Genomic DNA, 59,187 nt, shown 5'->3' on the forward strand with positions numbered 1-59,187 from the left:
CTTCTTGGTCATGTTACAATAAATAGCACTTAATTGCAAAGGGATGTGATGAAGTTCTCTAAATAACTTCATCCAAATAACTTCATATAACCAAGAAAAAAAAAAAAGCACTGCAACGAAACTTAGGGAAAATGTCAAAATTTAACAGTAGATTTTCACAGACGCTCTCTCCATCAAATCTGACTCCACTGGAAGAATTTTGAAAAGGTCAGTGAAAATTTTCAGATATACCACACCAGTAGAAACACTACCCAGAACGTGTGTGGCATTATTTGCTGCATATGACAGAATGTGAAAAGTAAAAGGGCTATTAATACTACAGCCACTGTAAAGGCTGCCACTACATTCAGGTAAGCAAAGCATAACGGCACTGTTCAGTAACTACTCATCCTTAAGCTGAGTTCTCCCAAATTCAACTCCTTGTTTTTCAAGTATTGACTTTTTATTTTGTGAGAATTTTATGTTAGAAGCCAACACAAAGCAGTGCGTATCTGTAAGTTATTTAATAATATGAATATTTTTTAACATATATCAAGTATTTGTAATCACTTTCCTTCAGTCTGAAGTTTTGAAATAAAATGAAGAGTAATTAATTTGCTTCACTCAAGTGTTGGTAGCTGCAGTTACTTTGTTAATCATTAAAATTAAGAAGTTGATACAGATCAATCACATTTGACTGAATGTGATGCAATTGACAAATGCAATAGATATTGGGCACAATTAGTCTCTAGATCACATGTGTCAAACTCAAGGCCCGTGGGCCACATGTGGCCCGCCATGTCATTTTATGTAGCCCCCCCCCAGCATTTTATAGGCCAATGATTGAAAATAGGTTTTGAGCACGAATTGACTACATACAAACTACATCTCCCACAATGCATTCCAATTGTTACCAGCCAACATTACGGCTTCTCGCCACTGCAGAGCCGCGTCCGCAGTGGTTGAGCAGCGGACTGCGCATGTTACAGTCTAACTAACTTTTGCATTGTCATTTATTTCCTCAAGATAAACTGCTGGCTCCTCAAATGGATTAACACAAAGTTGCATTCTCTTTAGTTTTCTCCCGTCTGTAATGGAGACTTGAATTTAACGCGCCATTTCAACCAAAGGTTTGTAATGCGCTTCCTAACCATTTTTTATTTGTAAGTATTGATTTTATTTTTTAGCCATTTAGCCAAGTCTCTGTAGAACCATTTGTCTCTGCTAATGACATCTTCAATACATTTTTTGATCCCAGGCTTAGTTTATGGACTGTAATGTGAAATTAGGCACAAGTATAAGTTTGACAGATTGTTCACCAAGTTACTGTGCTCTCTGAGAGGATCTGAGGTATAAGTATTTGACATTGTTCCATGCCAATCGTTGACATTAGTCTCTAACAAATTTTGGATCATCTACCAGGAACAGTGGAAAGAGCATGAGTTTGAGCAGGGATGCACTCCTGATTTGTACCGTCAATGTGGCCCCTTGAGGGTGGCCAATATGCTGAAGTGGCCCTGGGTGAAACTGAGTTTGACACCCCTGCTCTAGATGAATAAACACATGCTATGGATGAATCTGATGAACAGGGTGCAGCCTACAGTCAGGAGCTCAGCAGCAAAAACATGACATGAAACTTTAGCTGCAATAGGCTACCAGTGAATTTACAGCATTTATTTTAAAATATTTGCGTTTATACCTGCTTGTAACTGTGAAATTATTCTGCAACAATTCAGGAGGGAATACTAGGGACATTTGCATTTCCACCTGCAGCATCTTTCAAATATGTCAGAGAAAAAGTTGTGGCTCTCTACTATACTGTTTGTGAAGTTGCTTCTTTGATGAAAATAAAAGTAGGAGAGTTCAAAGTCAGGAGTGTGCTGATGAACTGGGAATGCATAAAAGCAAAACAAGATTTCAGAAATAGCTCAGTGCTTCTTGAGTCCCTTTGCTGCTTTACATTTGTAAAAATGTCAAACACAACATGAAGTAGGAGCAAAAACAAACTGCTCAATTAGTCAGCTCTGGTGGGAGTCCCTTTTCAGCTCAGGCCGATGTTTTCCATATTGCTTTGACAAATATAGCCTCAGGCAGACCAGTAAACAGTTTCTGGCTGTGCAGAGACCCTGCTAACATTACATTCTACTGCAGGCGATTCGCCCGAGGAGGAAGTGAAAGACCTGATGATTGTGTCACCATGGCAACAGGGCAAGGAGTGAGTCACTCCAAGTTGGACCTGACATCACAAGTGCATATCTCATCCTTTGTGCCGTCCTGTTTTGTCCAGGCCCCTCTTGACTGGAAGACGCTGTGGTTCCAGTAAGATGTTGGAGACTGCGTCACGTTTTTAATCACCCGGATGGGTAAAGAAAAACAACTGGTGAGCCTCAATCCAGAAATGAATCAGAAGGTTTCTAATTATTCCCCACTTTATCGACCTTTTTTATCTGCAGAGAAAATCTTCAGAAATAAGCATCATTGTGTCCTGAGGGTCTGTGAGTCAGCAGATTCAGAAGAAAAGTTTAAGACTTGCAAAGCCAATGGGGGTTTATTCCTAATCAGACTGTTAGAGATAGTGATGACTGGTCTTACTATTTTTACCAATAATGATGGAACATTATAAAAATAAGGGGGGGTGGGGGGGGGATCAAAATGCTCATTCCCATATGCATGTGAGTTTGGAATGGAGATTTGGGGCTGCAAATATCCATATACAACAAAAATAAATATTCTAACTAAATTCTTCAAAAGAATAAGATAGAAATGAAGATTTTCTTAATATTTTGGCCATTTTTTTTTGACTGAACTCAAATAGCGGTGGTTACATCACATATGCACATTTACATACCATAAAAAAGATCTCTCCAGACTAAGATGTCCTTAATTTCATCTCAAAAGACCTACTTTAGGACTGTTTTCTAATTTTGGTTAAAAATATTACAAAAAAATGTCCATTAAAAAAACATTATGACATGACTAATAACTTTTATGTAGTTATCACATATTTTTTTACAGCTACATAGGTTGTTAGGGTTGGAGTAAGGCTATAATTTAAAACATTGCTTGAGTTGTGTTTGTAAGTTGACAGTTTTCTGTAGTTTTTGTGAAAACTATGAATAAACATGCTACTTATTAACTTTTGTGGGTTTTGCAATGCAGTTTGCATTGCAATTTGTTTATTTATAGTCCAGCTTGAAGACAACATATTGAAAATGCTTACCAAAAATTAGATTCATTCTGCAAGTCATTTTTTATATTTGTCTGGTCCTCATAAGTAAAACAAATGAAGAAATAGGGAGAAATTTAAAACAGTTCTTCATTTCAGCAAAAATATTACAAAAGAGGTGATTTCCAAAGAGGTTTAGCGTCACAGAGACTTTTTCAAATCGCAGATGAATCAACAGAATGAGGAATAATCTGAAGTGTTGTGTCAGGGCTTTTATTTATTTATTTATTTATTTATTTATTTATTTATTTTCAATTTTAAGAAATATGTCTTTCAGATGTTGTTAATTTGCTGTACAACGGGATTTTCAGGGATATTGCGCCTTTCTTAGCACTTCTCTTGCCAAGTTTTCTTGTTTGCTTTTGATAACACGGTGTAACTAATTTTGCTCACTAAATTGCACCGTGTAAAGAAAGTCAGATTTTTTTTTTTTTTTTTGGGGGGGGGGTTTTTTTGCATTCTCATGAGCTTTCCTTCCCGCTGAAATTCCCCGATTTACCAATAGGTGGTGCAATGATTCTGCATTGCACCACTTTCTCAAACTTTCACGGTTGCGTCACCTGCCCTACTTCCGGTTTTCTTGACTTCCGACACATCTCGTGACAGCTTTTTATTATTATATTTTTTTTTGCCACCAAACAAAGAGGGATAAACAGCGACTGCTGCCTGTTTATAGCGCTTCGGAAGCGATTCTTTATCATTAAACATGTATTTTCCGTAATAAGCCAGTAGTTAAAGCTGCACCAAAGGACGAACCGGGATGTGGAGAGTTCAAGGTTTAGTCGGAAGAGGTGAGAGAAATGTCATTGATCCTTTAGAAGTGAAAGTTTTTATTTTACACTTTTATCTTGTGCCGTTTTTATTGCTAACTAGTTACAGGTAAACTCGTACTAATTATGCTTTCTATGTAGCATTTTTAACGTTGACGTGCACTATTTTGCATTAAAGCAAGTCATAGCTTGCTTTCTATCCTCTTGAAGGTTTATTTTTGTTCAGTGAAGTTAACTTCCTGCCTTCCTGCCTTAGCCTAATTTCATCCTAATTTCTATCCAGTACAATAGGCGGAGTGTGAGCAAGAACAAGACAGTGTTTTATATCAAAGAAAAACATAAAAACTACTGAGCAGGGTAAGCACTAGAGAGTGAGGAACATCGGTTTGAAGGTCTGTTTAAGAAAATCAAAGAAACACCAGAAGTACATTCAGATTAAACAAACACATATTGTAGATTTTAAGGAAAATCCACAAATGGTTCAAAGAAGCATAACAACCAGCTATGGATAGCAAGTTTTGTCTAAAAGCCGAAAAATCCTATTGAATTACAAGAAAAAAAAAAAAAAAAAATTTTTAAAAAATTGGTCTTAAGCCTATATTTAGAGTAGAAAAAAAATCAAGGGTTAGGGTTAGGGTTATTACAATAACCCTAATTATATTGTAAAATATTACAATATTTTGTAATATTGTAGCTACAATATTACAAAATATTGTAGTTCAGCCACTACAATATTTTGTAGTGGCTGAACAGGATTTAAAGTGATTCAGGTGCTGAAATGTGTTGTAAATGTTTCTGTTTTACTTTCACAGACATGATTAGGGTTTTACAAATCCTAATTTATGTTTTAAGGAATATTTTGCCAGTGTATGATGATCCTGTCAGGATTTTAGCAGTCTAAGTATTTTTCGCACTCCTCCTGGCTCTGCAACTTTTACCGTGAATGGTATATTTCTGCACATAGCAATGGCAGCTCAGGAAGGAGGAGGAGGAGGAGATCGATCTTTTCACAGAAATACATATTTTTGTAAAAGTTACATAATTGTAGCTTTAATGGCTTCCAGAGCCATGTTTGTAGTTTTATTATTTAGGACTACAAAGTGCATGTTGTAGCTCTGGGGATTTAATAAGCTGTTTATCTATAAAATGAAAACTTGGATATTTGAGTTTAACTGAGTAACTTGCTGTTTTTTTTTTTTTTTTTTTCACCACTCTGCCACCATGCAGCACTCCATCGTTGCCATGGCAGTGGTACCTTACGACTCCCCCAGAACCACCATGTGGAGGACGAGGTCATCAGTGGCTCAGCTGCTCTCTCTACTTCTCGACACTCCTTCGACAACAGGTGCCTTCCCCTTCATTGCTTCTGTTTCAGTTTTTCACTTCGTCCATGCTTTTACAACAAGATTATTGGTTTTAAAATAATAACTCTGCAGTTTAAACATTTCTATTTTTTTTTTCTCCAAAGCTGTTGGTACAGTTATTTAATTCATGAGATTTGGATGAATTTAAACCTCAGATACAGCCTCCTTTAGCCACTGTTTGAACCTGTTGCATCGATGCAGACTCATTTTCAGCTGCTTGCATCAGCCAGCATCATCGGCGTGTGTGTTTTAGTATAAGCAGCGTTAACGGGAAGCAGAAATAAACCGAGCCAGCTCCAACTGAAAATTCCCGACATTGTGTACTGTGAGATGGAAAAAAAAGAGATGTATCTTTTTTTTTTTTCTTCTGTTAATATGCAGATCCCAGGAGGATCATGGGAAGAAGAGGAAGAAAGAAAAGACGTTTCAGTTTCATGCTGAACTTCGAAATTACACAGCCCTGGATGCTGTGGGATGGGTAGGTCTTAATCAAAGATTGATATCTCTAGATATCAATAATTACCCAAGGATATGTTTGTGTTTAAAAAATATATGTTCCAATATCGAGTTTGTAGTAATTGGCTTGTGGTAGTTTATCAGAAAGACGTAAAAAGTGTACACACTGAAAGTCTGGCTTTCTGTTTGACAGAAATCAGCAACCAGAGGACTAATTTTAATCGCACTAAATAACGTAAAACCAGGAAGTGAAAGCCCCTGAGCTTAGTGCCACAATGCTGACCACTTCTGGAATACTTTCAGGGTTTCCTAGCACAGAGACAGTGGAGATGTTCTCGTGACAGTGGGTTTCTCCACAGGGAGCGGTGGCAGTGCTGTTTATGCAGATCTGCAGAAGGATCCACTCCAGGTTTTCTTCAGGCAGCGAGCCCAGTCCCAGCGCTGGAACGCTGACAGCTCCCCCGTCCCTGCAGAAATGCGGATACCGCGTCCTGCTGGAAATTTGTGAGTCTTTCTGGCACCATTGTAGTAGTACACCCACACCAACTAAACTCTGATATTATTACATTAAAATCACTGCCAAAATTCATGAGATGTTTAACAGTCTCCATCCCATAACCCCTTTTTCCTATACCCTCATGTGGTCAGTATTCCAACGCAGAAGTGTTGTTTGTTGTCAGCAGTATCAAGACGTGACGTCCTGCCCAGAGGAAGAAATGTCTTGTGTCTCCAGGCTGTGCCAGAGGGACAGAATCAAGATCAGTCCCCATCTCAAAGCAGCAACAGCAGTGGGACTTCTGACAGTTCCCTCTCCGACCACCGGGAGGAGCTCTTGGGCAAGGATCCACTGACGCCTGGTTTGTTCTGTGCTTTAATGTCAGATTCTGTAGAATGATGCCACTCTTGATGTTTTTGTACAAAATTTGATGAGGATGGAGTTTGACACATTTTATGCCTCTGACACACAGAGGAACCACATTTGAGTTCTCCCCTGCAGACTGAGATCAACCAAAAACGCACAGATAACAAAGACAAGGTGAAACTTTGGAAAGATCGTCTTTTTCAAGTATTCATTACCAGACCCAATCGAGTTGAAATCTTATTTTTTATTGTTGTATCTTTATCTTTGTCTGTGTTTTTAGGAAGTGTCAGATAACGAGAGGCTGACAGAAGCAGCGCACAACCTCAGAAGTGTGGGAGACACCAGCGTGCCCGTAATCCTGAACATCATTGGTAAAGATTTAATTGAGAAATTCAGCTCAGAATATCACCCAGACCTTCATGTGTAGAAACCTTTGTCCATTTGTTTCTCTTTCTCTGTGGATGCAACAGGTCTAGAAAGTGCCAAGAGAGAAAACTATGAGGAAGCTTTCTGCTGCTTTCTAGCTTCAGCTCAGCATGGCTACAACAAGGCGCAGTTTAACACGGGGGTGTGCTATGAGAAGGGAAGAGGAGTCAGAAAGGACAAGGAGAAGGTGAGACCGTTGTTCATTTTTATGATACTTGCTAAGTATTGACACAATAAAATTAGCAAAAAAAAACCCAAAACAACAATTCTTATAATATCAGTTAAATCAGGCCTATATCATAGATGACCATAAGAAAAACCAGAAATGCAGTTCTTAAAATATAAATATACCGGATGTTGTGTGTCAAATCCTAAACTTATTTATTACAAAGTCAATGTACATGTTATCTATATTATAGAGTCCAGTCAGAGCTGAAGCACATTCTGAAACTGAGTAAAATATTAGTTTTTATCTCTGTTATACATCACATTAGTTGAATTTGTTTTATTAATGTGAAAGATGTTAATGCTCATTCATTCCTCTATTCCTTAAAAACTGTTTTGTTTAAAAAAACAAACAATAAGGTTACTTACACCTGTGCACCTGTTTTGGTTTTATTAACATCCCCCCCATTTTTCAAGCCCTTAGTTTCTCTTTTTAGTTACAGTTGACACTTATCCCAACGCAGGTCATATTTAATTTAATATTTTTAATTACATTTAATCTGAACCTATGTCTGTGTATTAATGTATTTATTTTCATATTAAATTATTCACTTTGAACCTGATTTTAATATTTTAAGTGTTTGTCTTTTCTCTGTAAGGCTCTTCACTACTACAAGCTTGCGGCCATCAGTGGCCATAAACAAGCTCAGTATCGTTATGCAAAGCTGCTGCTGGCCAACAGGGGGCATCAGAGTACAGAGGAGGTGGACACAGCCATTAAGTTACTGGAAGAAGCAGCTACAGCTGGGCTCACAAAGGTACAAATCAAGACAGGGATTCTGTAAAAGTTCAAACTCTCTATGTGATAATCTTTGCAGCTACAGTATTGAAATACTGTTACGTAATTAATGAATAACTTACTTTATTCTCTTGTCTTTTAGATTTACTGAACTTTTTCATTAAAATTATGCCATTTTCAGAGCAGCACAGCAGTAGATAATATAACTAAGACAACTGATTCATTTGATTTTATGTTGATTTAATGTGTGGTCAGTCACACCATTGTGGCAGGTTAGATGATTTTTCTTTTTCTGTTGTGAAAAACAAAAAATAATTAACTTCAAAGCATTCATAAAAGCCCAAATTTCAAGAATATTTTTATTGTTTAAAAATCTTTAGTTATCTAACTTTACTAAGAGAAATTATAAACACCACAATTAAGCATATTATGCTTATGAGGTTGAATAATTAAGAAAAATGTTGGGATCACAGAATATTTTTTTTTTAATTATTATTATGGCAGCTTGTCTGGACTTAATTATTCTATAAATATAATAAGACAAGAACTTCTTAACACAACTTTTTTTTTCCTTTTCTGTTGTTTAGGCCCAGATCTGCCTGGCCTCTTTTTACTCTCAGCATCCTGCCAAAAATGTGCACAAGTCCATTCAGTACCTGAAGATGGCAGCAGAGAGTGGAGTGAGTCCCCTTCTAGATAATTCCACTGTAGTTGTTTGTCAGTCGCTTTTACTGGGACATTGCCCTCCCCATCCTGGTGCATTAGAAAAGTTTACTACAGACATATGTTACTTCATTAGGATTTTGTACAACTTTCTGTTTCAGCTTTGTTTGTATACTTTAACTGTCTTTTACTTATTATTACTCTTGCAGAATTTCACTGTGTTGGTTCATTTAAAATTGTACCTGCAATGCAAGTAACTCATGAAACCTGTTTGTTAATTTCTGGACCAAAATGAAGCTTATAAAACTTAAACTGATTGTTTTTGTGCTCAGGACAACTCGGCTCTGTTCTTGTTGGGTCAGTGCTACGAAAGCGGCATCGAGGTGCAGCAGAATTTAAAGATGGCAGTGGAGTTTTACAAGCGAGCCGCACAAGCAGGAAACAAGCAAGCAAAGAGACTACTGACGCCTCCTGATAATTCATACGGGGGTAGGTTCAACTGATCAATAGGAAACATGTATTTCTCATTGTTGATGTATAATGGCTGTTTTTATTTATTTTTTTCTCACACTTGATAATGTAGATGTAGCAATGCGCTCCATCCGATCAGCTCCCTGCTTCTCTGTGGCCGACAGCTGGCGCCAGCCGCTTTCTTCTCTGGCCCATTGTGCCCAGTCCAGTCTCCTCTCTCACTCGTGGAGCACCGGCAGCCTGTGTGAACCTCCGTCACTATCCTCCACATGTGTTCACCTCCATCCGCCCGGCACAGAAAGGGGAGTTTGCCAGTGGACAGTAGGGATAGGATAGGAAGAAAACAAAGCCAAGCTACATGCACAAGGAATGTACTTCAGTTTGAATGTGGCATCGTTGAAAGGAAAGGGTCAGTGTTTTGTGTCTATATACTGTGAGGTCTGAATATGTTTGTGTTTTTTTTTTGTTTATGTCTGAAAGATGGTTAGAAAACAATCTGACAGCTTTAGTTTTTTTAAGGCTATGAATGTCTTTATTTGTCCTCTAATGTGCAAAACCCTTCAGATTACTTTTGGTTGGGTTTCTCTGCTTCCGCACAAGTAGGATTAATCTCTTCAAAAGAACTACAGTTACCAGGAATAATGCTAATCTCCGCTGTGTTGTATCAGTGTCATATTTCTAGCCACAACCTTTGTGTCTTTTATTGTAAAGCAACCATTTCAGAATTTTCCCCTCTGCCAACCATGTTAACCAGCTGTGCCAGTGTTAATTTTGAGGAGGATGTTTACTCTGTGAAACGCACAGTTTTAAGTAAAAAACTTTTTTAAAAATCCAACTGAGTTTCTGACTTTCTGTGAAAGTCTATGATATCTAATTTGATTAAACTTAAATAGCCTCTGTGCATGCATGGGTTCTCTTTGGGTACTTTGGCGCCCACACCAATGTACCCAAAGCATTCAAAAACATGACTTTATTTTTAATTAATGGAAACAATTAATTGGTCTTTCTAATTTTTATTTTGCTATGAGTGAGTACATATGCTTGTTTGTCCTGTGATGGACTATTGACCTGTCCCGCCTCTCACCCAATGACCACAGGAGATGGGCACCAGAAGACAATGTATGAACAAACTAGGCCTCACAATTTGGCATTAATGTAAACAACCTTTTATTTTATAATACCGTTTCTATAGTGTCCAATCATCCACCTATTCATCTATAAATTAATTTTAAATCTTTTTATCTACGCTGTAAAATGTTTACTGACAATTTTGTAAATTAGGTCTGAAGAAGGGTGGAAATCTTAAAACGAAAATGTGTTGGAGCCTTGGAACAAGAATAGTTTGATTCTTGCCTGGCTCTTTAAGAGCAGCCGTGTGTGTTCAGTGTGCTGCGTGATGTAACAGCCCCGATGATGTGTGATTTCATTACCTGAGTTGCAAACTAACTCCAGTAGATTTATTATTACGGCTGCGTCCCTCCGCTTCGTGCTCCCAGCGTCTTCCGTTCGCGGCTCCTATTGGCCGGCTGCGCTGAGAGAGAGACGGAGAGGGCTCCACAGCGCCACGCCGCGCAGCTCCGGGGATCATCTGGCGCAGAGAGAGAGCGCAAAGCTCGGCCGCCAGCAGCGCAGCGAGCCGCGGGGCTGGTGAGGGCGGAGGGATGATGTGATGCGGGCGGCCCGGCTCAACGCTACGGGCAGGACTGGCACTTAAAAGCAGCGCTTGACACCGGCCCACTACTTTGTGTCTCGTCGTCGTGAGAAGGGAAGGGAGGCGCGGACAGCTGAGCGAAGCGGTGAGTGGATGTAAATAGATGCTCTAACTGGGATGCACTCCCCTCCCAGTGCGGCGGTGGTGATGGGGCTGAAGAGAGAGAAGAGATGCGAAAGATCTGCTGCGTCTGCCCTGAAAATTAGACCCTAGATTTCGCTACAGCACCACCTTTACTTTTAATTCCTGGCATTTTATGTACGCGAGATTAGATCAGGTTGTCCCTGGTTTGTCAAGGAGGGAGTTTACGCAGGCTGCAAGAAAAGCAGGCGCAGGAATACTCCACCCATGACATCATCGACTTTTGCAAGTTCAATTTCTCCCCAGCTTATGCTTTCATCTGTTGCATTTCTTCTTCTTCTTCTTTTTCCTAGAAGCAGAGCAGCTCAGAGTTGAGGGAGGAGACGCGTCATAACTAGCTGGTTTCCTCTAAAATGTGACATGATTAATCCAGGAAGCCTGTTTTTGAAATTAGCTAATAAAATCTTCAGGTAAAAACACTCTTATGTGTGCAAATTGATTAGGGATCAACAGAAGATTCTGATGTTTTTCTCCACAGTTATAGAGGCAATGGTAGAATATGTATGTCAAAAATATTGCATTTCGTCTTTTCAAGTACATTTGTGAGAAAGGTCATGACAGGTGGGGGGGATTTCCTTATAAACTCAAATTCGAATATATGTTACAGTTTAAAAGCATTTAAACTCAGACTGAGATGATGTTCAGAGATTCTGCTGGTAACATCTTTCCATCTCCTGACTAACTTCCCCTGGCATGATGCACAGCAGATTTATTGAGGGCGACTTTGGAGGAAACATAACAGCCTCTTTGTGTTGACTGTGTCCCACTGTCCTGCAAACTGCTGTGTCATTCTGCTCCCTTTCTCCCTGTAATAACCCTCCTTTCTCCTCCTCTCCCTGCATCCTGTCTCTGCCCCACTTAGCCCGTAACTACCAGAGACCTGTCTGCATCGCGGAGGGGAGGGTTTCAGGCGGAAAGGTCTGCTGTTTGTGTGTTGACTGATGATGCAGTTTGTCCACATGATCAGTAACGACGTGAAGCTACAATAGTTTTTATTGACATTTTAACCATTTTATTTCATCGGTTTGTAGAATTTACTGTATACAATGTCACTTCACCAAAACTCTTGAGAACTTTTAGAAATTTGTCAAGTTGCCACCAAAAACTTACATATAATTTATTGGGCTTTTAAGTGACCAACCATCACACAATACTGTGTAATTGTGAAGTGGAAAGAAAATTTGATTTTCAAATTTACATTAAAAAATGTTGGCATGCATTTTGTTGTCAGTCCCTCTGAGATATTATGTTATAGAGCCTGCAGTCTCTAATTATAGTGAATAATAATTTTATAAACTTTACACTAATATATTTTTGTTTATTCTTTGTGAAATCACTCATTTTCTGTTGCATCCATTTTCATATCCTGCCACATATTCTGAATCAGATTTATGTCTCCACTTTGAGTAGGCCATTCTCACTGAACAATATGCTTTGATCCAAACCAATCCATACGTCTGGCTTTATGTTTAGGCTTGTTGTTCTGCTAAAATGTGAACCGTCATTCCCAGCTTCAAGTCTTTTGTGCCCTCTAACATGTTTTATTTCAGGATTGACCCATTTTCCCATTAACATTGATCAGTTTCCCTAACCCTGTTAAGGAAAGCTCCTCCACAGCATCATGTCTCTTACTGTGGAGACACTATGTTCAGGGAGAGGCTGGTGTCAGTTTTCCTGCACCCATGCAGGCAGTAGCAGTTCAGTTGTATCCATATCTGACCAGACCAACTGTTCCATGTTTGATGTATCCTGTAAACTGCTGGAAGGAAGCTCCTTCTTATTGCTTTCTTTTTTCTTGTCGCACTTCTATAAAAGTCAGGTTTGTGAAGAGAAAAACTAATGGTTGTCTTGACAGTAGATCTCTGCAGCTCCTCCACGTTGGCTGTTTTTTTTTTTCTTTATTAATGCTCCTCTTATGTGGGTGTCAGATTAGATGGATTGCCATATCATTTTAGGTTTGAAATGTAGCCATACTCTTTCTATTTCAGGTGATGACTTAACAAGGGATCTACTGTCCTGCGGCTTTTCAATGCGTCCCTGTTCTTACACACCTGAATCAAATGAATGGCTCATTAGCAGGCATTTGCCAAGTTTGATGGCATGCTGAAGGGGCAGTTCAATCAATTTATTCTCTGACCTGTGTTAGAGCAGGGATGAGTCTGAAACATGCAACACAGTAAATTTCGAAGACTAGAGGTGGAGACCCCTGACTCCATGGGATGTTGAAAGCTTGGGTGATTTTGTTGTGTCTGAACTTGCTTTAAATCTCTCCCTGACCTGTCCAGGTCCAGATACCAGGTCTGGTCTCTAATAATCTCTAAAAAAAAAACAACCTCTGAGTCTTTCACAGAACAGCAAGATTTATAGTGAGATTAGATTAAAAAGAGATTGGGACTATTTGTTAATCAGGTGACTTCTGGGGGCAATTGGTGACACGAGGTTGTATTCAGAGGAATCGAAGTAAAGGTAACAGAATACAAGTACTTGACATAATTTACAGGCTTGTATTTGTAACACATTTTGAAAAAACTAAAACAATGAAGTTTGAAGTTGTAAAGTGACAAAATGTGGGAAAAGTTCAAGGGCTGTAAATACATTTGCATGGCATTGGAAAGTATGTTTTTCATCTAAAGTCAAGAGCTGATCTGTTGGCTGAATTGGTATTTAATCCAGCATGACAATAATGGTTTTGTTGTGACAGTGGAAACCTTGGTGCCGGTAGTTTGAACCTGTTGATTGTGTTTGAGACACAAACCCGCAGATGAACACAGATTCAGCACTGACAGGTTGTTGTGTGGCTCACGGGAACAACACGGCCGCCACCCAGGGGGGCGGGTGCAGATAGAGGACCCGCAGCAGCATAATGCACCGTCTACATATTCTGCTCTCGTTTCAATTCTGCCCCGGCCCTTTTCCCATGATAATGACATGCTTTAAAATCTGCTGTGCTCGAGTTTTCCATATCTTTAAGACAAAAGGGCTGTGATGACTGCAGCAATGTTTGAGCCGGGTTTGTTTGTGATTAGGTGGCAGGATGTTTATCCGTTTGGTTTGCGTGTCTAGACATGTTTACCCGACTGCTTTTCCAAAGGGGTTACAGGTGGGTTAGTTAGTGATGTAACTAACTAACCCACATACAAAACCCATATTTTGTATGTGTCACGCCTTTGATTGNAATATTATTCTACCACTCTNTTTGTTGCTATCAAGCCATCTTTAGTCCGCAACGCAGAGCTGATCCACCCAGAGATAAAAGAGACAGCTAGTTAGCAGGACTGCCTGACACCTCTCTTCCCCACAGGCCAGCTTTACTCCTCAGCTTCCCCTTTGAAAGTGAGTCCTGATTTAATGGATCGAGAGTCTGAGTCATTCTGGGCATCATGCGAGTCTATTTCAGCGTTGTGACTTTGATGCTGTATTTCTCAGCTCTTCGTCTCTTTCTACAGGATCTTAGTAGTGTCTTGATGTGTTCTTTTTGAAGCCTGTTTAAGCTGCAGCCAATGAGATGTGATATCAGACACTGAATTAATAATCAGAGATGCTCCAGTAAGAGGTGTTGTGGCCGATTTTCAATCACAATTTGGGACAGCTGTGACCTGCTGTTATGAAATTTAGATTTTTTTTTAATTTATTTATTAAAAGAATCTTAATCTAGTATATAAGTGTGTGCTTCAGTTTAGTTGACAGCTTTCTTTCTTTCTGTTGCTCTCCATCTCCCAACAGCTCCATCCTTGCGGTGTATTTCTAGTCAGACATGATGTCAGTACAAACTCCGCCCCTCTCCCGTTCTGGCTCCACCCCCTCCACTGGGGGTCTGGCAAATCGCAGTACACCCTCAGCCACCCCTCCCACCTCTCTGAGTCTTCGCTCATCTTACAACCAGCTGCTTGGTCGCGACGTCATCAAGGAGTCGATGGAAACCGGGAGCTCGGCCACTTTGCCCAAGAGCCGTCAGAGGTATGCCATGACCACTGTGCGGAGTGCCATGGGGATAAGTGACAACTTTGCTCTGTCCTCTAAGTACCAACCAGTAACCAGAGGAAGAGGACTCCCAACCAAGTCCTCATCCAGTTCTGCCCTCTACTCTTCCTCTTCTTCATCCTCCTCCTCCTTCAACACAACTAACCCCAAACTAGCCAAGAATGGAGCTAACATGCAGAGGCGAGCTGAGAGCCAGCAGCTACAGCTGAGCAGGGCAAATACTGTGGAGAAAATTCACAATGATCTCTTCAATAATCCGACTTCAGATTGGCTGGAGTTTGGGAAGGACAACTCTCAGCTTCCTCCGTTTCGTAGAAGAACCAAAAGCTTTTTGGAGTACCACGGCAAATGCTGGGATCTGGACCCCAGTTGGGAAAACAAAGAGGGGAAGGAGGAAGAGGAAGAGGAGAAGAAGCAGCTGCCTGCATCCGAAAAAGAACAGGACAGCCCTGCCAAAGAAAGAGACAGTCAGAAGGAGGAGAAGACCAACTGCAAGCAAAACGGTCACGAGGAAAAGGATAACGTGGAGTCTGTCGTGGAGGAAGATGAGGAGGAAGATGAGCCCACCCCAACGCCGAGACAGCCCCTACTGCCGGTAGTGGTTGAGGCGCCTCTTTCCTCCACCTCCTCCTCTTCTGCAAACAGCCCAGAATGGGTGTCAGACAACCTCAACCACCTCCAGAATCAAGCCCCAGCGCCAATTCGAGAAGAGCTGTGTCCCCAAGTGCAAGCTAGTCCACGTAGTCCTGCAAAGCCAACTCGAACCTCCCAGCCCCGGGTGATCAAAGTGGAGTTGCACCCCAACAACGAGAATCAGTTTTTGCAACAATACCCTCCATTCTCCCCTAAGCAAGCCAGAGCTGCTGAAAAAAGCACCCCTACCAAGAATTGGGTATCTCCGCCCCTGCAGGAACCGGCGCCAGAGACGGGCCTTCCTAAAGTGGGCCTGAAAATGGATTTGACTCCTGACACACCATCAGAGGATGAAGACTCCAGCTGGACCACTCTGTCTCAAGAGTCACCCTCTCCACAGAGCCCAAATGAGACAGGTTTGTTATGTTTATCCTTTCATCCGATTTTTTTATTTAAAGAATTTTAATTTATTTTTCCTCCTTTAATCATACCCCAATTGCACCATCTTTCCTCTATATCCTTCTACCTCCATTTGACAGATCTGTAATTTTACAAAGACGCACTTTAACCAAGCAAGGTACTACAGCAATAATGTTGGAGGCTTAAAGGCCCCCTTGAGCAGCCTTATGGTGCAGAGAGGAAATACGGTGTTATAGAACAGGATGCTGCAGAGAGAAGGGCGTGAAAAAGCAGAGAAGAATTGGAGGGGAGGGGATTTTCTGGCATGTATGTTAAAGTATTATCTCGCTAATATTAGGGTATACAGAGTAACATAAAGCCAACAGAGAGAAAGCAAGACTGATTGGTGACTATTGGGCCTTGCCACGGGTTATGAGCTCAGGCTTTGCCATGACAACAGAAACTGAACACACACAGACTATTAGCGATATTTATCCTCTGGGTTTTTATTTCTATCTGTGGTGTTTTGTATTGACTGAACACTTGCATTACAAGGCCTTATCGAGCTTATCTATGAGCGTAGTTCCTTTGTGTACATTTTGATGATATCCTCATGTGTAATATATGTAACTGCATATCCCTGTCATCCATCAGCAGATGTATGGGCTGAAGGGGATCTGCCCCCAGGCTGGCGGGAGATCTCAGACTCATCCGAAGTCTATTTCTGGCACGTTCCCACCGGCACTACACAGTATGACCGACCCGTTGCCTCTGGAAACCAAGATACCACTTCTAGCAATGCGCCAGACTCTGAGCATGACCCACAAAAAGAAACACAAGACTCCCTTAAGCTACCAAATGAGGTAAGAGGACTGCTAGATGCAAGACATGATAGGGTGAATTTTATGGTGTTTGTGTATTCACAATGCTATAAATAAGTATTTGCTCCCCTATGCATTTCTTCAGTTTTTTTTGTTTTTTTTTGAGACACCTGAACTCTTAAGCATCAAACAAATGTTAATTTTAGACGATTATAACCATAGGAATTACACAATGAAAAGTTTAAACGATGATTTCAATAGTTAAAGGGAGAAAGCTATGTGAAAAACTGCATGCAGTTTTTGGAAAGATCAATTTAATTTCACAATATCTGTAGAATCAAACAGAACCTGTCTGACATTGTAAAGCAGGATAAAATATCTGAAATAGGAAAACATCATGACATCATGTACTAAAGACATTTGCAAATCATGAGTTAAGAAAAATCCGCAGCTCACCAAAACTGGACTAGCAAAACAAAAAGGGTAGAGGGGCCAATTCTGTAACGTCTGAAGAAAAACTAATATATTAATGGGCGAAAGACAGAATTAAACAGACAAATATGGTGGTATTGGTGATGTTCTGATGGGAACTTAATGAATCACTTTAACTGATGAAACTGTGAATCCTGCTCCATAGTAAGAAATCCTGAAGAATATTCAGTCATATCTAAAACATAAAGTTAAATAACCTGAGTTTTATCTAATTTGGTACTTTTTGAATTTTATTTTTTTTTCTGAAATGTTAATGAAACCCAAACTTATACATGTAGAGGAAAGGACTCAAACATATTTCAAGATTTATGTAGCATATCACAAGGTTCTTTTGGTTGAAGCTACACAATAGTGATGCTGTTTGATAAATGTCAGTTTGTTTCGATGCATTACTTCTTTGTGTTTTGTTGCATCTTTTCTTTCTTGTTTCCAGCGCCCGAGCAGTTTGATATCTGACAGCTCAGTGGAGCCGGTCCCTTCTCCGTCTGGTTCCTCCCCGTCCTCTTCCTCCTCCTCACCCTCCAAAGGCCTCTTCTCTCCCAATCCAGTTCTCAGCACTACCACTCCCACATCAAAAGTATGCCAAATTTTCAATATAATTTTTTTCTTTTTTTTTTTTTTTTTTGCTGGATATATGAACATGGCTTTTAACATATCCAACTAACAGAGAAAATGTGTCTCAAGCTGAATTAAAATAAAATAAAATAAATGTTTGCCAGCTGTCACAAAGTAAAGGAAACCAAAACCATTTTTTTAAAAACCTGTCAGAACTCAATCTTTTCCTCCAACAATTCCTGTTTTTTCTCCTTTGTCTTCAGGACTTGAAGGACTATCCAGTTTACCCAGATCCCAGTCTTAAAGCATTTGAAGGAGCTACACTCCGCTACGCCTCTCTTAAACTCAAGTAAGTCATGGACAGATAACCGGCACACTCCAGAAATGTTGGCACTCCTGGACATTTAAGTGCCTTGAGCTAAATTAATCTTTCCTTGTAATAGCACAATCTTACACTGAAAAAAGTGCAACCTTTAATTGAGCACAGTTTTTCAGTGGTAATTTTGTGTTCTTTTTTGCAATCTCGCAAGACACTTACTGCAACTTCAAAGAAGTTTCAAAACAAAAACTACTGAATGAGAAAGAAAAGGAAACATAGCTTAAGCCTGTGACTAAGGGATAAGAAAAGATTCTTTGCTTAAAGAAATTTGCTCATATCAAAAATCAAACCAGTAATTTAAAAAAATCGTCTTGACCCATCACAAATAAAGCTGCACAAAAGCCCACATTAAACTATGCTAAAGTTTTCAGTGAGCACAGTGACTGGAAAGCTCAATGTAAGACATAAAATGATTTATATTTTAGTTTTAATACATCTGAAGGCATTATATGCACACAACCAACATGTTGAATTTCTTAAAATTATTTATTTATTTGTGTGTGTGTGCTACACACAGCTTTCACCAGTTTTCTTTGGTAAACTTCTCATGAACATCACTCATGTCTCATAACTTTCTGCAGCCCTCCAGCTCAGCTTGAGACAGTGGACCTTAACAGCACATTCTCCGATCCAGAGGCAATGGTAAGCTTGCATTATACCAACCAGCAATCTTCTGAAATATATAGGCTTATTATGATGCATTATGCCAGGAATATGTTTCAAAAAGGCATCAGACCTGGTGGGATAATTGCTTATTGTTAACATAAACATTCCAGCTTGAAGGTTTGCCGCCCAATTTAAGAGTTTGGTCATTAACAAGCTTTGTATTGAAGAAGCACCCCAAAAATATTTTGAAAGCAAACATCTGGGGTGGATCAGCACTTTGCTATAAACTGTTGGATAAATTACTTGGAATCTGAGTCAATATAACTGTAAAAAAAGATAACAGAGAAAGCTGGTAACCAGGCACAAAGATGAGCATAATGTGAACAGAAAAATGCTAATGTGCAAAACCTAGTAGTTTGGCACTGTCTCTGGGATGTGGCTTATTTGAATAAGAAATGATGTGACCTTAAAAAACAGTCTGAAGTCTGACATGATGAAAAACAGTGTTGGTTTTTATTTAAAAAATGAATGCGGATTACATCCTTATTATACAGCTTATGGCGATTTGTTGCAGCACATGACCTGAATAACTTCTAGCACATTTGATAATACTTCAAAAATACCAGGTTTGTCCTAAGAATGTCACTGACATCAGATAATTAAAAAAAAAAAATAGGTCTTGAACATAACACAAGCAGTTGACATTAACCTTGTTATTTATTAGTTGCTTTCTTGTGGATATCAGGTGTTAATAAATCAACATGAATTACAAGCTTGATTATTAAAGGTTATAAAACTAGTTTAAAACTGTAAAGCATTGGGTTTCCACTGTAAGTTGCAGCAGTGCAATGCCTGAAAAACAGTGAATTAAGTGAAACTATAAAGACACTATTATTAGCAATCAACACGAGATTTCAAATTCAAATAACTATGATACAGTTTAAATGTTTATTTTTGATAAAATATACATTTCTTATTGCTTAATGAGAGAAACTCACTCACAGGGGTGTGTTTGAAATTACGTAACCCAGATCAGTGTTGGTTCCTTTCTTTCTCTCTATTTTTTGTCGCAGCGCCACTTGGTGGTCAGTTTTGAGAAAACAGTTGTGTTAAGATTTTTAGCGCCCCCTTGTGGAAGAAGTTTAACTAAACCAGCAAAAAGCATAATGCATATAAGACTATTAAGACTGATTCATGCTATTAGTTTTTTGTATCTTTACCAATTTTATATTTGTCTTATTATTTTTACTAACCTTAATTTTATTACTTAATTCTCATCTTTTTGATGAGATAGATGGAGAGAAAGAGTTCAAAAAGACAGAGGGTGGTTTGTCTACATCAGATTGTGGGCATGTACTGAATCTGATCTGATCCAGCTTGGATCAGATCTGAGTTTATGTGAATTGGGTATCTTTATTTTTTTTTTTTTTGTTTGTTTAATAACATTACTGCCACCTATTCAAATGTGAATATCCTTCTCTAGATACATCTGTAAGTTGCTCACCCAGAAATTTATTAAAAAAAAAAAAAAAAAAAAAAAAAACATTACACTCGACAAGCCCAGATCAGCTGAACAAAAGTTGTTGTGTTTCTCTTTCAGTCATTTCCGGTGCGTTCTCTGGGCTGGGTGGAGATGGCAGAACAGGACCTCTGTGAGGGGAGGAGCAGCGTGGCTGTCCACCACTGCATCAGACAACTGTCCTACTGCAGAAGGGATATAAGAGACTCAGCTGGAGTCTGGGGAGAGGTCAGTGTGATTACGTTTTTGATAAAGTCTACAGCGGAGGTGAACGTTTAAAGCAGAGAGTTACAGGTGATGATGGCAACGAATAGGAAGGCAATGGCAAGAACATGAAACCTCTACAAGTTGAAGGTTTAAAACTAGAATCTTCTTGCTGCAAGCTAATGGAGTGAACCACCGCAACACCTCGCCTTGGTGTTATTCTGATGTAAAGACAGAAAACGTGGAGAGAGTAAACACTGCTGCAGACTTTTCAATCAATGAGAAACCGTAATCAGCTTTGGGCTGCAGGTTGAAAGTGTCCCTGTGTGCATTATTCCAGGGTAAAGGCATGCTGTTGGTGCTTCAAGATCGAATGTTAACTCTGATTGACCCAGATGATCGCAGTTTGCTCCACTCTCAACCAATCAGCAGCATCCGTGTCTGGGGCGTCGGGCGAGATCACGACAGGTAGGATGACATAACAGGTTTTTATTTAATTGGAATCGTTTTCAGGATTCTGTTTGCGTATTTGTGCTCGGTATGGTGTGACACCATGAATTTTATAGAAAAATGGTACGAATAAACGATTTAACCATAATTATCCTCCCTGGACATTGGATTCAGCAGTTTTGCTCGCTTAGAAAAGATACTGTGCCACAGTCAGTTGGTAAAATGGCAGATTTTCAGTGCGATTTGTCAGACTGCAGCTGGAACAACAAGCAGTTGCTTTGTAGTTTAATAACAAAGTCTATATGTTGCAAATAAATAAATTAGTGCATACTTTATGATCAGAAATACTTTTTTGCATATATTGAGCAACCTCTGTGGAACATATTCCCATATACAAGCTAAAATCATGTTTCTGCTTTCATGCCCTGATTCAGACAAGGTTATTTATGAACAAAAAAATAATAATTGTCGATACTGGAACAAAATCCATAAGAAAAATAAAGCTAAACTCTACAGTATAGCTTTTGCTGGTAACCCAGATAGCTTTGTGGTTATGTTGGTCCATTAATTCTGCAGCTCTTAATAAATTCCAAGATACCTGCTATGCTTTAAATATCAAGGAGGTGCGAATGGGAACAGACACAAACACACGAGAATCTCCGAACAAACAAAGCTGAAAGTGCATTCTTTAAATTTAATATGTTTGAGTGTGTGTGTGATATTTCTGCTGATGGAAACTGAATCAGGGGTTTTAAAAAGATCACAGGAGAACAGAAATCACCTCATTATTATTCAACCCTTATTTGCACAAACTGCATTTTAAAACACCCAGAATTATTCTTATTCTCCAAGCCTTCGGCTCCCCTGTACGAGCCCCGTGGGACTCTCAGTCATTTACAAATGTCCCATGGTTCTAACTTTTTAGCATTGAGTTGACAATGTGCTGAGGCTAGCATCGCTGCAAATGGGAGATGGAGGGTCTCGTTTCTGTGTCTCAGCACAGGATATTTCTGCATGTAGTACAATGAAAAGTATTTCACAAATAAACAAACAAACAGATTTTGCAAATCTATCATGTTTTTACTGTTTTTGTATCCGACAAATGTTTGCTAAAATTAACACAAAATGAGGATTTTATTCATGGAAGACATGAGTCAAAATCAACCAGATCAGTGTGAAATCATGAATGAACTGTAAATAATCACGTTCTTTATTTAACATCAACGGACACACCTAAACCTGATTACCACCAGACCTGCACAATCAAGTACTTAAACAAAAGCAGTCTGACAACATATAATAGGCTACAGGGATGTTTGATCAAACCAAATTTAATGATGGATGACTCGCCTCTTATTGAGGTGACTCATCTAATTTCTAAAAATTTGAGAATTCAACACACCACAGTGAGATCCATTGTCTACAAGGAGCAGTAGCTTACCTTCCCAAGTGTCTAACAAAAAGAAGGTTCTGGGTGACATGGAGCAAAGTCTGGACTTAAATCTAATTGAGATTATGTTTTGTAACCTTAAACAGTCCAATAACTGTTTATACAATCGAGGAGGCTTTGTTGACTTTTTTTTTTTCTGTTTAATACATGAAATTAGCATTTGAAAACCCTATGAAGTTACTCAGGCCATAGATGTTAAAATCTACTTATCGATCTGAAAGATGTAAATGTGATGGAACAGCAAAACAGAGGCAATCTGTAAAGGAACAACAGTTTTTCCCAGCACTGCATGTTGTTCTCATCAGAGCAGATGGAAACCACCCTTGTCCTCGTATAGAACTCCATTGAAAATCTTTTAGCTGAAAGTAAAGCCACTTTAAAGATCGCCCACTCAATGGTCTTAGATAAGAGAGAATCTGTCGACGTTGCAGTGTCTGGCCCTGAAGAAATCAGGTGAAGATCGAGTTAAAACGTCATCTGTGTGAAACCCGTACACTCATTTCAATCTGTTTTGTTCATTTTCTCTTTATCTTTAAAGCGCTGCTGTGCTCCCCATCTTTCATTTATCCTTCTCCCTCTACTCTCCATTTTCTTATTCTGCCTTTTGAGCACTGTTGCAGCCTCGGCTGCTCATGTGTGAGGGAGATAAAGAGGGAAGAAGAAAGACAGAAAAGTCCCCCCAACCTCTAACATCTCAGAGGACTTAGTAACTTTCAGAAACTCTCTCTCTCAGCGGTAATGGATAAAGCGTGTAGCAGCCGGAGGAGGAGAAGGAGGAGGAGAGGGTCAATCCAACACAGCTCCCTCCTATGCCGTGCTTCCTCACTGCAATCCCTGTCAGCTCTAATAATATTACAATAATGCTCTTTTTATCCTCCCCTTCCCGCCAGGAATTTAAAACCCGCAGTCCCTTTGCTTTGCTCGAGACTTAAAATGCACTACAGGATTTTAGAATAGAATAGAATAGAATAGAATAGAATAGAATAGAATAGAATAGAAGTAACCAGAGGTTTAGATGCATCAGCAGCAAAATCACAACGAATCGAAGCATGTAGTTATACATAAATAAAAATATTAAAACAGAAGGGAGAATGCTATACATACTATATTATAAAGGGAAATTCCCTACATAAAGCTCTCCAGTTGACCAATAGCTCCATGGATGGAGTCAGAGTCATTGTCCATCTGTGATGCTATTTTAGACAGAGTGCTTCTAAATTATCATGTACATGTTAAAAATCATGTACATGTTAAAAAAATGTTGGCATTTTAGACCCTTCTGTCTAAAATGCTACAGTTGTATTTGTTTTTAAATGGGTTATTGTGGATGATAACAATTGTGCCACAGGTGATTTTGTGAAAACCTATTTTTCCTTAACATATTTCCCCGCTGAGTTAATGTACTTGGATGTACGTTCCAGTGTTATGCTATTCTCATGGAAAGAGACGCTGAATGTGTTTCAAGCCTTCTTAATCATCTTCATCCCCTACCGACAAATTGTTGGTCATCTAGAAACATACAGTACATACTCTTAAAAAATACATCTGTTGATTTTGATAAATTTTCAATTCCAAAATGGAGACTTTAGTAGTAATTGATAAATGTAATATGCTTGGTTGTTTTTGTTTGTTTGTTTTTGTGAAAAGCTTTGGAAATGTTTTTTGTGTGCTTGTGTTGCAGTACGGCATGTTAGAAAGATGATGGGATGTTTTGTGTCCGGTGCCTGAGTAAAGGTTTCACTTGCTTAGACCTGCCACTAGAGGGCATTGCCATCAAGTTTTGTTCTTCCTGAGAAGCTGACAGTACCTGACAAAAGTATTTATGGTCCAAAAAGTTATTTTTCACATTTCTTCACCTCAAACCCCAAAACCTTACTGGATTCACCAGGATTGTATGAAATAGAGAATAAACAATGTGACCTGGAGGAGAAATGATGCATGGGTTTCACACTGTTTTTACAAGTAAAAATTTGAAAAGTCTTTGTTTTCTGACCCTTGTGTCAATACATAGCTATCATTTGAGCCTCCACCTGCAAGGCATGTCTCTGCTTTGTACATTTAGAGACAGAAACAGGAGAGGCAGTGGATCAGTGGGAAGAATAGTTGTCTTGAAATCTGAAAGTTGTGGGTTTCATTCCAGCTTCTTCTCCTGAATTGTATTTAAAACTCTTGGGTCGGGCGCAGATCTGCAAGTTGCACACAGGTCTGCGTGTTATTGTATGGATGTGTGAATGCATCTGGGTGTATGAGACTCAAGCAAAAGCACTTTAAATAGTAGGCATGACTAGAAAAGCACTTTTAGGATTACTCAGTATTTTACACCATCCATCTTCCCATTAATCTGTCGTCATTTTCTGACCCCAGTAAGCAACGTGACCCCACAGCATGATTCTGCCTCCACCATGGATCAGTGTAGGAACGGTATGTTGCAGGTCATGTACATTGTTATTTTTCAGCCACACACAGATTGGCATAAAGCCTAAAAATGTCATATAATGTGGTTTGAACATAGGTTTAGCTAAGTTGTGTAGCGACAGGCTCAAGTAAATGATTCAGATTTCTGACATCAAGGAGATTTATTAAGGAATACTGATTGCTTTGTCTGTGCATTTAGATAAAAAAACTACAATAGATACATTAATAAAAAATTAATTTAGGATTTTATCAAGCTGCTAATTTTGGGCCTCAACTCTTAAAACTGAATTCAACATTTTATGTTGTGTGCTGATATTTCTTGCACATGTTTGGACAGATCAAGACTCATTTGAAGATTTGTGGCAGACCAAACCAAAAATAAATCCTTTTTTGGATTTCCACGAAATCCAAACAAAGAAATTTAGGCTGAAAAATATGCAAGTGTAATCAACAGATATTGTAGAAACCAAAAAAAAAAAAAAAGTGCTTTAAATCAAGAACAAAGCACGGTCTTCCCTTTTTGCTCTATCCTTCATCTCTCTTGTCATCTTGTCTTCTCCTGTATCCATCCATCTGAAGAATATTCCCAGTGTGGTCCTGAGTGTGTTCCCTCCATTTCTCCTGCATCTCGATTCAATATGAATGAGTCCCACCGCCTCTAGACCAGGGCGGGGCAGTGCCAGGGGGATGAGGAGGAGGAGGGGTTTGCACCTCGATGAAGTCATGAAGCTATATTTGTAGCACTCAGCAAGTCTCACTGGTGCACGCCTGGTTGCATTTGCACGTGTTTGCATATGCACACATGTATGTGTGTGTAGCTGCAAGGGAGTTTGAACTGATGAAGTTATAGGTCTATATTTGGAGCACTCAGTGTGTGTGTGTTTGTGTGTGTGTGTAGGTGTGTGTGTGTGGTATGTCTATGTGTTTTACCCCACTTCACAATCCCATCATTCTGTCTGTAATGCTCTTGTGCTATTTCCACTCTTTGTCTCCAGCGCTCTTGTCAGCATCCCCTCTTTTGCCATTGGCTGTGAAGCGGTGCCTCTTCTCCCATCTGCCTCTCTTTGTTTCTCCCGCTGTTGCACTTTAGTAAGGGAGGCGCATTCTCCCTTCTGTCCTCCTAGTTTCAGTGAAGCTAGAGAGGGAGAGACGGCAGGATAGAAGAAGAACAGATACTCAAGGCAAACAGAACAGAAAGTGTGCATTGCAGAGAGAGAGGGGGGAGAAGAAGAAGAAGAAGGGAGAGAGAGAGAGAGAGAGAGAGAGAGAGAGAGAGAGAGAGAGAGGGATTATTCCCTGGTTGCACTGACCTGGACACACCAGGACTTTGCAGGAGACTCTTCGGACCGCAAGAGTCGTGGATCAAGGAGCAGGGAAAGGGGGGAGGAAAGGTGTATCTGAGGGAAGGGGAGGAGAAGTAGCAGGGGGAGGGGAGGAGAACGAAGGAAAGGGACCCCAAAGGACCAAAAAAAAGGGAGGAAAAGGAGGAAAGAAAAAGAGAAGAAGCATAAGGAAGAGATTTACCCTGGGGGAGATACGACAAGGGGGCTGAAGCGGTGTCACAACGCTGGTGGAGCTAACGAGGACAGGAAAGTAGTTGTCGCTATCTGGGCGAGGATGTCCTCCAGTGTGAGTACTCCATGTAGTTCAGTCATCCTTCAATTCTCCTTATCCATCGCTCCTTCTCTCCTCTCTGATGATTCCATCCGCTCTTCCTCATGGATGTCACGGTTTTCAGAAGTGCTTGACATCTTTTTATTTTTTTATTTTTTACTAATTTGCTCCTTAGATGCTCCTGCTGTTGTCTTCTCTATCCCACTCATTCTCTTAGTTCATTCAGCCATCAGGTACAGTGGTTTCTGGCTCTCAGCTGCAGCTTTGCAGCCGCTGAGGCAAGACCAAGATACCCAGGGAGTCAGAAATATGGGAGAGAGACCAAGTAAGCAGAGGCAGGATTGGAAAAGACAAGATTAAATAGGCTGGATTTGCTGCGGGGGCTTTTCAAAGTGTTTGTCATGGCTCTTTGGAGCTGTTTGATATTAGACTTGGCTTATTTTTTTTAGTGTGTTGGGGAGTGCTACTATTTTTGGCATTTGCATCTCATTTTGCTGCCTGATAGAGTTTCAGTGAGGATGTGTGAAATTTGTGTGAAAGTGTGCATTTTCCTGCATGCATGGTGTTGCTGTGCTGTTGGACAGGGGACCTCCACCGCGTTTTTTTAATTTATAGGAAAGCTTCTGCATTTTCGAAAGCGAGTCTCTGAAAATGTCTGAGCTGTCTGCAATGTTTCTGTAGTAGATCAATTTCATGTTGTATTCACTTAGCATGTATCCAGATTATCTAGTCTTAGCGCTCCTAGAGGTTGTTGCTTACAGCTCGCCTGTGTAGGTCCAAGACCAGAGTGAACTTCTACCACCTTAGAACAAGTCCTACCTGAAAACCATCATGTGAACACATTTTAACAAACTTCTAACCATCATCGTATTTCTGTTGGGGGTTTATTTACAAAGAGGCTGATGATTATTTACACAGATAACGGAGTCATGCTGACAAAGCATTTACCAACACCACTATAAATTATTTTATTCTTACTTACACATCGAACTGTGTCTCTAATAAGGAACACTGAACATGTTCCGTGTCTGCATTTGGGAATATTTGTGGCACACTACCTGGTCCTGCTTCATTAATAAACAGTTTCTTTGCAATTACCTGCCCATTGTACATCTGACAACAGCTTAAAGATTCATAAAATAGCATTTCCATGATGTCTTTGAGATTGGAGTAACCACCCGACACAAAGATGGCAGCTGAGAGGTTCTTGAAATAGTGTTTGCTGAAATTGATATGAGGGTTTTTTAGTTGTTTTAAGACTTTCAGAGGAGTTGTTAACTTCATCTTCAAGAACTAAAAAAATATGGTAAACGTTATGTTTACTGCTAAAAATGTTCATCATAGCATTCTGGTTCAAGGTGCTTGGTCTTCTCTGGTTATTTAAACCCTATTGGTAAACTCAACACTGCCCTAAACCTTTTATGACGATTAACTCGTAACGTCATGGGATGGAAACTAAAATAAATAAAATCATACCATTTTGTTGAAAAAAAAAGAAAAAAAAGAATTGTGTACAAGTATAATCTTAGGAGATGCTCATTCTGGCAAATTCTTTGCTGGACGCGCATTCAGCTTGGTTGACGGTGCAAAAACATTCCTCCTGGCTCTGATTGGTTGTTTCTGACCGGGAGCGGTGTATTTCTGCAAATAGCAGTAGGACCACTGGGAGCAGCCAGAAGAGCTTTTTTTTTTTTTTTTTTTTTTTTCACAAATTATCTGTGATAATTTGTGAAAATGTATATCAGTATGTATAATGTATATCAGTATATCAGTATACCACTGATATACTGATATACCATCAGTATATCAGTGGGATATACTGATGGTTTTAGCAAATTTGTTAAAAATATATTTTTGTAAAAGTTACCTACTGCAGCTTTAACAGAACCGCACTTTATAGGAAAATAATGCAAAGAACAAATAGCTGGTCTGGAGGAATTTACAACACACAACTGCGCCTGATACCATTTACATTTAACTCCTATAAAGATGTTAAAAATGTATTAATTCTTTGTTTGCGTTGACTTGATGTTGGCCTGTCTTGCCTTTTAAGCTTCGCCCCTGCCCACTAGTGAATCATGTGAGCAAACACATAATACTACACTTCTACAAATACACATTACTTGCACGTTTCATTCATATTCATTAGTGGGCAGCAATGGGACTCTTGCCTATTCCCTTCAGCTCTCACTTATTCCCCACAGCTGCTGACCTTCGGTGGACAGCTGTGGCATATAGAGGAAAAAAGAAGAGAGGAGAGGAGGCAAACACGCCTCCAGTATTATGAATTTTTAAGATCTCAACACATTTCTTGCAATCTCCTCACATTTATGTCTATGGAGTGAGTTTTTGCGAGGGGGTCTGGCTGCTGGCAAATGCTCCACAAGCTTTTATTTGCTGATCTCAAGGCCTTTCTAGCCCTAATTAACATGCAACATGTCCTTCTGATGGTCCCCCAGGGTCAGAGCCTCAACACCTAGACCTATTTGATAGATGTCAGAGTGATTGATGGCCATTGCTCCCCGCTCCTGCTTTGATCTGAGTCGCTCCTTCCCATCAGCTCCTTTCATTTACCCACAATTCATCACTCCAGCTTCCTAGCTGCTTTTATCGAGATAGAAAATGGTCATCAGCGGTCACCAGGTCGGTACAGGTTGTGTCCCCTGCCTCTCTTATCCCTCGCTCAGAGTCAGATGTCATCACATCCTTTCTGAATTTCAAATGCTTACGAAACTCCTTTGTTGTCATGCAGTTTTCCCGTCTCTGCAGCCTTCCTGCTCACTTCCTTACATTAGCATTGTTAGGGGCACACCTGCTGTAATACTTGTCTTCCTGAAAGATTACCCCTCCTGCTCTCCCTACAGATTCCCTCCCTATCCCCGTCCGCCAATAAATCTCTTCCTGATAAAATCCTCTCTGGCTGTGGCACATAGAAATTTGTGAAACTGTTTGCAGATCATTGGTGTCTGAATGCAGGTGGAACAGTAGACAGTCACTGTGTCCCTGTTGCATCCTTTCAAACATTTAGTTACGTAGTACTCTAGTACTGCATTTTCTGGGGAGCTAGTAGAAACCGATCCATTTAGGATATAAATTTGATTTATTTTACAGATTACTAAAAAACATGCAAGTCCATTGCATTTTTAGCAGTAACAAAATGACAGTGCATTTCAACAGTTGAATAATTCACCCAAAAAACTCAAATACACCTAAAGATGCATAGATTATATATATACTTTTTGCTTGGTATCCAGTCAAGAATTTTCTTAAAAATGATATTTACACTAAACTTTTGCATCAATGAAAATCTGATATGTGGAAAATCCATCCATCAGTCATTTACAAGACGGATCATAAGTGGCTTTTGTTTTTCCTTTTTTAAATCACAAGATGCATTCGAAATAACAGCGGTTCCCAACTTTTTTATGTGAGAGGAAAAAAACTCCTAAATTGAATGCTATTTGTTATATTTTTTAATTATTCACATATTGTGACTATGAGGGAGCTGTAGACAGCTTTTCTGGTGTGAACAATTGTTAATTATTAACTTTAGAGGGGGAAAGGAGTCAGAGTTGCACAAGTCTATGATGTTATACAGAATTTTTCTGTTATGTCAAAAAAGGAACAACAAAAATATCAAGAACAGAGTCGAGATTTTAAACTGCCTTGAAGCATTTTTACACTATCATTAAGCGAGATTGACATGATTAGCATGGTGAATATCACTCCCTGTAAACATCCGTCTATAGAGTTAGCGTACATTTCGCTTAACTGTTTGAAAGCTTTTCAGCATTTCTTAATCTGGCACGCTTTGCAAAACACAAAGAGGAAGAAACTTTACTGCTATTTCTTTCTGTTATTTACTGTCCATGTCTGGCTCCAGAGTTTCTTTTCTAGAAGCTTCTTACACCTGTTATGCTTCCTAAGATTGAACTTTTTAGACATCTCACTGACCTGATAACAGCCAGTCAAATTCTCATCTCCCTGTCTTTTGTGGTAAACATTTCAGGAATGTTTGCTTTTCCAACAACTTAAAACCGAAAAGAAGACACTGAGCAGAAATATCAACAATGATGTTTTTGTGAAATCGCTTTCCCTGTTTAAAATTCAAATGAAGCAGAACTCCCTGTGAATGAATATTTTATCACATGAATAACTTAAGTTAGGAAAGTTTTTTGTACAGTTCAATAGGTCTGTGACCTGTGCAGCTGCTCAGTGGCATCTTTTTGGTGTGAAATTTAGGGAGTTGGTTCTTTTGTTGCTGAGACGAACATCACCAATGAAGGTCAGTTAACCTTGTCTGCCAGGCACTGCCCTGATTTTTGTCTGATAATTCACTGGACACTGGCTTACAACACACAAAATGCGTCACTGGCTTGACGGTGAGAAGTAGTGTTTTATATTGCATTTCAAAGTGGGGGCCTGAATGGTGTGTGTTTCTGTTTTACAAATCAGTGATATGTTGGGGGTACGTTGTGTTTTCTGGTGGAGAATGAAGTGTCAGGGGTGTTACTGTTGTTTGCTTGTTCCTCCTCATTAAGTAAAAATTATGAAGCAACTTGGCCCAGTTTGTGCCGTATAAATCAACATTTATTTTAAACGTTTATTGTATGTGTTTCTGCTTTATTTTCAAATAGAATATAAAATAAACGGAGTAGGACTCTTAGTGCAGGCTAATTCTAAAACTTACTTTCATTGTTACAAATATAATGCACATTTTTGGAAAGCTAGCTAAAAATTTATTTTATTGCAACCTTTGCAAAGAAAAAATTGTAGAGGTTAAAGCCTCTACAACTTTTTCTTTATATTATAAGCAGCGTTATTATATTCCCCTCAATTGTGTTCGATAGAGCAACATTAGGTAGTGCCTAATTATGAACTAGAAAGAAAATGACACAGATTGCAATTTGTACATAAGTAAAGATCCAAAATGTGTTGCTTGCATTTATAATCGTCCTCCTCCTATCAAACATTTTGTGGAAATGCATTTCTCCCTTTGAACTCGGTCAAACTTGAAAGATGGATCTGTGCAAAGAGCAATTTCCAAGACTTGTCACAGTCTCTCAGTCGGTTTCGGTCTGCACAAGCAAAACCACTTTCCATCTCCCGGAGCAACTCTGTCCAGCTTCTCTGTTCCTGTAAAGGAAAGAAAATCCCAACATCATGATCCTGCCACCACTATGTTTCGAAACAGACACTGCTGTGTTTAGGCAGAGTGTATTTTTAAAAATTACACATAACTTTTAACTACTCAGAAGCACATTTGCCATTGAACAAGTTTCATCGCATGGCAGCTTTCGCATATTAAATATCTGATATATTCTATGAGAAAACTTTCAGTCAGCTGTCTGCTAACCATCCTGGTCATCCAGTTATGTAAATTTTAAAGGAAGATAAGCAAATGCAGACATATTTCTACTCACTGAAAATCTGGGCCAGTGGAATTCATTTGGTTGAGATATTAACATTTAAAACAATATCCCAAAATGCTCTGCAAAGTCTGCAAAACTCTCTGCTGACTGAAAAATGCTCTTGCTTGATACTTCTCTCAATGAGAGAAAACATTTAGAAATTTTCCAGGCATTCTGCCTGTGAACAACACTGCGAGGGATTCAGCGTACCTGGGGACCAGAAAGAGCACGAACACGCCTGCATCTCACATGTGCAGGGAACACGATTTATGGCACACGCAGCTAATTAGGTTACATGCAAACCATGCGATCTAAACCACTCTGTAAGCCAAGCTTGGAAGAACTTGACTCCAGATTTCTGCATGCTTCCATTCTCTGCTGCTGTCACACAGACACACACATCAGTAGGAAACATGAATGGGGGTGTCCATCTGAAATGACATCTCACTGAAGCTTTGTGTGAATAGAGAATATTCGAGTTTCTTAACAACGTAAATCACATATTCCAGAGTGGTGTGATGTATAAATGATCAAGAGCAGAGAAAACTGCAGGACATTTTCTCCTTCTCTTTCTCCTTCTCCCACCTACACAGCGCACCCCTTACCCCTCACCCCCCTGACATCTCTCACTTTAAAACTCCTTTCCCACCCAACCATCCCTGCTATTAAATATGTAATAAAACGCAATGATTGTTGACACATGGCTGCTTCCTCTGCATGCTGCCCCTCCCTTCTTGGTTGCCTTAGTGCCACATTGAATCCCTGGAATTGGGTCACAAAGCTGCATCGATATAAACTGCGTGTGTGTATGTGTGTGTATCCGTGTATGTTTTTTTTTTTTTCTTCCCCCCACCTTCGATAAAACACTATTTTGTTTTTGTCTTTCCCCCGCCAGATTTGTAAATCAAATGATGCAGAGTTATTGAGGATCTGTCACGCTGAGTCAAAGTGGCTGCTGTTGTAAACAACAGCAGCTATTTGCTTAGATCACACAGCCAGAGCAGCGTGCCGTTTAAAATGCCATAAACAGCCGTTTTACTTTTAAGCGTCCATTTCATTTTTGCACTGGTTCCTCTCAGCTCTTGGCAATATCTGCGAATTTGTGTGATTGTGTCTGTCTGTTCGCCTGGAGTGAGAGCAGAGAGAAAGAAAATGTGTGTCACAGGGTAACAGCGGGGGCCTCCTCTGGCCCCCAGGTGCTCAATTTGCCGCTCATCTTGGTGCTGTAAACACGTTTATGGCGTAGAGAGGTAATTACGCACAGACAATATACATTAGAGCTAATGGTTGTGGGTTGTGACTAATTCAGCAGGTCACAGAGGGGTTTGTCGGTCTCAGCTATCACATTATGGACAGTAGGCTGCTGAATGTTGCTTATTAACTGAAAGATTCAGCTTTAACCCCTTGTCACTACGACTTATTACCATTAAAGGGGTAGTTTGCATTTTAGGAAGTAGGTTATAGTCCAGTACGTATAATGTTGTTTGAACTCGTTTTGCTTTTTCAAATGTATTTGTAGCCTTTGAATTTGCTCTACAACAGCACTAATGTTACAAACAAAATTCAATGTATTTTATTTGGATTTTTATGATTTACTCAATTGTACTTCAGTTGCAATTATAAGTCTTCAAAAGACATTTCGCTGTCAGCTTTGCATATCTAGAGCTTGAACATTTTCTTTTTAAATTACCTCCTTCTCAGCCAGAGAGTCTCTATTTGATTTGTGTCTGGATTTTTGCTGGATTTCTCTAAAAATGTAATGTCTTTGGTTCTAAACCAAGAGTTTCAAACTATAGCCCTGGAGGGGGACTGCCTTGCAACTTTTATATGCATCACCGGTCCTATACAGCAGAATAAAATAGCTCAATTAGCTCCTCAGCATGTCATCAGATTCTACAGAGTCTTGCTAATTACCTAATAATTTATTTGGGGTGTTTTCAGCAGAGACACATCTAAACATTTTATGGTACACCAGCCCCAGAAGACTGGAATTTGTGAACACTGCTGTGAATCCATCATCTGTTGTGGCTCTGGTTGTGTCTTTAGGGTTGTTGTAATGTTGGGAGGTGAACCTTTGCTCTAGTCTGATTTTTCCGACCTTAAATTGATTTTCTTATAGGATTAACCCAGCCACTTTCCATGGTGGAGAAAAATACACCCACATTAAGATGTTGTAAACCATACTTTTTACTTTTACGAAAAATTATGGTTATCTGCGACAAGTTATGTTTTGTCTGTCGGTAAAAATGTTCGGTTTGGGTGAGAGGTAAAGTTGCGTCTGGTCTTTATAATGCTGTTTGTTCACTAGTGCTCTTATACAACACCTGGATTTATAAAAGTCCCCTAAATAGTCAGCAGACTAGTTAGGGGACTCCTGAAGGCAACTGGTTGGACTAAATATTGAGAAAAGAGGGCTGATAATGTCCCTGCATTTAAAATACACTCTAAATCTTGTGTTTCAGTTTGACCACAAACATTATTTATATTTAATTTTGATTCAACAGTGTGTCGTTTAACGATTTGTGAAACATTCAGATAATAAAACTCAACTATGTAAATGTGTTGCACTCGTACATCGAGAATACTATCAAATTATTAGTATGGAGTTGTGAATGTCCCGCATGATGAGAGGGAATTTCCTCTGTCCTAGATTATTTATGGAAAACACCCAATGTTTCAGTGTGGCAAGTTCATCACATTCCACTATTGGATGTGGATTGGATCCATGTTTGGATGTAGGCCAACAAAATCTTAATACTCTCAGTAATAACCACTTTAGCTTCAATCAATAACACACACTCACCTGGTTCTTGTTGCTTTTTCTGTCTACTTTTTCGCTGACTAGAGTGTAGCACAGAGCTTCCTGCTCAGACATTGCAGATCAGCATTTGGCAGCACAGTTAGCATATGTATGTGCATTAGCATAATAACCAAAGCTACCCAGACAAGCTGACAAGTAGCTTGATAATTGAAGTCTGTGTGATGCATTTGTGTGTGCGGCCTTGTATTTGCTGCATTTGTAAGGATCATTTTCCTAACACATGCTGCGCTGTGGGGACCGACAGCTCCTTATGGGGCCCAAAGCCCGGGCACCATAAAAAGTAGTGCTGTTTTTGGCTTATGTGTTAGGACTAAGGAGTTATTAGAGTTTAGGTTAGGTTTAGGGTTAGGTATGTACTGATAATTGTTAGGTTTAGGGTAAGGATCATAGTGAGGATATAGAAATGAATGAAAAATGAGTGGAAGTCGATGCAAAGTCCTTGTGAAGATAGAAAGATATACTGTGTGTGTGCGTGTGTGTGCGAGTGTGTGCGTGTGTGTAAGTGACAGATGGTTTGGAAGAGACATCAGTCTCTTCTGAGTGATTCTGGAAGCTGCAGAGCAGACGGAAGATGTCGGAGCAGGTGGGGAATAAAGGGAATAATTACATGTAACTATTCCCCCCCAGTAAAAACCAAAGCATCCCAGTGCTGTTGCAGTGAAAACAACAAAAATCAATTTGTGTTGTTTTCACTATGTTTTGGTTTTTACCACATTATTTCAGCACCAGATATTTAAAGCCATGCCTCTGAAAAAGTTTTACAAATAGTGACACAAAAATCTTTTCTGCTGCCTGTAAAAATAGTTCATCCAAATTATTGAGCACATTTTGGGCTGACATGAAAGACCAGGTAATATGATTTAGAGGCAGAGATGGTTTAAAATTTTCCTGGAGTGAAGCAGAGAGTTATTTCTCCAAGTCTTTCACCTCTCGTCGAAGTTAAGTCTCTAATGACTGAAATTAACGTTCTCATATGCTGCATGGACGCATAACGTCTACTCTGGCTAAACCAAAGAAGTCCTGAAGGCTATGACTTAGAATCATTAACAAGTTAATTTGGAAAACAGTAAAACCGCCATTAACCGGGGTGAGGCAAGTGTAAAAACCTCAGAAAATCTACTGCTGCTGATGCTACTCCCAAATTTAATGTCATAAGAGTTCATCTTAACTCTAAACCACATCAAATGTTAATTTACATTCAAGCATCAACCTTACAATATTAAATACTGACCATTAGGGCTGGGCAATATGTCTTGAATATAAACTCTTATATTTATTTCTTATATGAAGTCCAATTTCTAATTAATCAGTTTTACTGTCTACTTTTTTTACTTTTTTCCTTTAAAGGAAAATACAAATTAAAGAAAATATTTATTTAAAAAAATACTTTTATCACAGCCTTTCCTGATGGCAACAAAACGGCGACTAAAAAATATGCTTGACAAACAAGATGGTGGTTACTGGATGGGCTGACATCATTTTGAACCATGGAAACCAAATAAACTGCATCAGCGGGGGGAAAAAATGCAGATTTTCTGAAAGTCAAATCTTCAAAAACAGAAAAATTGATTAATCAATAAAATTGATTTATTTCTAACATATATGTTTACTAATTTTCCCAAGCCATTTCTACACTTTAAAAGTCATTTTATTAGCAAAGCAAGTGCCAAAGTGATCAGGGTTTTTTCTTTTTCTTTTTTCTCTTCACCGGATGGCACACAGGATAACATGGTGGTTTCAAGTATTGCTGAGCACTGCTGGTCAGCTGTCTGAAAACAAGCTAAATCCTCACAAAGAAGAAAGCATCTGGTTCTTTGGAAATATTTTCAGATGCAAAATATAAACAGTTACGGTGTGTAGTCAAAAACAGCACCACCTATTACTCTTATTACCGATACATTAATTTAGTTGAGAACGCTCAGAGAGATATTCCTCAGACAACATTTTGTTTCAGTTTATGTATCAGAATAACAGTTTGAAACATGCTACTCAAAATGTCTGTGTTTATGCTGTGAAATTGTAAATATGCATTATTATTTTCTCTTAAGTGCATCATACCTTGAGAATCCTATTTCTGCTGATTGAATCAGTGCGAATGTTCAAAACCAAATAAATCTGCCTGAATCTACGCCAACTGAAATGACTGAAGCGTTGACTACTCAGTGTTTCAGTAAGCAGTGGCGAGCTTCTCCTTTAGTTGTTCAGTTTTACTACACACGGTGCTGTCAGTGCTATCATGGTGGGTGACTGATGTCAGAGCTGTATGCGCTGACAGCCCTGTGCGACTTTCACAAGCCCGGTTCAACCCGCGTATCTGCAGCCGTGACCTCATTTAATCATCGACTCGTGCACGTCCTCTCTGGGCGAGCCTGCCCCACAGCCGTCAGGATCAAAGAGAGATTGGTAGTAGTGAGTCAAGTCAACCTTTATTGAGCTCTGGAAACATGTGGAGCACAGAGAGGAAAAAAAAAAAGACACATGCGTGTAGAGAGTGTTGCTTTAACTCATCCCCCTGCTTTGGTGCTTTCATACCTTTCATCTCAGGCCTCGTGTTTTTCTCTCTCCACCTTCTTCTACACCATCCAGGCCTCAGAGGGTCTCGCATCTCGTTTTCATTTCTCTCTCCTCCACTCCCACCTTTTCATTTTAGCTCTCTGGCCTCCTGCCTTTATCGCTCTCCTGTCTTGAGATTTTATGTTTCGGCTCCCTAGACTTTCCCAAGCGAAATCTCCTTTGACATCTATGATGTCTGTGTGTCATTCATTCTGAGGCTGAGGTGTGGCTGAACTGTGTTTCTAAAACTCACACAGTGCCAAATTAAATTCTCTTCCTTTTGGGTACGGATAGATCGGTAACTCATAGATATAAGGATGTGCAATTCCTCGGAGTGATCATTGAAAAGATGGACATGGCTTTATAGGAAGCTTCATCATATCCAAGAATATTTAAAGCAAATCACAATCAATCAAGTCCTCCGGAGAATCACAAAAGTTTTGGCATTTGTCATATGTATATATTGAATGGTATTTACTCATTTTAACTTTTTTTCAGTATTCCTAAAGTTTTTCCCATTTGCCACCTATATTATATACCACAAGACTCTTCCTTTTACGTTTATTAAAGAAACAAATCAGCCATCAATCCATTGCCTATATCCACTTATCATTACAGGGCCATGGGGAGAAACTTTTTAGCTTTATATTACATACCTTACTTACAAAATAGCAGGTATTTTTCTTGATTCTGCTGTCAGTAGAGTTCCTCCTAAATGTTCACATATGCTCCTGGCATGCACTGGGCCTTAGTCAGAAAACCTCTATTAAATTCAGCAACAGTTTATTCAACATATTATAGTATTTCAGCAGCAGTAGTAATTTAATATTTCTTTGCTTTAATGTTTTAAAGGTAATTACATCATGTTACACGTTTACCACTTTTGTGTTATTGGTGTGAAACTGGGATTCTGCTTTTTTCCCTCTTGCTTATTGAAATGTTCTGGGGAATAATTATGCAGACAGCACAAACAAGCAATTAAGGGAGGAAAGCAGACCAAGCTTCATGATTCCTTTAAGTGTTCCCAAAGACTGCGTACTTGGGGGAAACAGTGAGGAGCATACAAATCATTGCTTGAGGGATTTTTATTATGGGCAAAATTATTCACTATTAGACAGACAGACAGATAGTCTGACAATCCCTTCATTCATTCCCAGAGGGGAAATACACAAACTTCAGGAATATTCATTAACTTAAGATAACTTGTAATAAATATATATCATGCATAGTTAAAAACACAATAGAAAACTTTAAAAGGTATAATGAAATCAACTGTGATTTTAAAATTAGACCCCAAATAGACTGTAGATTGAAATGTCAAGTTTAAAGAGTGTTGCAGTGTGTGCTCCTGTGGGTTCCTCAATCTGTCTTAATGTCTCAATGATCTTTACCAGGTTCTAGAAAATTATTCAAATCTAATATATCAGATTAGTTGTTTGTTTTTTTTCACCTTTGAGGATACTTTTGACATCATGTGCAATTTTACCTTCCTGGGCTTTGAATTTCCACACAGTTACCTTGTAAATGTCAGTACTGTTTCCTGCTGCTGCTCTTCATCATCACCTCACTGTGCTGGATTACTCTGGCTGGCTGTAGTGGCATTTTCAATGAGCGATCACAGGCCTGAGGCCACAGAATGATGGCTTAGTAACTTGGACGTAAAAATAAGCCTGACCAGGGTAAGTGAGTGCACTTCTAGCCGAGTGTTGGCAAAATCATACAAAAAGATTTATGTTGAGGTGCGTTTAACGTTGCCTCAGTCTTGCTGCAAAAGTCAAATAAGGTTGAGTTCTGGTTGTTTGAAAGGTAGAGAGCTGCTCTGAATTTGATCTGGTTCTTTTTCTCAGGAACAAGAAATTTCAAACGTATTGGAGAGGGAGAAATGTGGATGTCTTAAGGGAAATGGGGAAATAGGATTTAAAGTATTCAGAGTTGTATTTGATTTAACCAAAAGTACCAGGGAGTGAATAAGACCATGGACTCAGAACGTAAAACCGAACGGAGTGTCACAGTCCCTGATTCAAACTTTAATCACAGAGAGAAACTTGTGTGGACGTTTTGAGCTGTAAATGCCGATGTAGCCTCCATAGGTTTTTCTCGTGTGTGTGGATACAGCGGATGCAGGGGACTCCCTGTTGAAGCAGCACTTTTGACACTCTAAAGATTGGATTCTTGCTATAAAGAATGTGCCTGCTGTTTCTGCTTAGTGGATCATCAAAGGCAGGAATGTGTCAGAATTAGGCCTGCTTTCTCTACGCAACATGGGCTTTCTGTTTCGCACTGCAAATCTACGGTGTTTATATTAATTACATCTGCTTATGGTGCAGTTAATTACTTCGGGTGAGTTGCTGCTCTAGTGTCAATTACTAGGGAATGCAGATTGATGTAAATCTCAACAGCAGAGTCCAGAATGTGAAATGAAATGAATGCAGCGTTCACCTCGGGTTGTTTTAATGGCAGTCATGAGGAAAAAGTTGATTAAAGTCCCTTAAAACTGTGACAGTGTGTATCCAGAACAGATTTCAAATTAACTTCCCAAATCTTAACTCCAAAGCGTGTGAGTCAGAAAATTAGTTCTGGTCGCAACGATAATTTCCGGCCATAAAACAACCCAATGATTATGTCACAGCAGTTAGACTTTATAACTTCTGTATCGTCACTCCACACCATGTGGAACTGTGTAACCAGAACTGCCTATGAATTATATATGCCAGCATTTACTTCTGTGTTTACTCACCTTTGAACTGAGCGGGAAGGAGAACGCATCAGAACGAGGATTACAAATTCACTAAGCGCAATTTGTGATTATTTCAAAGCAGCTACGATCTGAAGCTGGAAGAAATTCACTTTGGTGTCTGAGAAACCTTGTAAACATCTACATATTTTTGCGTCTACTTCATTTACAGATAAATATGTAAATAATCCCTAATCCTGTGGAGTTGTGAGGAAAAGTTGGTTTCTCTGAACATAGATGTAAACTATCATGAACGTCCTGGTATAAATCCCCAAATATGGCTTTTTTTTTTTTTTTTTTTTTTTTTTTTCCAATAAAGCTGCACAGATCATATCAATGCATCTGATACATTGATATGATCTGTGCAGCCTTCAATGTATTTGATGTGATCTGATACACTAATATTTGGTTTCCATGATGTATTTGCGCACAACAAACACCCATTAACTTTTGTGATATGATTTAAAATTAACAAATAATTTGAACAATATAGGAGTTGAAACCGGGGGGGTGTCTGAAACAAAATGCTTGGATTATTCCACCATCTAAAAATGATCAGCCCTCCAATCTCAAAGCTCCAATTATATTTCAAGATCCCTTCCAAAATGTAGTTTCTCCTTGCCGGTGCTGTTTTCTGAAAAAGAAAATCCCCAGAAAACCTACATGGTTCCTGGAAAAGGTTTCTGCCGCACCTTTTGCTGTGTTTCCGATAATAGACTATCACAGACTAGAAGACGTGGTGCACTGTGGCGCATTATGCCATTAATATCAATCATCTCGTGTTGGATCTCCTTTCTGTCTGGAGCTTCTCCTGCTCTGAAAAGAAAAAAAAAAGTGTGCAGAGGATTGAGAGACGCAGGGGGAGGATGAAAGCAGAGGGACGATTAGAGACTGAAAGCAGAGTGGATGAAAGAGATGAAGCCAAGTTGAAACAAGCCGATCTTGTGCGCATTTGTGTAGCGGTGTGGTGTGACGGCACATCGCACAGGAAAGGTGTTCTGTGTAATAATACCGATCCACTGAAATAAAAAGTATGTAGAGCTGAGTGATACTGACAGGATGATTTCTGACTCAGGATGTTGCATTAATGTTTCTCTAACCCTTTACCTTCTCTTTCCTTGCCCCAAATCTCCGCCTCTTCCCCACGCTTCCTGGGACACAGAGAAAGGTAACATCTTTCATTGGTTTACTAAAGACGTGATCTACGTATCTCCTCTTACATTCTTTATATGAGTGCTGCCGCCCAGCTGTGGAACCATTGCTTGTCACTTTGGGAGTTAAATCAGTGTCTTTACTTTTGCCCCAAGTTATGTGGACTGCAGCAGCTACCGTAGGCGGTAAATCACCTGCAAGTCACACCGACTGAAGGCTGCCGCCTATTAAGAGTTGCATGCTGTTTCGTTGCTTTGCGATCCCTCAGAAAGGGCGCAGGAGTCATAAAAGAATCATTTGTGGCATCAGAGGCAAGGCTGTTCATACTGCTTTCGACAACGCACCCCTCAAACGTCCCTGAAGGAGGGACGCGTCCTATCGCTTTCCTCCCAGGCCACAGGCGGAGAGCATTATCGACCCAAAGTGTGTGAGCACACAATTAAGCAGCGGAGACAGGCTGGGTAATGGACTCATAAACACAAAGAGCCCGCTGTGATAAATGCCAGCTGTAGATGCCATATTTCTGTTTGTGTCCGTGGTTTCATTGGCGCGCGAGCGGAGATGTTTGTGTGCATCTGGAGACCCACAGCCATCCAGTTGGCCTCCTTTCATGTCCTGACGCCCTCCTGCTTAATTACTCATTGTCATTTCCGTCCGAAGCTGGCAGCACATCCACCTACTTGTCTTTTTTGTTTCTTTGTTTTGTTTTGCAGCTTGTCTCACCTGTTAATGAGAAAGAAATGTGTGTATCTTTCATCTTCTGCCTGTCTGCGTGTGTGTGTGTGTGTGTGTCCTACCTCCCAGGTGTTGCTGTTTTTCATCTGCCACCCACTCTCAGCACAAAGTTTCTTTCTCAGAGGAGTTTCTTCCCTGAAGTCTCATCTCATCACTTTTTTTTATTATTATTATTATTTTCTAAGCCATGTGGCACTGCTGCGATGCTCCTGGCATGCAGTCTCCTTTGGCTCATTCATACACACCTTTGTACACGCATGCATGTGGGCTTGGATTGTCAGAATGATGGAAACTGTGATTTTTGGTTTAGAAAAACAGACTAAAAATCATGCTTGTCTTAAATCAAGCAAGTTTGACTTCTTCTATAGCCTCCATGAGACGACACAAACAAAACAATATTTCCCCATGAACAACGGTGTCAATTGCAGCAAACCTTAACCAAGAAATGTCTAGAAGAGACGTAAACTCACCATGATGCAAAGTGCAGCAGCTTGTTTTTGTTTTTCAATGGGTGAAACTATTGCTAAAGCATTTATGAATCAAACAGATGCAGGAGGACTAGTTGGGGAGGTCCTCGTATCAAAACAGAAGACAGATCCAAGGACAAACTCTTTTGATGTTTTCGAATAAGTCGCCTGCTTTCACTGTCAAAGCAAATGTCACCGCGCAGCGTGGAACCGCTGGTGAGAAAAGTAAAATGTGCCAGCGTTCTGACAGCACGTAGATGGGAACAGTACACGTATAATCACGGGGACACGAGTTTATCGAGAAATCTACGGAAGAATAATTGATGAACAAGTGGTTTGTAAACCAGAAGCCTACATCAAGAGACATGGATTCTTTTATAATTGGTTTTTAAAAAAACCTTATTTTTAGTTGGTTTAGGCTTAAATTCAAGGAAATAAAAAAAAACTACTTCAAAGGGCTAAAACAAGCTTTTAAGGGATTGTCTAATGAAAATAGCAAATATCTTACAACAAAAGTTGCACAATTGAATGAAACAATAATATGCAGTATCCTTATTTTCCCCCCTGGTAGAGATGTGGCTCAAAGTCCCTTTGTTATAAAGACTTTGACTCTTCCCCAAGTGTGAGCTATGGAGATTTTTTTTGACATCTCCTGCCATCCCCCTCACTTGGAAAACAAAAAACATCTTTCTTTTAGCAACATTTTCAGTTTTATTTTAAAATTATCACCTTGACCATTGATAAAGGTGCTTGAAGCCAGTTAATTATTTTCTTGACACCATTTCTTGATCAGTTTAAAATATATCTATGACCCTTGAATGGCACCTTCTCTTTTCTTTCCCATTTTGCAGAGTGACGAGGAGCATCGGTGTTAGATCATATCTCTACCTCGGGGAAACAGAAAGATAAAATACTGAATAAAAAGTTGCTAGACAATCCAATCCATTTTTAAAAAGTAAAGTAAAACAAAGTCAAGGTGACATAATAGAAAAGTATATATTTTTTCAGTACGAGATTATCCTCCAGCCATCTGATATTTATTTGCTTATTTATACAATGACTTGTCTACACATTTTTTTCAGAGGTGCCAAAAACTCTGGAGGGTGCTGTATATAAATAAATTCATAAGAAAATGTGCTTCCTCCTTAATAACTACCCTTAAAGATTAAATAAACAAGAAGTAATTAAATGTATGTTTGGTTGATTTATTTTTTTGTAACAATCATTTTTGACAATATTATATTATTAACAAGCTTTTGCAAGAAAAATGCATTTGTTGGTTGAGCAGCAAGGTTGCTGGTTTGACTTGTGCCCGTTGAAAAACAAATCTTTTCTACCAATGTCACGCAGCTTTTGGTGAAACCAATGGGACGGTGTGGGGAAGCAACACTGAAGGCAATCTCAGTGCAGAGCAATGTTGAGATGAGATTCAGTGGATAGTGGTAATACCTGTAGATATAGTTTAGGAATAAATAGTCAAAGACACACAAACTTCTTTTTTTTTTGTGCCAGATATAACTAACAGCAGAAAAGCGTTAAAGTTTTTATCAAAACATACATAAACTCAACACATATTTGTGATGACAACTTGAACAACCCTTTAGAAAATACTTTATTTAAGAGGCAATGAATGCTGCGTTTCATTTAGCCCGCACAATTCTTCTCCTTATTATATAACAATATATGTTTTAGGTGATTGTTCTTGTCAATAGAATATTAAATAATAACTCAAAACTGTTGAGGGTGCTTGGAGAATGTAAAGTAACTCAAAATAAATGTTTATAGACGATTAATCAAAGTGTGATTAAATGTCATTTACTAAGCAAGGCCAGCTTATTGATATTAATCACTGAACAACCTTTATTAAAGAGATTTTTCTTCTTGGCCTTTTGCTGAAGAAATGTGTTTGGTTGGCCCACTGTGTAGGTGCATTTGGAAAATTGATCCTGATAATGATTTTCTGTCACATCTGCGTTAAAAATTCACCCGTGATCGTTCTTGTGTCTTCCAACCATGCTTCAGGGATTTTGCCTATGTGGCCAGAGACAAAAACACACGGGTGTTGAAGTGCCACGTGTTTCGATGTGATACTCCTGCCGCAGCCATCGCCACAAGTCTCCACGAAATCTGCTCCAAGGTAATGATCTTTACCGCTACTGCATTCACAGAGATTAGCTCATCTCACACACTGAAGTGAGTAATCCGTTTTTGAATCGGTGCATTTTATCCTGAGAGGAGAACAGTTTTTCATGGTGGTGGTTTTTATAACTGCTGTAGCCTTACACATTTACATAATGGTAAATGTGTAAGAACAAAAGCTAAAAGAGTTAAACAAGCTTTCCCTTGTGTGAGCGGCACAAAGAGATCTTTGATCGTCCACCGTCTTCATTTTCATGAAGATAACTTGTCTCTGTTCACTTACTGTGTTTACTTACTGTGATTACTGTGTTGTGCTTAAGGTTTGTTTCTAGTATGTAACCCTTTATCTACTGTGTGCAGTCTAGTTTATTCTCCTAAAACCGCTTTGTGAATAATGTGCATGTTGGTTTTGCAGTTTCTCAAAGAAAGATAGAAATGCTGCAGAAAGTAAATGTGGCTTTCTTATTAGAGATACTTTGATGTGTGACTCTGCAGCAGATATCAGCGCCATTTAACGAAACAAGAATGACATTTTACCTTTACATTGGGCTGAAAAACAAGAAGGTCTTAAACCATTTAGAATGCGCAATCAAACCATGATGATATCACAACCTTTCCAGCTGTTGCGTAGCACCTACAGATATGCGCAACCATTAAAAAGCCGTCTGCCAGTATGAGCGATCTCACGTGAACGAAGGCCAATTTCTCATCTCACAAACAGAAAGCTGTGAATGCTACCTTAATCCTAATGCCTGTTATTAAAATCTTCTCTGAGTCATTGCTTCAGTCTGTGAAGCAATGATGATCCTTTTTACATGAGCAAACTCCGAAATGGGATTCTGTAAGACCTGCACATACATATTATGTGTGAAAAGAGCCAGCAATGGGTCTACAAATCATCCCAGCCCAAGACAACATTTCACCCAGGAAAACATTGTAGCTCATATGGGCGAAAGTGTGTGGTTTCATACGAGCATCTATGAAAACTAGCCCGTCCTCTGGTCAGTGCTGCCCTTGTAAAGGATGAATTTGTGGAATGACAGATGTTCCTCCTAAGAGAAATGATGACCCATTTAGAGAAAAAAATAAGTTTTTCATTCTTTTACACGCTTTTAGATTTCCAATCCCAAAGCAAAGAAAGTGTCTTTATCTCTGTGCATTACACGGTACCACAAGTCATACCCTCAAACTACCTATTTTAAACACACTGGTGGTTTTCTCTTTACTGCAGGGGACAAACTTGGTGACCTGAGTTTCGCGGCTGAGCAGCACATTGAACTGCACTCCGTTTTGTGCCTTAGAGTGAATGTGTGTCTTTTAGGCTCCCCTGTTAGCAGAGTTGCAGACAGACTGTCGACTTTGATTAATGACGCCTGCAATTTATCAAGGGTCTGTAGAGAGCGCACTGGCCCGGTGCAGAGGCCTTGCAGAATATTCAACTCTCTTTAAAGAGCGCACATCTCCAAGAAAGGGAGATGTGGCCCCAAAACCGGAAAGAGGGCAGTATCCATTTTATCTGTACGAATGAAGGAGATATATTTACGTATTTTCTTGTAGTCAGCATGAAAATAACTCAAACCATTTATATTCAGCAAGCACCAAATTACCATACTTACACTTTGAACCAACATTTCTGATTAATAAAACACAATTCAGAGAGGCACATAATTTGTATAAAACTCTAAATTTATAGGAAACTCTGCTCAAATTTGTTGAATTTGTTGCACTTTTGCACAATTGAACAAACAATCTAAGTACCCTTATGTAAATTTCTGTTCTATTTTTGTGTTTCAGCTATGATAAAAGGTTTTAAACCACCTTTAGCATTTTATATTAGCGAATAGTGATGATGGTGGCTAACATTACTAAAATCTGAATTTCCCCCTTTGTGGGAAATTAAGGCCGTTTCTTTTCTAAAACCAAAATGTTTATTTTTAGAGAATGTCTTCTTAGATTTCTGAAAAACTGAAAACCTTTTTCCAAATCTGGCATGTTCTATGCCAGATTTTTCTTAAAAAAATAATAACTTTGGCTTGGTGAGTTTTGTGACTGAAAGCTTGTATAAAACATTTTGCAGATATAAGATTGTGTCCAAGTTTTGTCTTTTGGTTTCCTGGTAGATCTTAGGGATAAAACAGAGCAACTTTGCGGTTCAACATTAGCCTTCTTGTTATCTGCTGAAAGTTTTGCCCGTCCCTACTCTCTTGGAATTCATATTCTGGTCATCATATTCTTCCATTTTTAATTTTTAATAATTTCCCCCAGGCCTTTCTTTCTTTTGTTTACTTCTGTTTTGGTTTGCTGTTTCTTACTTCATGTCCTTTTTCACATATAAATTTCTTTTCAGATTATGGCTGAAAGAAAAAGTGCTAAAGCTGCGGCTGGCAGCTCCTCTCAGAATGGCTCTGATGTGCCCCTACAAGGTAAACACACACACACACACACACACACATTTCCATTACTTCAGAGGATACTTTGATAACATTTCCAGAATAATTAGTTTCCTTAGCATTTATTTATCTGCCCTTGCTTATTTTAATCCAAAAGGCTTTAAATTATAATCATCAATCCTGAAGAAAGAGAAAATCCTAAATGTGAATGTTTGAAAAGATTTATACCCCCACAACATAAGGAATTCAACATATCACGCGCAGACTAATTTTCTTTTCATTTTCTTTGTAGTTCCCTCGTGTAAAAATATCATTTGTCAGCCATGGAAAATCTCCACATTGTAGTCTTTTGTTTTCCCATTACAGAGTTTTTCCAACATGTCTAGGCTCTTATTTTTTTGGGAAAGGATGCTCCTGTTGTCTCAGGAGCAGCAAAGAAGAATTGTGTAAACAAAGGACAGTTGTCTATAGATAGTTCTGTTCATAACCTTGTTTGCTTATTCCCACTGCTTGCTTGTCTCAGTCCTAAGTAATTATTGGAGAAAAAGAGGAAAAGGTCCAGCACAACCAATCCTCTGCGATAACCTCAGCTGGTGTGCATGTAAGCAGAGTGTTGAGGGCAAGCCACAGAGGGAATCAGAATATAAAAGAACCATAACAGCAGCTCACTTATGGAGACAGTCAACCTCATTAAAATCCAATAACAGTTCCTTTAGGGAAATGCCTGGTGCTCCACAGCTTCCACCTCGACCCCAAGATCAAATATAACCCAATGATCCCCTGCGTCTGCAAAGCTTCACATCTCTGAACTCAAAGATTTGTCATTTGTTAAAATTCAGTGAACAATATTGAGCTCATAATGGATGAACCATATCATTGCTTCTGAAGCACTGGTTCTTATAAAGCCCAACAAATAACACCTCAGTAAATACCAAACTTTACGAGCTCCATCCTCTTGACAGAATGGCATTGTAGAATAGAAAACTATGCCATTAAACAATGTAGTAAACCCAGACGATGATGTCAAAAAGAAGCCTGAAGGTCTGTACACTGTCCTAACGTACAACATCAGGGTGAGGGGACTAAAATAGATGTCATCATGAAAAAATAAGTTTCTGCAAAAATACTGAAGCTCAAGACATCAGCCAGGAAATAAAACCCTGGACACAAATGGGTTTTCCAATGGACAGTGGTAAGAAGCATGCCATCAAATTAATTACAAAATGGGTTAAGAACAGCAGCAAAGTCTGCGGCCATAACAAAGACCCCATGTCAATAGAAAGGTCACCCACAAACTGTAAGCTGTAAAACCAGGATTATACAGCTAACAATGGTTAGTCTAGCAATAAAACATATTAATTATCAAATCCCAGAAATTACCTCACTCTCCTGATCTCCATTTTGCATGTTCCTTAAAACGGAGTCCATCTTCCAAGCTAGTTTACGCTAAGTTTTTATGTTTTTTGAGCAACAGTTTAAATATCTGTTTTCTACAGATAATAACTTTGCCATTTATGATTCTAAAATCCTTTATTTATTGATTTTATTTATTTTTACACACCCTTTTGTTAGTTTTTGATTATTTCGGTGCTCGTATTGTTTGTCATTTTGCCGTGTCAGAAATCAACCCAGCCCTGTTGAGCGAACACTCTATTGTGTCAACGATTTGCTTCCTGGGAGTCGAAGATCTTTAACGTGGTACGCTGATTGAAGTGCAAATGGTTGCTTTGATCACTTATTTTGTGATGCAGTCATCTCTGCCCACAGGCCAAAGTATAAACAGGTGCCAGCAGAGCTTTCACACAGTCAGTCCTTCAAAATCCAGTATGCGCCTCCATCTTTTTTTATGCTCTAATCATGTCAACAGCAGAGCAAAAATATTAAAATATTCAGTGTTTGTTTATTTCTCAGCTTTAAGCCAATTATCGTGTGTGCACTCCTCTTTTGAAAAATCAGATCTTGTCCTCTGATTAGGCTTGCTGTGGATGTCTGAATGTGTGTTTTCTCTCTGTAGAGTTCCCCATGCCAAAGACTGAACTGGTGCAGAAGTTCCATGTGTTTTATCTTGGTGTGACATATGTGTCTCGCCCAATAGGTAAAGCTGGAATCACACTGAATTCCTCTCTCATCAAAAAAAAAAAACAAAAAAAATATATATATATATACTTTTTAGTAGATGTGTAGTGTTTTGAGGATACCGTGTGTTTCGTCCCCAGGTATGGACATTATTAACGGGGCCATAGAAAACCTCCTGTCATCCACAGGCAAAGAAGAATGGACCCCTGTCATACTAAGCATTGCGGACACCACCGTGGCTGTCATCAAAGAGAAGGCAGGGGGGGGGTTTGTGACTAACCAGGGGTTTTAAAATAAATAAAAGATGAGAATAGGCTTATCAATTAAAAAGAGAGGCAGATTAGAGCTTTGACTCTCCTCTTTGATGGCTGCACAGGAGGAAGAGGAGGAGGTGATGGTGGAGTGCCGTGTGCGGTTTTTGTCCTTCATGGGCGTGGGACGGGACGTGCATACATTTGCCTTCATCATGGACACTGGGAACCAGCACTTCCAGTGTCACGTCTTCTGGTGTGACCCGAATGCAGGCAGCGTGTCGGAGGCGGTGCAGGCGGCTTGTGTGGTAAGTCCTGAAACTAAACGTGTTGAACTGCAGCCTTCTTCTGTGTCGTCTGTCAGAGTTCCTGACCCTTTTCCAGACTCCAATTTTGAAATATTGTATTTCATTTTGAATTTTTGACAAAAAAGGATAAATGTTGAATTTTAATTTACATGCATATTTAGAATGCTTGTAGAATCAGTGTGTTCTTAGCATTTAAAGCAATGAAGCTCCCACTTTATCACCTGAACCACAGACAACCATAATAGAAACGAAACTGCTTAAGAAAATGTCAAACAAGATTTCGATCAAGACCTCCAGCTTGTTTTATTATAAATACGATTTTGTCATCCTTGTATATCAAGATAACTGAACCTTGCACTGGCTTTGTTATAATAATATTAATAAGATCTGATTTTTTTTACTTTCTTTTATCATGATAAGAAAGCCTTAAATTTCCTTTGTACTCATTACACAGTATCTTGTACCTCAGGTTTGTTTTGTCATGATATCAGTTCTAGTCTAGTGAGATAACATAACTTTGAACTAAATTGGACTTCACAAGTTTAATTACCTCACCCTATCGAGACAATGTGAGCTTGTTTGTTTTTTGTTTGTTTTAAGTTTCCTTGTCTCATTATTATGAGATTCTTAACAGCTTCATTATCCAGTCATCTGGAAATAAGTAAAATTCTCATATCTGTTTTGTTGTGACCACATGAATCATCTCATTATCTTGAGAAATATTTTATATATATATATATTTTTTTATAATTAGTGCTGTTTCTTAAAATACTAAGGTGGTGAATCAGGTACCACTGTTCTCAGCCTCAGTATATATAAACATGATCAGTCTGAAACTTCCTCCGCTTTTTTTAAACACCTTATTTCTAGAAAATCTGATCCTTATAGTAAAAAAAAAAATTGAACATGAGGAAAACTGAGCCTTTTCCCTTAAACAAACTGAATGTGGGGGCAAAAATGTTCTTCTTTACTGATAATAGACCACATGAGAAATAATTAAAAGAAAGTAAATAAGGTCTTCAGCTGAATTCTCATTAACCGCTCTTACTCACTCACACCCTCCCTCTTCCTCTTCCTCTTCCTCAGCTCCGGTACCAGAAGTGTCTGGTGGCACGGCCGCCCTCTCAGCGTGCTGGCTCTTCCTCATCTCCCTCTTCAGACTCAGTAACGCGCCGAGTGACCACCAGTGTTAAACGCAGCGTCCAGTCTCTCATAGACACTCTGAAACCCAAGAAACAGCCGTCAGAACTGCCCCAGCAATGACCGTCGCTACTCACCGCATTGCACCCCACCTCAGCCTGGATGCCACTCTCACAGTCACCACAAAAACACTTAATCAGTACCAGACATTGGAAGAGATGATGTACATACAGTATACTTACTACGACGGCGGATGCAGGAAAGAGCGCCTGATAATATAAAAAAAAAAAAAAACACAACAAAAACAACAAACAAAAAAAAACTAGCCCTGTTTATGTGTGAAGGGACCGGAGAGGCCACAGAACTGTTTGAGCTTTGACGGTCAAGCGGAGCTTTGTCCGAGTGAAAACGCCTCCTGGATGTGGATATCTTCTGCTGATGGATTGCATAAACTTTCACTTGACACAGAGGATGACCCAGGTGGGAGAAAAAAATAAATAAATATCACATTTCTACTCTCAGACTGCTTATGGAGGAACTCATTGGTATTAATTATTTTCTTTTCATCTGTACTAGTCTAAACTTGTTGACTTGGATGAGCAACAGTAGCCTTCAAGGACAAGAAAAGGGCGTAGTCTTGCTGTTGTCACAAAAGATTTACATAAGAACAACAAAATGAACCAAGATCAAACAGTCGAAACCCTTCATTAGCCCTCAACTGCCCACCAAATGGTATAAAACGTGCCCCACAGACCAAAAAAGCAAAAACCATTTCATGTAGAATGAAGAGATTGTATTAATGATGTGTATGTAAATGAAAGAAAGAAATGCGAGCACAAAGTTTGTAGATAAATACTAATGGGAGATGAGAGATTGGTGAAAGAAGATGGGATTAAAGATTGGTTTGTTTTTTGCATGTTTTCTTGAAGGGGAATGATAAATATGAGTTTGGTGAGAGTATTGACGAGAAGACTTGTGAACACATACACACAAAAAAGAGAAAAGATAAAATAGAAATGCTTTCTGCATAACTCATCCTTAATTGTCCATGAATAAATTCACACTGGCACCAGAGCGTCCAGCCCCCAACCGAAAGTCTATAGCCCTGTGTGTAAGAAAAATACAAATTAAAGATTGTATTTCTTTTCTTTAGCTTGTTCAATGGATGAGTTAGGAAAACAAAGTAGTTTTTAGTGCATTTAAAGGCTTAAGATTGTACATTTTTTATATTACAGAAAAATGGTTTTAAGATTTCAAGAATGTTGAATCGCTTCTGTTTAAACTTGACAAACTGCTCAGGAAATTGTACGATTCCAAATCCAGGCTTTTATTTGGTAGATGTGAAGAATTTGTGGCCAAAATAAAAAAACAAACAAACACCACAGCACAAAAAGTGTTTGCCGTTCTTTATATGGCACAAAAACAAATCAAATATGTGCCATACATGAAAAAATTACCTTCATTCTCCTAAACCTAAAGAAAAAGGTTCCTCTACTGTATGCCCACCATGAAAATGCACATGCAAATCCACAAGACCACAAACGTATGCAGAGAAAAAAATAAATAAATGAATTTATATGGTGCTCCTGTGGCTAGGGGCCATCACCTGCACCCAGTGTGTGCTCTGTGAATGCAGTTTTATTTAAGTAAAAAAAAAAAAAAAAAAAGACACAAAACACAATAGAGATGTGAACCCTTTCATTTCTGTTTGTCACCCATCTCTACACCATGTAAATGTAATCTGTTGTGACAATAAATGCATTACCAAAAAGAGAACAGCAAGCAGCGTCTTGACTGGCCAGTGGAGTAATTTGTTTCTGCTCTTCACCTTGTTTGTATTATAAAATCCATTATATCCCACTTAGTAAATATAAGCAGTCTGACTAGATTCTGACTGTGGCACACAAAGAAATTGAAACAGCGATTGACATTATTAGATCCAGAAACCCATTTTTGAGGGCAAACATTTGATGCCAGGTGGGATTTTGATTCAGCTTCATAATTTCCAATTTGATCTTGATGTCAGAGTTTAAACATCTGTCAAAACGGATGAGTTTACCTAAATATTTGGTGTCGTGTTTTGTCCTAGTTTTGCGTAAGTTGTTACCAGCAAACAATGTTGGTGCCTTCAACTGCTCCTGCAACATCTACGCATACCTTGCTGCATCTATATTTGAAGGATTGGTATTTAAATATATCAGGTTTTTGTCGTGCCTGTACAAATTCTTGTCCGTTGTGGAGCTGCTAAACCCAAACTAGAGACTGATTTATAATTAAGGGCAAAAGGGTTTTAAAAAGCTTTACCAAGATGACAGACAAATTGCTGGTGTTCTTGTATTAAAGTCTGCAGCTACATGGAGTAAAGAGTGACAGAGTGCTGCCCATTCCCCAAATGTTGCCTCATATTGCCAGTCAGCTTGATGGAAGACAACTTAAATTTAGCTGAGTGCTGACTGGCTACCTGACAAGACAACCCAGCTAATTAAGCAGCTAATATCAGCTGGGCTTCAATACATAAGGGTAGGCTGAAAAAAGGGAACTATTGCAAATTATGTTGATTTAGTGATTTATGATTTAGTGAGGAGAAAAACATTGTAAAAAAAACAACAAAAGTCTTCAAAGTTTCCATATCCACCATTAGATCCCTCGGTAAGAGTATACTCTTACTTAGTTAGCCTTTTTGCTGTAAATGGTTACCCCCCCTGCTCTACATCGCAGTGAGGGTATGAGAAAGTTGAGAGAAATAATACTACTAAATTTAGTCAAAGTCAAGAATCCATGACATATATATTTTTTTAACCTTCCTGTGGTCCTAACGCGAAGCTCAGGAGGACCGCTGCAAATGTCCCGATCAGACAGCGGGGAGCTTAGGGGGAGGGGAGGGTTTGTCCAGTCACACCGTCAGTCTCCACATACAAACTACATGGGAACGTCCAGTGAAATCAGAGTCACGGCATTTTAGTGGAATAATTGTCAGCAGGCTAAAATTTCATCAAATTATTGTGAAATGTTAGCGAGAGGAAACCCAAAATGATTGACTTAAATTATGAGATCAAATTTACAAATGGAAATTAAATGCTTTTAAGTATCGATCATACAAAGGAGTGCTTATGTCCACAGGACGCTTCAAGATGATACAAGCTGAGTAGGTGTTTTTATCATTTTTTGAACAGTGGGTGAAGCCCATCCAACTTTGCTCGAGAAGAAAGGAGCTGGGGAAATGAACAGGAGGCAGGACAACACCTCGTGATGAGCTCTATGACAACAGACAGCTTGGATTTAAAAGGGGTGACATGGAAGGTGCAGAGCTCCATATTAGATTGTGTTTTAGTAGATGTGCAATTTTGTGTTTAGGGGGAAGCAAGGAGCATGTTTTTGGTTGGAGGCCTACAAATGCAGTTATTTACATTTCTATGAAAATTTTCAAGCATTTTCAAGCATTTTCCTGGAATGCTTAGGGCTCTGTGTAATTTACAGGACAAAACCAAGTCAAAATTAAATAGTGGCACCTAAAGAATGTAAAAAGAGAAAAAAAAAACAAAGTCTATTCACCTATGTTAATCCGATTTATGTTACTGTTAGTGAGACAAACACTGCACTCCCAGCAGAAGATCACAGCAGCTTTTCTCCCTGTCTGCCAACAAAGACAGTCATGTCTGTAACGCAGGCAACTGCAGAATTTACTCAGGGAGGAAATTTGACTAATTAACCAGCTGATATAACCTTGTTATATTCCCAGTGTAACTCTTTAATGAGCATTGCTGAAAGAAATAATATCCTGCACTGTAAGCATGTTTACCTTTCATTAACCTGATTATTTTTTCAAACATCAACTGTGTTTCCTTTAAAAGATAATACATTCTTGACTAGATTAGTAAATACAAAAACAAGAATCTAAAATAAAAAAAAAACGTACCTAAGTAAATTTAAAAGGGATGAGTTGATGTCAGAAGTGCTGATAAGTTACTTTTTGATTTTGAAAATGTATTATGTTTTGTGTTCATACCAATAACAATTGAGATTATACTTCTCTACGTTTTTAATCAGTGTTTAAAACAGATGCTCAGGGGTTGGGAGTGACCCATGGGAGGCCAGTCTGTTTAACAAGATTTTTTTTCTTCCCAACAAAAAGATGTATCTGAGACCAATCACGTCAAAGAAACAGTCACCCAAAATAAACAAACTGGGAAAGAAAATAACATTTACGTCAATAACTTTTCTCTAAACTGGTTCATATGTCTGAATCACTTTAGGCACTTTTTTTGCCTGAAATTCTTGGTTATTAAGGTAACTCTGGAGCGTATGCATTCACTCACCACTGTCCTCCTGAGACGTCCAGGACTTGGCCTTGTCCACCAATCCATTTCTATTCAACCTCAAGCAGGTGTGTTAAAACTAAATTATTCTAGTGTCCAGTTTTCCCCCCCAGGTCTTCTATATTTTCCAGCAAATATAACCTCTGGGTCAGCTTTCCAGGTTGACTTACGGTGCATCTTAGAAGAGCCGGAAGCTGTTAGAGCAGTGTTTCTCAACCCTGGTCCTCACCGCCCCCCTTGCTCTGCATGTTTTAGATGCGCCTCTTTTCCAGAACAGCTGATTCAAATGACTGCATGACCATCAAGTACTGCAGAAGCTTGTTAATCACACAGAGATATAATTCAGGTGTGTAGCAGAAGGGAAAAAAACGTAAAACATGCAGGATAGGGGGGGTGCGGTGAGGACCAGGGTTGAGAAACACTGTGTTAGAGAATAATAAAATGGATTTTTTTGTTTGTTTGTTTTTTTTGGCACTGTCCAAATATTTAACAAAACGGAATAAAGAATTTCAACACTAGGCAGGAGAGTTAAGGGTCTCTACTAAAATATGTCCTATGTGCATGAGTAGTACTTCCAGTATTGATTTTGAGGTGAAGAATATTCCTGTCTCTAAAGATCTCAGAACATCCTCATGTGGAAAATCCTGAGACCCTTTCGGAGCCAAGATGGCCAAAGGAAGAGGGATTTATTACTCAAGGTAAGATTCAAACGGAAAATAAAAATAAGCTGCACCCTTTGAGACCCGTTGGATATGAATAGTATGAAACTCACTCCCCAAGGTGACCACAGGGAGCATTTCCCACCATTTGAGATCAGACCCATAGTATATTCAGGAAAACCAGAAACCAGACTCTAGAATCTAGAAGATTCTAGAGTCCAAAAATAAGCAACATTGTTCTGGACATTATAAAACCAGTTGGTATGTGAAGGCTTTAAATGTTTATATAGGAGAGCAGACAGTCACTATGTCCTTGTTGCTGGATGCAGGGTCACCTGCTGTCTCAGCAGCAGCTTACACTGCAAGCCACTGCTCTCTTCACTGCCTGAATTATTCACAAGCACAGTGTACACTTTGGGGACATGAAGCCTGAGTTAGTTCTGCGTGTATTTTGCTCTTTGAGTCCTTGTTTGAACTTTCCAATGCTAATTTCTTTCTAGCATTTACAGAAATATATAGGAGAAGTTGTGTACACAGGTGTGTGGGTGACTGTCCGAAGCACAAAGTGCATCCATGTATTCCCACAGATATGTTGCGGTGCACCGAGTTAGACTTGGTTTCAGAGGTGGCTCTATTATGCAGTCGTCAGTGGGGAAGCTCTGAGTTTCATTGATGCTAACTTGTACAGACAGGGGGCGCTGAATTATTCAGCAGACACTCAGCTTTGCCTCCCATTCATCCTCCTCGCCCCAGTAAATCTCACTTCCTCTCCATCTCCACTAACTAACAACGCCATTCCCTTTAAATTTCCTATTTCCGTCCACAGTCATCCAAACCTGGCTGCCGCTGCACTTCCCTCATCTGAGCCCCACGCCTTGTACCTACTGCGTCAAGAAGGGTTGGGTTCAAACTTGTGCCACACTGGCTTTTATCTTGCTATGTATATTTTTCAATATATAAAATGTGTTTTCCATGGAGCCAAACATAAAGCTAATGTTGTGCAACGTGAGGTGCTGTTTAATTTGCGGGCCGATTATGATGTGCCCCAGTTTTCTATAATATGACTATATTGGGATAAAAGGTAAAATCCATACTCTATTGCTGCACCAGGACAGGAACGTTACTGATTTCATTTTTATGTTTTTTTTTTTGTTGTTGTTGTTGTTAGTTAATAGTTGACCATTGGAAAGTGAATGCTCAATACACTATGAACAACATCTGAGTGTTCCCAAGAGCGGCATTGTTTATTAATTAATCATAAAATAAGTCTGATTAATTAATAATCAGGGTATTAGGATGCTGAAGTGACTAAACCTTCATCAATGCAGACAGAGCATCTGCGTAGTGCGGCATGAGATTAACACGCAGAACATTATTATCATTTCTACAGTATCCCAGTACGAGCAATTCCCTCAATTATTTTATAGTGGCAAATTCTGTATGAATGTTATCTTTAAGTTGTGATGCTCATGTGCCACAATTTTTTGAAAATGTTCAACAGACCCTGAGGCAACCTGGCACAGCTATGTCAAATTAGGCTACAACATCCCTGAGACTATATATTTACTGATATAAGTATATTGTTGCTTCTCAGAGTTTAAACATTTGAAAAACTTGAATTCATATCAGGTTAGTATGAATCTAGTTTTACTGCAAATCACTAAGGCAGTCTACATTTTCTCAAGCAGAAAAACAAAACAGTATAAAAATAAAGACTTTTTTTCCTCTGCCCTGTCTACAATCCTTTACATTTTTACTGTAGACATGAACCATGAGAATGCTACGTGCATCACAAGCACCAACAAAAAGGCCATCAGGACAGCTGAGGATACAGGGTCACTCTATTGAGAGTAAAAATCCAACGCAGGAAGCTTTTTTTTTTTCTTTCAATTTTCCAAACAGCAGTTCTTGTCTAACAAGGCCAAATGCTTGTCCCTGCCAGGGCCTGACTTTAACAGAGGAGGTGATAAAAGGCCCTGGTGGTGACAGACTTCTCCAAACTGAGTAACACGCACAAAGGCCAGAGGAACAGCAACAGCCTCCCAATGACCCCTGGATGAGATGACCAAGTCTTGTCCCAAGCTGAACCGCCCATCCAGCATACTTTGACAGGAAGTAATTTTGGGAGAACTAAAAGGCACCACAGGAAAAAATGAATTTATAAACACAGAGAGCCTTTCAACAATATGTATTATTCTTGATCCATTACAACGATATTATCAATATGCTGGAATAATGCAAATTATACAAAAAAAAAAAATCTATGGTTTTCCTTTTTTTCTTCTTGTGGTTGGTTCCATATGCATTTGGGTTTATTTCTCTCAGAACATTGTTAGTCCTTTTCCCTTGGTTTGTAATTTCTTTGTGTCTTATTCATCTCCCCATAGTCTGCTTGTTTGCTCTCCTAATCCCCTGATTAACACATCTGCATTCAATGTCATTCTGTTCCTCCCTCATTATAAGAGCATAAAGTCACCACTTTTCATTGTTCATTACTAGTTCATCCGCCCGTTCTGCTCTATGCTCTGCTCTATGTGGAACTTGGTTACCAGAAAACTCGATCATCTCTTAGCAACAGATTAGCAGATTAGCAACAAAAAATCTTTTTGTTAAAAAAAAACCATAAGATTTCTTCTGCTCTTTTGAAATACTACTTATTTTACACTAACAAGAATTGTGCAGTTGGTAAATTTTGAAGAAAAGTTAATTTTTTTGTCATTAGTGGTAAATAATGGGGGTAAAATAATAATGTTTTACACAAAAGTAAAAATCTTGATTTATACTTCGTTGCAGTTTGTTACCAGTAGAAAACGTTTATCTCTTAAAACCAAATTAATGACAAATTAGATAGTTTATAAAACATAAACTCTTTCAAAATAATGCTTACCTAATTAGATACAAGACATTTACCGTTGGCAAATTTAGCAAAAGTTAAAATCTGATGTTCACTTCATGACACTTGGTTACCAGTAAACACATTCATCTCTTAGCAACAGATTAGCAACAAAAATTGTTATTGTTCAAAAACATAAAATTCGTTCTGTTTTTTTGAAATACTACTTATCTGACACTATTTAACAAGAATTGTGCAGCTGATGAATTTTGTAGAAAAGTGATAAATATATTGCAAAACAAGCATTCAACACAAAAGTAAAAATCTTGATTTGTACTTCGTGGCAGTTCGTTACCAGTAGAAAACCCGCTTTCTCTTAACACCAAATTCATAACAAGTTATATAGTTTATAAAACATAAGCTCTTTCGAAATAATGCTTACCTGATTAGATACAAGAAATTTACAGTTGGTACATTGTACAAAAGTAAAACTCTGAAGTTCGCTTCGTGGCACTTGGTTACCAGTAAACACACTGATCTATTAGCAACAGATTAGCAACACAAAAGTAAAAATCTCGATTCATACTTCGTGGCAGTTCGTTACCAGTGGAAAACGCTCATCACTTAACAGCAAATTAATAACAAGTAAAA

General features: G+C 39.0%; 2 protein-coding genes and 1 long non-coding RNA gene across 11 annotated transcripts; 2 read left to right on the forward strand and 1 right to left on the reverse strand.

Moving 5' to 3' along the window:
* The first annotated feature begins 3,752 nt into the window (after positions 1–3,752).
* LOC106946836 (death ligand signal enhancer-like) lies at positions 3,753–10,016 on the forward strand. Of its 3 annotated transcripts, none has more exons than XM_015031486.1 (13): positions 3,753–3,996; positions 5,203–5,320; positions 5,721–5,817; positions 6,155–6,299; positions 6,476–6,652; positions 6,764–6,831; positions 6,938–7,028; positions 7,128–7,270; positions 7,908–8,066; positions 8,635–8,727; positions 9,073–9,199; positions 9,294–9,633; positions 9,670–10,016. In XM_015031486.1, exons 1-12 carry the CDS (start codon positions 3,966–3,968, stop codon positions 9,515–9,517), a joined length of 1,473 nt encoding a protein of 490 aa, XP_014886972.1. In that variant the 5' UTR covers positions 3,753–3,965; the 3' UTR covers positions 9,518–9,633; positions 9,670–10,016. The 3 variants fall into 3 exon arrangements, with proteins under 3 accessions (XP_014886972.1, XP_014886970.1, XP_014886971.1); XM_015031484.1 differs by having other exon boundaries at positions 3,754–3,996; positions 9,043–9,199; XM_015031485.1 differs by having other exon boundaries at positions 3,755–3,996; positions 6,479–6,652; positions 9,043–9,199.
* Positions 10,017–10,602: 586 nt separating this feature from the next.
* Positions 10,603–51,046, forward strand: apbb2a (amyloid beta (A4) precursor protein-binding, family B, member 2a). 7 transcript variants are annotated; one of them, XM_015031481.1, is made up of 15 exons: positions 10,603–10,977; positions 14,757–16,063; positions 16,701–16,909; positions 17,793–17,936; positions 18,178–18,263; positions 18,875–18,935; positions 20,500–20,646; positions 20,963–21,090; positions 29,171–29,176; positions 44,447–44,561; positions 46,911–46,986; positions 48,968–49,048; positions 49,170–49,285; positions 49,406–49,588; positions 50,675–51,046. In XM_015031481.1, exons 2-15 carry the CDS (start codon positions 14,788–14,790, stop codon positions 50,849–50,851), a joined length of 2,805 nt encoding a protein of 934 aa, XP_014886967.1. In that variant the 5' UTR covers positions 10,603–10,977; positions 14,757–14,787; the 3' UTR covers positions 50,852–51,046. The 7 variants fall into 7 exon arrangements, with proteins under 7 accessions (XP_014886967.1, XP_014886968.1, XP_014886962.1 ...); XM_015031482.1 differs by lacking the exon at positions 29,171–29,176 and adding an exon at positions 41,233–41,238 and having other exon boundaries at positions 16,704–16,909; XM_015031476.1 differs by lacking the exon at positions 29,171–29,176 and adding an exon at positions 41,233–41,238 and having other exon boundaries at positions 10,604–10,977.
* LOC106946838 (uncharacterized) lies at positions 20,122–44,440 on the reverse strand. The gene is made up of 3 exons (XR_001424839.1): positions 42,823–44,440; positions 22,648–22,658; positions 20,122–20,134 (listed from the first exon to the last, which is right to left on the reverse strand). It is a non-coding gene; the product is annotated as an uncharacterized LOC106946838 (long non-coding RNA).
* Positions 51,047–59,187: the final 8,141 nt, after the last annotated feature.

The sequence above is a fragment of the Poecilia latipinna genome, unplaced genomic scaffold (assembly GCF_001443285.1).
Source record: "Poecilia latipinna isolate Pla-1442-1.1 unplaced genomic scaffold, P_latipinna-1.0 Scaffold209, whole genome shotgun sequence".
NCBI classification, from domain to species: Eukaryota; Metazoa; Chordata; class Actinopteri; order Cyprinodontiformes; family Poeciliidae; genus Poecilia; species Poecilia latipinna.

Coding starts and splice junctions, on each gene's coding strand:
- apbb2a (XM_015031481.1), top strand. CDS start 14,788: ATGATGTCAGTACAAACTCCGCCCCTCTCCCGTTCTGGCTCCACCCCC. Junction 20,647..20,962: donor CAGCTGGAGTCTGGGGAGAG/GTCAGTGTGATT, acceptor GCATTATTCCAG/GGTAAAGGCATGCTGTTGGT. Junction 44,562..46,910: donor TCCACGAAATCTGCTCCAAG/GTAATGATCTTT, acceptor ATTTCTTTTCAG/ATTATGGCTGAAAGAAAAAG.
- LOC106946836 (XM_015031484.1), top strand. CDS start 3,966: ATGTGGAGAGTTCAAGGTTTAGTCGGAAGAG. Junction 3,997..5,202: donor TCAAGGTTTAGTCGGAAGAG/GTGAGAGAAATG, acceptor GCCACCATGCAG/CACTCCATCGTTGCCATGGC. Junction 6,300..6,475: donor CCGCGTCCTGCTGGAAATTT/GTGAGTCTTTCT, acceptor GTTTGTTGTCAG/CAGTATCAAGACGTGACGTC.